General features: G+C 48.9%; 1 protein-coding gene across 3 annotated transcripts; it reads right to left on the bottom strand.

Annotated features, from left to right (window-relative positions):
* Positions 1-3,745: 3,745 nt before the first annotated feature.
* On the bottom strand, positions 3,746-16,514 carry Phb (prohibitin). Of its 3 annotated transcripts, none has more exons than XM_027424266.2 (7): positions 16,424-16,514; positions 15,283-15,397; positions 12,629-12,790; positions 9,176-9,318; positions 8,932-9,048; positions 6,399-6,494; positions 3,746-4,870 (listed from the first exon to the last, which is right to left on the bottom strand). In XM_027424266.2, the coding sequence occupies exons 2-7, from the start codon at positions 15,368-15,370 to the stop codon at positions 4,658-4,660; spliced, it is 819 nt and encodes a 272-aa protein (XP_027280067.1). In that variant the 5' UTR covers positions 15,371-15,397; positions 16,424-16,514; the 3' UTR covers positions 3,746-4,657. The 3 variants fall into 3 exon arrangements, with proteins under 3 accessions (XP_027280067.1, XP_027280069.1, XP_027280068.1); XM_027424268.2 differs by having other exon boundaries at positions 16,326-16,428; XM_027424267.2 differs by lacking the exon at positions 16,424-16,514 and adding an exon at positions 15,945-16,018.
* Positions 16,515-60,948: the final 44,434 nt, after the last annotated feature.

The following is a 60,948-nucleotide window of genomic DNA, read 5'->3' as shown; positions in this document are numbered from 1 at the left end:
CTCCCCCGACAGTAGCCCTGCCATTCTGGCTTCACCTGTTCTTCAGCAGTAACTGGACTAAAGGGGACTGTAGAGAAACTCCCTTTCCTCCACCTACCCAGTGCCAAAGGCAAGGGCATTCTGGTCTAGCTACAAACTAGGCCCTGTGTATTTCCATCCATTCTCTCTGCCAGCTATGTTCATCTGGGCTTTGCCAAGGCACCCAAGCATCTACCCGCTAGGGCAAGCTTCATCACTCCTTTTCCACTGAATTCCCAAAGCTGGCATTGCCAGAGTTCCAAGCTCTTTACGAAGGGAGACGTCATATATGAGAAAAGCTTCAGTGAGGCCAGCCAGAGGTGAAGCTCCGGAGAAGAGGGGTTGTAAGCTGGGCTTGAGATAGGGAGAGGGCAGGGATCAAAGGAGAATGGCAGAGGTGGGCAGGTGAGTGGGCTGCTGGCAGGTGACCTTAGAGGGTCAGTCTCTGCTCACATGGTCACCATATGGAGGGAGGGACAATTCTCAGGAATTGAAGGGTGCAAATGTTAGCAGGTACCCTTCCTGACTCGGAGAACCCACTGCAGAGCAGCTTGATGGACATTAGTATGCTCGGTGCACCGCCGTGTACCTCCAGAGAGGCAGACAGCAGAAGGATGATGAGCTCATGGCCATCCTCAGCTACACTGCGAGCTGGAGGCCAGCCTGGGAAACATGAGATCTTCTTTCAGACAAAACCAAACTGGCCCTGAGCAAGAGCCTTAGCTCCCAGTTCTCCCTTCTAACAATCAGCCCCATGAGCACTGTTCTTTTTTCCAATCACCAATTCTCCTAAGAACCAGTCACTCCCAGGGCAAGAGGAGGAAGGGTACTCTGGCCTAATGCATGGTAGTGGAGAGGCTAGGCGGAGGTATGACACAAACATGCACACAGAACTGCACTCCAGGGCGGAATGCTGAGTGCCTCACAGGAATGTGGATGCATATTATTCAGGCCAGGGAGAGGCAGTGGGGCTAGGGGACAGGGGACCATGAGCAAAAGTGTTGCTGAAGAGAAGCAACTGGACAAAGCCTCAAAGGACAGGCCATCTGGACTTGTGTGACGTCAGGGAGGGACAGGCTGTCCAATGCGAGGTTGACTGTGAGAAGAGGTGCCATACAGGTATGGGGGCCCAAGGAGAGTACCAGTGTGTTTTCTGGGGAGGTGCTATTGACAAACGAGCCATGTCCCGCAGCCTCCAGTGACCTTCTTACCCAGGTTACTTCCTATCGGAGATGGTGGCTTTACCCAAAATTAGTGGCAGATGGCAAAGGTCACGGGGAGGTCCTAACTGCATAGCTCCCCTTGCTGTTGCTGGAAGAACAGCACAGCATTTGGAAGCTGGACACGGTGGCACAGTGTGCCTGTAACCCTAGCACTCAGGGTGGAGGCTGAAGGATCAGGAGATCCAGGCTAGCCTGTGCTACATGAAAGCCTGCCTCCAAGTAAGCAAATAAAGTTTAAAAATAACAAAGAAGTGTCATTTGCTAACTAATATTTGATAGTCTGTCTCATTTTTTTTTTTTTTCTTAAACAGAAACCCACACAAGAGTGACTACCCCACCAGGAACCTATCAAGCACTTAGGAATGAGAAAAATGGCAAGCCCTTGAGGTTTTTGTTCTCTTCCCTGTCCAGGGTCCACTGTCTTAGCATGCAAGCCTTCAAGCCTGAACAAGGAAACTATTCATCCATGGAGCCAACCAGGAGGAAGCCACTTCCTGTTCTCTCCCTGTCCTGGCCTGGCCAGGCCAGGACATGGCTTTCCATCCCAGGCTGGGAGGATGGAATTGATAAAGGCCCATTGTGACAGTCTCACAAACCCAGAGGCCATCAAGGGGCTAAGAAGCCACTTAACAGCTTTTGAACATTTGTAAAAAGAATTATCCTGCAGAAGAGAATGCAGAGAGGGGCCCAAGGTCGCCACCGGGATGCACCTCTGCCACCCATGATAGGGAGGCTGACAGTAAAGCCAGCAGGGGCCCAGCCTGCTTGCAACACCATGGGCTGACCTGAGGCAGGAGGGACTCAGACACCACCAACAGGCAGCTTTACAATTCAGGACTCCTGGACACCTGGAGTTGAAACCCAATCTCCTGCCAAATGCAGGAAACACAAGGGTCCTTGAAAGGGCCTGAGGGAGAGAGGAGCCTCCTGCCTCCTCCTCCCAAGGGTGTCCAATGTAATAAATGGCAGGAAAAGAGAAAGGCTGTAGTGTGGATGCTGGTCTGGAACTTATTAGGAATTAGGCTTTTTCTGCTGCAGTCTTCCATGTGCTTGAGCCAGGCACCTCATCATTCGTAGGTCCCCCCAGTCTATTAAGCAAAAGCACAAGCAAGAAGAGATAGGAGGTCTGACTGCAAGAGACACCCAGGTGAGCAGTGAGATGGAGACTTTAGAGTCAGCTTTGAGGGCCATGAGCCCATCACTTTTTTTGTGTCCCTTGGAAGGTAAGAGACCAGGTTCTGCATAGGCCTAGAGAAAGATATATGAAGAGTACAGTGTTGTGAGATTCTATCCTTTAGCTCCACCCCAAATCTGTCCAGCTGTTCAGCCTGGCCCAGTGGGAGAGGAATTGCAGGGTCCAGGTTAGACAGGAGCTTGGCGCGCGCGCGTGCGTGCGTGCGTGCGTGTGTGTGTGTGTGTGTGTGTGTGTGTGTGTCTTCCTAAGGACCCCTCTGTAAGGGAGAGGAATTGTGTGTGTGTGTGTGTGTGTGTGTGTGTGTGTGTGTGTGTGTCTTCCTAAGGACCCCTCTGTAAGGCCAGGTTCCTTGTTCCTAAAAATATCAGGCGGGTGGTTGGTTCCATTCATTTCAGTCCTACATCCTCCCTCTCTCTCCACGATCTAAATGCATGAATTTGGTATCCTTAAAGATGCCAAGGCAGGGCTGGCGAGATGGCTCAGGGGTTAAAAGCACTGGCTGCTCTCCCAGAGAACCTGGGTTCAATTCCCAGCACCCACATGGCAGCTCACAACTGTCCATAGCTCCAAGATCTGACACCCTCACAAAGACATACACACAGGCAAAACAACAATACACATAAAATAAAAATAAATAATTAAAAAAAGATGCCAAGGCAGCCCGGCGTTGGTGGCGCACACCTTTAATCCCAGAACTCGGGAGGCAGAGGCAGGTGGATCTCTGTGAGTTCGAGGACAGCCTGGTCTCCAGAGCAAGTAAGTGCCAGGATAGACTCCAAAGCTACACAAAGAAACCCTGTCTCAAAAAACCAAAAAACAAACAAACAAACACAAAAAGATGCCAAGGCATTACCAATCCCACCAGCAAAAGCGAAGCATAATAACCCACTGCAGAGAAATTCAAGCCACCTGATATCTAAAAACCAAAGTAGAGGACAGGAAGGTACTGGGTATGCACATCTGATACCAACTGTTAACTCTCTTGCCAGGGGAGCAGTGTCCAGAGCTGATGGGCAGAGCAAGCCTGTTTGTAGTGATACTAAAATACAGAAGACAATTAACCTTGTTCCCCTGCCTCACCTCTATGAACTCATTTCATGACAAACTCATCAAGATTTGGTACCAAGGTTCACTCCAGGGTGGGGTGGGATCCACCACACACCACTAGGCATTTTCTAAAACCAAAGCATTTTCTGTCTTGCTGGATATTCCTCCCCATCTGGTGATACAAACACACACACAACTGCTCGGACACTCTGTTCTGATCCTATTGCTTGCACAAATTGAAAACAAACCCCGAAGGCAGCTGGAAGGTCTGGGTGTCATTTATTGACAGCAGCTTACATTGTGTTTTCTTCCCTTGATTGCTTCCTTCGGAGCACCGGCCCACAGCCCTTGGGAAGGAAGGGCAATCTTTTAGAGCGAGCGGGAAGGCAGATGCACATGTCCTTGGCAGGTGTGCTGAGCCCCGGCAGGATGCAATCCTTCAAGCTGGAATCCCATTGGGTATTTGAGAGGACCAGTGTGGGGAGTGGAAAGGAAGTCTTCAACGGACTCACATCTCAGTCCAGGCCTCTCGTACTATTCCAAGTCCATCCCAGTTTTAGGACTCTGGTGGGGGCAGTGTAATTAGGCCCACCTACCTTGATGGGCAGAGTCTTCAGTCCATGCCCTTTTCATACACACCTGCTTCCGCTGGTCACAGTTAACGGGAATGGGCCTTACAGTTAAGATGGACCACTTCCTCTGGCCCTCCCCAGCTGTGTCTGTGTAGGTTCAAATGGCTGGAAAAATTGAGGGCTTGCCTTTTTGATTCAACTGTGTGTGCCACTGTCCTCAAATCTTCCATCTATGACAGGATGGAGGCTATAGGTCTACTCAGGTGCCAGCTGTGCTACCAGCCATCACACACAGTGCCCTGCCTTTCTTCTGCCAATTGTCAGTGCCTAGGGTGGAAGGCCAGGCTCCAAAAGGCTCAAAGCCAGTCTGCGTAAGCACTTGGCAATTCTGGATATGAAAGGGGGTTAAAAAAAAAAAAAGTGGAACAACAAAAGCTTCATTTGATAATTAGAGATCTGAAGTGATTTTGCTTTTATTTCCTTCATGTTAAGCCAATCATGAAATTTCACAGTGATTTCTGGGGCAGGGCAGAAGGAAAGTGTATTCAGAATGATCGAGGCCACAGCCTGGTTAGCCTGAGAAGGTGCAAGCAGGGGAGGCCTCACTGGGGAAGCTGGAGGAGCACCGACTGCCCTGCTGGCAGGTAGGTGATGTTTCGAGAGCGCGAGAGCTGGTAAGCAATGTCCTCGGCGGCTTCCAGCTTGCGCAGCTCAATCAGGCCATCACCTGCGGTGGCCAGGGAGTTGGCAATCAGCTCGGCTGCCTTGGAGTCACCCTCTGCAGAGATGATGGCTGCCTTCTTCTGCTGCTCAGCCTATAGGAGAGGAGGTAGAGAGACTTCGATTATACCACGGCATTGCTTGTAAGACACTGGCCTAACCAGGACAAAGTCAGGCACCCTCACGGAGTCCTCAAGACACTCTGGGAGAATTCTTCCCTCACAATGGAGTCAATACTGTATTCCCAGCCCTCCTCTTTCCCTTCATGCCACTCGTCATTGTAGGACACACTTCTCTTGGCTGTATAGACATGGCCACTCCTACTCTGATGCAAAGCCATGGAAAACAAAAGGAAAGTTGGAATCAATCCTTAGGCCCATCTTTCCTTCCAACACAAAGCTAAAGGACTTCCATCAAAGCCAGGGCATCCAAGTGCTGGTGGCTAACTGTAATCTTAGTGCTAATGTGTTGGTGGCAGACTGGCGGATCACTGCAATTTTGAGGCCAGTCTGGTTTACACAGGACATTTTAGGCCAACCAAGATTACAAAACAAACAAAAAACCCCACAACCAATACAACCCTACCAGAATTGGGATGGGTTCAGTGACAAAGCACTCTCCTAGCCTGCACAAAGCCCTGGGATTGATCCCTAGTACTGCAAATAAACTAAGTATCCAAAAGAGCTCCAAAGCACAGGGAGGTGCCTGTGGAAAACTCTTCAACCAGTACCCAAAGATGTCCTTGGCTTACCCTACCAATACCAACAGGATGACATCTATCAGGATATATGACTTTCAGAGTGTGGGAGGAGAGTCTTTAAGACCCTGAAATCAACAGTCTTCTCTCCCATCCTCTGTTTTGGTGCTGGACAGAATTCAGCACCTAGCACATGGTATGTAAGCACTCTGTCACCAAGCTACATCTTTAACTCACACCCAGTTCAAAATGTTAAGCTATCTGTTCACCAAATGTTTATTATGTACCTGACATCACCAGGCGGTGCTCGAACTCTTAACAGGCCCTGGGGCCACAGTAGACCACAAAGCTAAACACACTCAGGGTTTATGCTTCCTAAAACTAAATTCCTCTGCTAGATTTTAACAATTAAACATCCTTAATTTAGGAAAACTAGCAGTGGGAAAAGGCGGACAGCAAATAGCCTTTACATACTCCATGAGGAACAGGCTACTATACTATTACCATGCTCTCAAACATCTGGATGGATTCAGGAACAGGAAAAAAAAAAAAAACCAACAAAAAACGATAGCACATCTGGCATGTTTGATCTTCTCCGCTGTCAGTTTCACTATGTAACCATGGTATAAAAGTAACTCCTCAGCGAAGCTGAAAATACCCCAGAGTAACATGTTTATGTACAGGAGAGGGTTTTTGATCTTGGGCAGGTAGGGAAAAAGTGACCCTTCAGTGATTTAGGAGCATAGCCTCATATCCCTGACAGCCCCCAAAGACTCTGGAGCTGATTGCAGGAGTAAGGTTCCCTCAACCCTCTTCTGGTTATTCCAGACAGATGACAGATGATGAATTTCTAGGCCACCCAGCAGATGGGGAAGCTGAGCACAGAAGAAGGGGAAACTACTCCTGCCATCTGGTTGAACGCTCACCTTTTCCACCACAAATCTGGCCCTCTCTGCTTCCTGCTGAGCCACCTGTTTGGCTTCCACTGCTTCTGTGAACTCCTTCCCGAAGGTCAGATGTGTCTATGGGGAGAAAGTGAGCACAAGCTGAGGCAGTAATTGCTTAGACAGCATTGCTCAGAGGCCTCCCTGGCCACTGGAAGGAAGAGGTCAGGAATGGCTCTAGCAGCAGCTGGAGGCACGGGGAGATGGTCTCCCACCTCAGTACCCCCATTCACACCTCTGTATTCTTTGCTGCTCACACTGTGCCTACACAGAATTTTGTCACCCTCACTGTGGTCACCCCATAAAGAAAACGGCACCCGGGGCTTTTGATGGGGCCCATGGACACTACAAAGGATCTATTCAATCAATCACCTCCCTAGAGGAGACTTGTGGGTTCCAAGACCCCCATGACTGAATAGTGCTCTTTCCAGATCCTTTGATGCCCTGTTCCAAGACTTGGGTCGGGGGAGGCAGATGGAAAACTGAGCCCCTGAGAGCAGGGGATACAGCTGGTTCCCAGGGATGCAAGAGCACGGTGCGCTCTGCTTATGGATTAACCAGTCCACTTCCTTCGCACAGCGCTTCCACCCCTCGACAGGAAGACAGGGGTGGTGTGCAAATCATGGCATCCTCAACACACAAGTGGTTCTGGTAAAGGTTTTAAAAGAAAGGCAGGTAAAGCCATTGGTCAGGGTGAGAGCTTAAGCCTGACTATCCACAGACCTTCCTAATCACATAAATAGCTGGGGCTATTTGGCTGAAGTGATTGTCTCTAAAGACAGCACAGAACAGGGAAGAGACCTCGATGTTTCTAAGGCCCAGCCTAGAGCAAGTCACTGCATCCAACTTCTCACTGAAAAAGAAGGTGCAGGGGCTGGAGAGATGGTTCAGTGGTTAGGAGCACTTGTTCTGTAGAGCACCCAGGTTTGAGTCTTAGCACCCACATGGTGACTCACAACTATTTGTAACTCCAGTTACAGGGTATTTGCTGCATGTATGTAGACAAAACATAAACACAAGTAAAAAAAAAAAAAAGATAAATAAAATCTAGGGAAAAAAACTGAAAAAGGCACAAAGTGAAGAAAGACATTGGTTTGGATACCAAACACAGTCTGCTTCATTCCCCCCACCCCGACTCCCAGTCTCTGCTTTTAAAATACCAGTAACCCCAAAGCTTAGCAGAGAAAATCCCAGCCCCACAGCTTCCGAAGTTTTTCACACTACACACCTAAGGCTTTTGGTTTGTTTCTGGCTTTTTGTTTTTATTTTTTGTCTGTGGGCTAGAACTCAAGGCAAGACAGGGCTGAGATTACAGGCATGGCCAATATGCCCAGGTAAGTCTTATACTGCAGCTGCTCGACTCTGTCTGATCCACTCTGGACATTTGTTCCAACTCTGGATACAGAAATATAATCCTAAGAGTTAAAAAGCTAAATGTGTAATTAAAGAATAAAATTTCTTTCTGAGAGGGCCAGCTGAGGGCAGCCAATTCCCCAGGAAATCTAATTTTCTTCTCACACCTCTTAGCTATGGTTTCTTGTGGTCAGCCCACATTTCCCCAGGATGGAGTGTGTGGTCAGAGTCTAGAAAGATGCCAAGTTTTTCTTAGGTTTTTTTTTTTTTTTTTTTTTTTTTTTTTTTTACTCCATGCATTCTCACAGTCAAGGTGCCCGTGTTAACAGTGGAAAAGCCTGGGGTGCAGCGCTCTTCAGAGCCAAAGGCTGCAGCCTGGCAAGTTGCCAGTAGAGGGAGCCACATGCCCTTCCCCAGGAGAGACAGGAGCGAGGCCATGCTTGGGAGAGCAGAGGTTGTTCACAGAATGGCTGTTTGAACAGCTGCACAGATGCTGAGCGAAGTCCAGCCTTTCCCAGGTCACCAGAGGGAACAGGAAGCACTCTGCCTTGCTGCCCTAACGAAAGAATCCCTCCAAGACTTTCCCAGACTCTGGAAACATGACCCCTTCCCCTCACCTCGGTCTGAAACACTATACTGCCTATATTGCTTTCTGTCTAAGTTACAACACCCAACATCACATTAATACAGAAAATATAGTATCAAGAGGTGAGCATACACCTCAGAGGCGGCTCCTGCCCCTCCACAGCTGGCCTGCCACTCACTTGTACTCTTAACACCTTTCACCAGGGGCTCCCCAGACCACTTCACTAAGCTTTGGACCTTCAGAGTTGAGGAATCCTGGAGCCAGGCTGGGTCTACTCTAGACAGAAAACTTAGCTTCTCCCAGGCCTACCTGTCAGCCTTTCTCTGTGCCTGATGAGGCCAACAGAAATCACTTTCTAGGGAAATCAGAGGTTATAAGAAAAATGTGTGGCATATGGAACATAAAGAATACTCAATCAAAAGCAGACGGAGGGCAACAGCCTCCAGCATCCGTGAGTTTTCACATTTTCAAGCCCCATCCACTTAGGTGGACATAGGCTCTAACCCCGTGTGCCCAGATACAGAACCAGTCACTAAGCAAGAAGCCCCACCCACTCAGCCTCTCCAAGGATCTTACCAGGGACACGTCATCCAGGATGAGCCCAAACGTCGCTGCTCTCTCTGTAAGGTCATCACTCACCTGCCTGGAGACCAACTCTCGCTGGGTGATCAATTCTCCAGCATCAAAACGAGCCTGCCCCAAGGGAAGACAGACAGAGTGCAGGTCAAGTTACTGAGGAAGCAAAAACAACCAGCACACTACCGACCGCTGCACCTACCTACCACCACCTAGCCACACGGAGAGGGTCCTGTTCACTCACCACTACTGACTTGAGGATCTCTGTGGTGATAGATGGCAGCACCCGCTCATCATAGTCCTCACCAATGCTGGTGTAGATACGAGGAAGCTGGCTGGCCACTGGCCGGAAGAGGATGCGTAGTGTGATGTTGACGTTCTGCAAATCTTAGGGTAGGGAAGGCACGGGTGTTAAACACAAAACCACGAGTGACTTCTCTATGACCTTCCCGCCCTAAGTCCACTACAGACCATACACAGAATGCTGGTTAGACCCTAGGAGGAGGGTGGCTCGTCTGTTCCTCAGCAGAGTGCCCAGCAGAGCACTCAGCACCACAGAGTTAGGAACCACCGGCAGGATGGGGATGTACTAGCTCTCAGTACCTCCTGAAGGCTCAGATGAGAGCAGTTCACATGGAGCGACTACAGAGTGTTTGGGGCTGTGAACACCTTAGGACAAAAGACATAAGCTAATGCCTAGAATTCTAGAGTGAGCCTTTCCCAGCGCTGGTGTGTGTGTGTGAGCTCAAGCCAGGAGTCAGGCCTGGGTTACTTGGACCTGATAGAAACAGCATTCAGCGTCCACTGACCTGGACTGTGGTACTGCTCTGATGGTTACTAATGATGCAGCCTGATGAAGCCTTAGCCAAACTAAGCACACTAGTCTGAGAGTAGGGAGAAAGCACCAACGGTGGGGGACAATGGAGGAACATCAGTGGGAAGAGCACCTTCATGTATACAACAGAGCAAAGCATGGTTCGTTATCACACTCAACAGGGCCCCCTTCCTGATACCTGAGGAGGCAGATCGCACCACAGCGCACTCATGTGCAAGAGTTCCAAACAAAGGCTCATTACCCACACACACCCAGTCAGCCCCTATCTGCTCCAGGCCTGTGCGGAGCTAAAGCACAGGCACTCTGGACTTAAGTCACCAGCGCCAAGTGCCGCCCGTGAGTAGAGTTCTGACCCAGCCACCGAGAGGGTGGAAAATCCACAAATACACACAGCCTCTGATCTCTGGAGTCGCCCGTCCCAATTTTACCAAGTGCAGGCACACACTGCATTCTTGGCACAACTGTGAGACAACACAGAAGGAAAGACCAAAGGAGGAAGTTTAGGAAGATTTCAAATCCAACCTATTCTTCTCTATTACCCCCCCCCCCCCCGCCCTAACTTCTCACTCTTCAGGTTCTCCAGGCAAGAGTCAGCACCAGGGAGACTGGGCAGATCGCTGCATCCGGTCATCTTCTCCTCCCACTATCATAGCTGCTCATCCTCATGCCTGCCTTCTTGAGGACTGAGGTCCCAACAGTTCTCTTTTTAGTCATCCCTGTACTCCAGCCTTCAACCCAGCACCAAGCTTGGCACAGCACAAGAAGCAAACATCTGCTGGGCAAAGCTGAGTGCTGTCAGCACAACAAGCCCACAGGATCCTTCTTCCTGAGAGTTCCAGCTGCCTGCGCTGATGGGGGAGGGGATGGCAAGGACACATCATTTCAGGCTCTAACTAGAAATCTGGTGGAGGATCTCAGGCTCAGAGCCGTGTGGGTCAGCCTGGGAGAGAGCAATCTGAGGGCTGCCCCACTCGAGCAGAGACCATGGAAAGTAAGACAAAGGGAAAGTTGTCAGCCACAAGGGCTTGCACAGTCACTCTGGGGAGCAAGAGCTGGTGGGAAGGGTCAACCACAGCAGCAAAAGACACATTTAGATTTCCTCAAAGTCAGGATAGCAAGTAAATTTTTTCCCGAAGATTTATTTTACTTTATGAGTATGGATGTCTGGCCGGCATGTAAGTATGAACACCAAGTGCATGCTTGCTGGATGGCCGGGAACTGCGGTTACAGATGGTGGTGTCACCATATTGGTGCTGGGAATTGAACCCAGTCTCTCTGTAAGAGCGACAAGTGCTCTTAACCACTGAGCCGTATCTCAGCCCCTTTATATTTGTCTCTGAATTTATCCTGCTGCTTGGGTTTGCCCTAAAAATATATTTCAGTCTACAAATCTACACACTTCTCTGGGACAACCACACTACAATTCCTTTTCTTTAAAAAACCTTATTTATTTATTTATTTATTTATTATGTATTCAATGTCTGCCTGCATGTATGCCTGCAGGCCAGAAGAGGGCACCAGATCTCATTATAGATGGTTGTGAGCCACCATGTGATTGCTGGGAATTGAACTCAGAACCTTTGGAAGAGCAGTCAGTGCTCTTAACCTGAGCCATCTCTCCAGCCCCCACACTACAAATTCCATACAATAATTTTAATTAAATTTTTATTTACTTATTTTACGTGTGCGCGCGCGCGCGTGCGCGCGCGCGTGCGTGCGTGTGTGTGTGTTGCATCACAGTATTCACAAGGTCGTCAAAAGTCAGCTTGAAGGATTCAGTTCTCTGCTTCCACAATGTGGTTTGTGGAGATCAAACTCAGGCTTGGTGCCAGGAGCTTTTACTTGCTGACCCAACTCTTCTACCTGGATTCTTTTTTTAAATTAAGCTCTAACATCCATCCATCCATCCACCCACCCACCCACCTATCCATCCATCCATGTGTTATGAATTATGTGTGGGTGTGCACAGGCCAGGGTTTGTATGAAGAAGTCAAAGGACAACTTGCTGGAATCAGTTCTCTTCTCCTGACACATCAGACTTTGGGACTGAACTCAGGTTGTCAGACTTGGCAGCAGGCATCTCTCTAGTCCTTAAATTAACCATTTAAGTTAGCACACAAAGTAACGGATTTTATATGACATTTCCTTTTCTTTCCTTCTATTTCTTCTGAAACAGGGACTCATATATCAGAGCTTAGCCAAAGGTGACCTTGAACTTCTGCTACGGAGTGCTGGGATTACAGGCATACACCACCACACCCAGTTGGTGCAGTGCTGGGGACTGAATTCAGGCACTCCAGCATGCTAGGCATGTACGCTACCAATTTAGCTCCACCGCCAAACACACATCATGGCATTTTCATACATGAGTCATTATACTTTGGTGTGCTTCTCCTCCAATGCACCCCCAGTATTCCTGCCCACCCCCATACTAGAAATTCTTTTTTAAGACAGGATCTCTCTACATTGCCTTGCCTAGCCTGAAACTTGCTATGTAGACTAGGCTGGCCTACAGACATAGAGATCCACCTGCCTCTTCCCCCTGAGTGCTGCGATGAAAGGTGTGCACCACTATGCCTGGTCTCCCGGTATCAGAAACTTTTTTGTTTTATTTGTTTTTAGAGACAGGGTTTCTCTGTGTAGCCCGGGCTGTCCTGGAATTCATTCTGTAGATCAGGTTGGCCTGGAACTCGGAGACCTGCCTGCCTCTACTCCCTCGAGTGATAAAAGGTGTTTGCCATTACTGCATGGCATAGACATTCTCAACCTCTTGCATCCTGGTAGCCCAGGGATGTTTCTAGGATGAACAGAACGGCACAGCCCACCTCCACATCTCCTTTATCAGCTACAGGCAAGACTTACCTTTGCTACCAGTGATGACTGGTACATTCCGTGGTCGTGAGCGGCAGTCAAAGATAATAGGTTTCTGTACCCAAGGGATGAGAAAGTGAGTCCCTTCCCCTACCACAATGTCCTGTACTCCACGGAATCGGTCAAAGATGACAGCTCTGTGCCCAGCATCCACTAGGAAGAAATAATAATGACGGATCAGAAAAACCCTGTCTTTCTTTAGTAAAAAGGGTCCTAACTTTGCAAGATCCTTGCTTTTATCTTTACTTTAAAATTTGTAAAAGTTCTCTATTTAGAGAGAGAGAGTGTGTGTGTGAGTGTGTGTGTGTGTACCATGATGCTCATGTGGAGGTCAGAGGACAACTGTAGAAGTCAGTTCTCTCCTTACACTAAGTGGGTCCTGGGATTTAAACTCAGGTTATGAGGCTTGGCAGTAAGTGTCTACCCACTGAGCCATCTTGCCAATCCTTTCTGTTATTTTATTTTATTTTTTTTTTTAGAAATAAACTTCTTATGATTGGGAGGGAACCACGTGCATGCCTTGACACATGTGTGGACATCATCAGACAATTCTGTGGAGCCCTTTGCTTTTTCTGTCTTGGCACAGCTCCAGGGCTAGAACTTGGGTCACCTGGCTTGTGAGGGCATGCTTTTACCCACTAAGCCATCTCAGTGGCCCCCACCCTTTAATTAATATCTTAAGTGTTTAGAGCCCTGCCTCTCTCATTTACTAGTATGCTCCTCCTTAGCACCCTTTCTCCTTTCAAGAACTGGCCATTGAATTTCTGATCAACCATCCCACCCCACCCCCAACTCCCAACAGCACAATTCCAGGAATGGCCTCCCAAGAGTTCTATAACTCAAGAGATCTTCACTAGACGGCATGCACATATTAGCTCCAATTTAACCTGATGTTCCCAGAAGCAGGGTCCCCACCATGGGAATCCTAAATGTAGATGTTCCCATTGTTTTTTCTTTGAGACAGGGTCTCATGACAGATTAGCCAGGAAATAAAGATTCTGTCTCACCCTTCCCCCACCAGTTTTGGGAGTGTAAGGAGGGTATCACTCCATGGGTTTTTTTCCAAGCTGGGTTCTCACTATGTAGCTCTGGCTGTCCTGGAACTCACTATGTAGACCAACCTAACCTCAAACTCTGCCTCTGCCTCAGAGTGCTGGTAAGGTAAACACCACTATGGCCAGTTTACCCAGCATCTTTCTAATAGCTGTTTCTCTAACTTTTGGAGGGGGTCCAACAACATGTCCTGTGGACTCAGAGAGAAATTTTAAAATGCTGACTAGTCTAGCTGTATAGATGAAGCTACACAAACTATGACATCAAGTTATAACTCATGAGCCAAGCAGATCCCTCCCTTTCGTCTTTGACTTTTTCAGACAAGGTCTCACTATGTAGCCCAGGTGGGCCTGGAACTCAAGATCCTTATACCTCAGCCTCACGAGTACTGGGGTCACAGGAGTCTGCCACCAGAACCTGGCTAAAGTAGCTACTTTGCCTCTTTTCATATTTGAATTGAGAATTGGCCTAAAAACTTACAGTCTGATAATAATACTCATTCAAAAGTCATATAGGCAGAAGCAAGAAGTTCAGGAGTTCAAGGACAAACGTGGCTACAGGAGACATAGTCTTAAAAAACAAATCAGCAGGATGCAGCTCTGAGTTGCTTAAGCCACTATACTGCATTTGAGCTGGGTACAGAGGAGCACACTTTTAATCCCAGCACTCAGGAGGCAGGGGCAGGTGGATCTCTGTGAGTTCTAGACCACCTTAATCTACATAGAGTTCCAGGCCAGTCAAGAGCTACATGGTAAGATTCTGTCTCAAAAAAAAAAAAAAGCAACAAACCATACAGAAAGTATATAAAATTTGTTGGAATTCTGAAAGAGTATCAAAGTTGGAGGGAATCTTAAGAGAACTAGTTCAGTCCCATTGTTTGACCAATGTAAAAGCAGAGGACTAGGAGGAGGGACTTGCCTATAAGGCAATATAATACAAAGAAAACCCAGTAATGCATCTCAAAAAATTACTTTCTCTGCAACTAGCTGAGCAAAACCTTCTTTCTCAGGACAAGGTCTCTCAAGCTGAGAGAATTTGCCAAATTATTTCACCCCACATGCAGCAGAAGATAACCAATGAGATCCTGCTGGGCTGCTCTGCAGAGGCATCTGGGTAACAGAGCATCACTTCAAACTGGCTAAAGTTCTAGAAACATCCAGCCAGCAACTGGACAGGAAGGCTCCTCTTGAGCAAAGGATCTAAGTCATCAGCTCTCAACCTGAGCCCTGGGGGGCGGGGTTGACTCTTTCACAGGGTTCACCCAAGACTATCAGAAAATACAGATTTTTACATATTCTGTTACACTATTAAGTAGTAGATTCATAATAGCCAAATTGCAGTTATGAAGTAGTAACAAATTTAATTTTATGGTTGGGGGTCATCACAACATGAGGAAAGCGTATTAAAGGGTCACAGCACTAGGAAGGTTGAGAACCACTGCCTACATGAAGGCCGGGCCTCTGATTACACACAACCATAGTTTGTGGGGTAACAGCAGGTGAGCCCACTTCACCACACACACCTTCAGACAGAGCTAGCCGTTAGGAATTTCAATTGGCTGTGCAGATCAACAGAAAGCACCACCCGCTCACCATTATATAAGGCAGAGTTCACCACGCCTCCTGCAACTGCTAAAGCCAGGCCGAACTTTCCGATGGACTCAAACACTTTGGCAGCCATAATTCCTTCTGTTGCACCCACTCACACCTAAACAAGGGGTAAAAATAAAACAACTTGACACGAAATCCTCGGAGAAAGCCCTCTCTGGGGCACAGCATTCACTTTTCACGATAAATCTTCATGGATCTACTCCTGTGAGCTCTAACTTAACTCACCGAACACCCCGTGACACTCAACATCTTGCAAATGTAGTATCTCGTTTGCTTTTGTAGGCGTCTGGGACACTTGGCTCATCGTAGGAACGATGTGTCGTACCCACAGAGAACTTAGTACCACAGTAAACCACACTCCCATTTCCTAGCCAAATAGGCCACAAGAGACTGTGTATGGCTGGCTCTGTGCATTTGGTTTTGGAAAAGCCAGTAATGTACTACAAGGGTTATGCCAACAACGAAAAGGACAATTCCTGTTAACATTTAAGTTAGGCAGCCTCCAACGGTTTTATTTAACCTTCAGTTTCTTTATGAAAAGCATTACTGGTGAGGTGCATGGAGAGGGTACACTATTCGTATGGAACCAGGGTTGGAATGAGGAGACTGAATTCTAGAAGGCATTGTAAAACTCCTCCCCATACCTGTTAATCGGAAAGCGGGAGCTGGCAGGGGTGCAGTGAGGCAGGGCAGCGAAGGCCTGGAGGTGGGGCTGCGGCGGCGGGTGGGTGGGTGGGAGCACGTAGCTGACAGACTAGAAACCACTCAGCCTTGAACTTTTTCATGCCCCGCCCCTGCGTCGCCCTCGGTGCACTCTTCAAATCCTCCCTCCCTTTCCCCAGAACTCAACTGAGAGTCTATCCCGTTTTCTCCGCGCACATTTACCCTCCACCCCTGACACTAAGACACCCAGTCCTTTCTATTTTCTACTGGCTTCTGGATTTTTCCTTATCCCGCCCCCTCCCCTTGCACAACCCATGGATCGTTCTGGACTCAGCCTTTCCCCCCTTCTCCGTTAGGCGTACCCTCACGTGCATTCCATGACCCCCACCGCACCCAGGAGAGCAAAGGAGGATTACAGGGACACACAAACAGCGGCCTGCACCACCCCTTCCACGCTCACCCGCTTTCACGCTGACCTCCACATGAATTCCCCAGACTCGCATACTGCGCGTGCGCCAGGCAGCTCCTCCCTTTCCCCCGCCCTCTTCAAGATCCGTCCCTTCAATTGGTGGAGCGGAGCGCAACGCATCCTGGGAAGCGTGGTTTGCAGTCTTCCGCGGGCCCTGTTGCTTTCCTGAGGTCAACTACAACTCCCAAAAGGTTATGCAGCAGCGGGCCTGAGCAGGAAACCTGCTTCCGTTTGGTGGCAACTGATGATGGGATGTTGCCGCAAAGCCTTTCGGGGGTTGCAGTTCCTTGGTAATAAGTGCACGTGCGTAGTTCGTAACGAGGTGATTGCTGTTAGAAGAGAGGTACGGGCTGGATCTGAGAGGAGCTGGGCTTCCACCTGGTGGCGGAAGTAACTGGGTGGGCGTTTTGGAAAAAGGTGAGGTGGGATAACTGATGGGCTGGGAAACTCCTAGGGAAGCTAAGGACGGCCTCAGGGGCGTGAGACTTGGATCTCCAGAACCGCTTCGGGACCTTAGAAACGGCTTAGAAAGAAGAGACTCATTCAGGTCTTGCACTACTCCAGCAAAAGGACTTGACTTAGGGTCTAACTCTCCTGTCTCCACCTTTTAAAAGTTGTACTTGAGAAATTGAAAGAATGGGACGGAGAACATGTACATGTATACCTATTAAGCTCACCTGTTGTCAAGACGCATTTGTTGTTACTTTTGTTGTCCCTCTCTCTTCCCAGCACTTTCTTCTCCCTGTGCTCCCCTCTTCTCTCTCCTACTGCTCTCTAAATACAAGGACACCCTCTTACTTGAGTAAATGTAATCCACGTCTGTACTCCGATTTTGTCAATTGAGCAAATAGCGACTTTTATAGAATTCCTCTCCACGCTTCGATAAAATCTGAAATGAAGTGCTGTGTTTATTTCCCATGGACATGTTGCTGTGTAAATACACAACTCTTAAGAGAATATGTGTATATACACACAAACATAAAAGACATGAAACAAGCTGGGCATGGTGGCATGTGCCTTTAATCCCAGCACTCAGGAGGCAGAGGCAGGCAGAAATGGAGGAGGATTATTTGGCTGGAAGGAAGAGACTGCATTACACCTATTCAATAAACACTCATTGAGTACTTACTGAAAACAAACGTCTTTCTAGCCCCATTTTTACATCTCCAATTGGAAATAGCAAAATGGAGTTTAAAAAAATACATTTATGGAGTTGGAGAGATGGCTCAGGGGTTAAGAGCACTGGCTGCTTTTCCAAAGCTCTTGGGTTCAATTCCCAGCACCTACATGGCAGCCCACAGCTGTCTATAACTCCAGTTTGGGGGGTCTAACGCCTTCTTTGGCCTCTGGAGGTACCAGGCACGTAAGTAGTACACAGACATGCATGCAAGCAAAACACCTATGTCCATAAAATAAAAATGCAGACATTGATTTATTGATTTGAGTGTGCATATGTGTGTGGCCACAGTGTACCTGTGGAGGTCAGAAGATAACCTACAGGAGTTGGTTCTCTCCTTCCACTGTGTGAGTTTTGGGGATCAAACCCAGGTTGACAGGCTTGACAGCAAATCTTACTGGCCCTAGTGTGATGTCTGGTCAGAGAAGTCAAGTAACATGCTATAGTCACACAGCTGACAAATAGCAGACGTGTTGACACTACAGACTGTAATTTTCCAAGCTGTGAGACTGCGTGGTCAGTAAGAAACAGCTTAGCAATGATTTGCACAGAGAAGGCAGCAATTGAATAAGCAACCACAGAAGAGTCTCTCTCTCTCTCTCTCTCCCTCTCCCTCTCCCTCTCTTTGGTTTTTCGAGACAGGGTTTCTCTGTGTAGCTTTGGAGCCTATCCTGGAACTCGCTCTGGAGACCAGGCTGGCCTCAAACTCACAGAGATCCGCCTGCCTCTGTCTCCCGAGTGCTGGGATTAAAGGCATGCGCCACTAACGCCCAGAGAAGAGTGTCTTTTTTGCTTTATTCACTTAATGTACATATACAAGAAGCCTATTACTTCAGGTATGTAGGATGGTGGGCTAGATGAAGAAGACAGGGGACTCTGGTCACATAGAGTTTACACTCCGAGGTGCAACTAGGTAGTATCTAGATCAGCTTGGAAATCCTCCATCTCCAAAAAGTATTTATGTGATGATTCATAACAGTAGCAAAATTACAGTTATGAAGTAGCAACAAAAATTCTATGGTTGGGAGGGCATTTCAGTACAAGAGGAACTGAATTAAAGGGTCGCAGCACTAGGAAGGTTGAGATCCACTGGTCTAGGCAAAAACAAATTAGGAATGAAACTTAGATGGAAGTCTGAGTAGTTTCATGAAGGATATAAGCAAACAGTTGGGGATGCCATGTAGAGACTGGGAGGATAGGACGTTGTCAGGCGGTCTCTGGTAAAATAAGGCCATCTAGAAATCAGTAGATTAGTAGTTATGGGTTAATAATTAAGAGAGAGCTAGACAAAAAAGAAGTCCTAGCCATCAGCAGTTTTATAATTAATATAGCATCCGAGTGTTTATTTGGGGCTGAAGTGGCTGTGGGATCAGACGGGAAAGGAAACTCCAGCAACAAGTCACTGCATCTGCAGGGAGGAAGCAGAGATCCATTGGCACTCCGCTCACTTTCTCCTTTTTATTTATTCCCAGCAGCAGCCTATGGGATAGTGACATCCACACTCAGGGTTAGTCTTCTCAGTTGAACCTTTCTGGAAACTCCCTTACGGACACACTCGGATGTGTGTTTCTGTCGTGATTCTAGATCCAGGCTAGGTGACAGTGAAAACTTACCATTGCATACACCAGTCTCATAGACGATGGAGGTCTCCATCTGTCAGTCCAATATTTTTAGGTACTGACTCTTGTTTTCACACTTGTCACCTCAAGGTCACAAGATGTTGTAGGAGGCCCAAGCCTAATCTCATAACATAACCAAAAGCCAGGAGGCAAGAACAGGGCATGCCATATTTTGGGGTCTTTTTTTTCTTTATAAGAGTAAAGTTTTTCAGATATGCCCATCGGACATCTGTTTCTGTTACTGGGTAGAGCTGTCCCTGACCATTTCTAGGCCAGTTACTGGCAAAAGAACACCAATGACATATTGAGATTCAAGGATTCAAGAGGCAAGCTCTGACAAGAGGGCTTGACTTGTAAACCTTAAGATCACCAACACCCTAGAAAATCAAAAGGGGCATGTATTCTCCCCATTGAGGAAGAAGGATGAAAGGGAGATTGGATATTGGAATTGGAGACAACAGTGTCTTCCACAATGGCCCATTGGACAAGCTAATCAAGGAAGCCTCTATTAAGGAGAAGGCATCGAAAACAGGTTATAAAAATGTGAGGCATGGGAAGGGCAGAGGAAAGGGGAGAACTTGGTCACGAGGATCAGTATGTGTGTGGCAGACACACAGCAGGACAGGACCAGGAAGTCTGGAGGGTAAAGACAGTGAGAAAAGAGCAGCCCAAGGTACCATTTCCTGTTGACCCCTGTGCATGGAAACAACAGCAGCAACAACAAAAATGGTCAGATAGATGAGCGTGAGATGATGGCAGGACGTCACTTCTGAGGGGCTGATGCCATGCCACACTGCTGTTGGTAGTTGTCTCTTTGTGGGGCGGGGCAGGAACCCAGGATGTCATCGGAGTTGGCAGGCCATGAGAAGCTGCCTCATGGCCATGTGCCTGGAGGACAGGCGAGAGGGACTTACATCACCTCACAAGCTTTCCTTGTGTTTTGGGAGGACCAGAAGAAGTTCCAACAAGGCTGTGATTCCTCTGAGCTTCCTCTTGGTCTTCCTCAGGGCACTGTGTGTAGATATGTTACAAGTCTGGCCTGCTGCGTTGGAACTATTTCCCTGTCATGCAGAGAACTTGAGGCAGGTCAGGCTTGACCACTGAAGATATTAGATGAAGATGAACATGGCCAGAGTGTAGTGAGTGGGTAGGAAAGTGATCCCCAAAAGTGCAATAGGGAAAGACCAAGTACCAGGTATTGTAGTCTTGGCTGGAAATCTTGGGGAGTCCTGGAAAGTTTTGAAGTACAATGGGTTATTCTTTCAGGGGAAAATGGTTGACCCAAGAGAAAATGTGTGAATACTAACACTTGGAATTCCCCAACAAAAGAACCCAGGCAGATCACAGTGGCTCTCAAAAAAAAGTTTTTTTTTGAAGACAGAGTTTCTCTGTGTAGTCCTGGCCGTCCTGAAACTCACTCAGTAGACCAGGCTGCCTCTGCCTCCTGAGTGCTGGGATTAAAAGTGTGTGTCACCACTGCCTGGCAGTTCTTGGAAAATTTTTTTAAAGTTTTCAAATGTAATTTAAAAATATTTATTTTATTTGTGTGTGTGTGTGTGTGTGTGTGTGTGTGTGTGTGTGTGTGTGTATGCATGTACTCTTACACATTTGTATGAGGGTGCTTGCAGAGGCCAGCAGACATCAGCTCTGTTGGAGTTGGAGTCATACGTGGTAGTAAGCCATCTGATGTGGGTACTGGGAACTAAACTCCACAAAGGCAGCAAGTACTTTTAACTACTGAGCCATCTTTCTAGCTCTTACCTTTTATTTCTGACAGTGCTAAGATCTGACCCCAGGACCTCAAGCATACTATGCAAGCACTCTACCTCTGAGTTACATCTCCAACTTTTCTTGAACTGTTTTATTATAGAACACTGTTCTATTTTTAAAGCCATCAAGTTCCCCAAAGAGTTTTAAAATATGAATTCCATATACTCAAAATAAAAATGGGAAATTTAATACTTTGAATCCATTTAAAAATAACAAGAGTAGCCAGATGTGATACACACAAAGGTTCCTAGTACTCAGGAGGCTGAGGCATGAGGGGCACAAGTTGGAAGCCAGCCTGGGCTACATCAACGTCCTGCTTCAACAAACCAACCGAGCGGGAAGGAGCGGGGAACTGGGGTTGGTATGTAAAATAAAAATAAAGGACTGTTTTAAATAAAAAATCTTTCAATGTCAAACAAACAAACAGCCACAGGACATGGTGGGACACACCCTGAATCCCAGTGTTAAGGAGGCACAAAACGTAGATCCCTATGAGTTCAAGGCTGCCATCGTCTAGAGAATGAGTTCCAGGCTAGTCAGGACTGTATAGCAAAACCTGTCTCAACAAAACAACAAAACATCCAACAAGAAACAATATATAAAAACTGATAGTTTATCAGAACTGTTTGCTGAGGAGAGCGGCACTGTCTCACATTACCGCAAATCATAAATCCTTCATTTAATCCTCTGGGCCATCATAAGTCAAGTGGCCTCTGGAAAACTTAGTAGAATGACACAGAGATGTGATGGCACATGCCTGCTGTTCCAGTATTCTGGAGGCTAAGCCAGGAGAATCATAAAGTTAAGGCCTGTTTGAGTGAGACACTACTTCAAAAAACAGAATGTACAATAAAAGAAGATTGGGGGATACTCTGTTGTAGAATATTATTTGAAGATGTGATAAATTCGTTTATGCTGTGCAACATTTGTTTAATTATGCAAAGATGTGTTGCATTGTCTCAGGTTGTATTTGTGTAACGCTGTGAAGCTGTGTTACTTTGCCTGTCTAAAACACCTGATTGGTCTAATAAACAGGTGAATGACTTATAGCAAGGCAGAAGGAAAGATAGGTGGGGCTGGCAGGCAGAGAGAATAAATAGGAGAAATCTGGGGGAGAGAGAGAGTTCTAGGACTGAGAGGAGGAGGAGGACTCCAGGGGCCAGCTACGTAGCAAGCCACGGAGTAAGAAGTAAAGAAAGGTATACAGGATAAAGATAAATGCCCAGAGGCAAAAGGTAGAAGGGATAATTTTGGTTTTTTTGATTGTTTGTTTGTTTGTTTGTTTGTTTGTTTTTGAGACAGGGTTTCTCTGTGTAGCCCTAGAACTAGCTCTTGTAGACCAGGCTGGCCTCAAACTAACAGAGATCTGCCTGCCTCTGCCTCCCAAATACTGGGACTAAAGGTGTGCACCACCACTGCCCTGCCTAGATGGGATAAAGTTAAGAAAAGCTGTCTAGAAATAAGCCAAGCTAAGGCCAGACATCGATAAGAAAGAATAAGACTCTGTATTTATTTGGAAGCTGGGTGGTGCCCTCTCCCCCCAAAAAAGAGCCAAAAGAGTAAAGAGTAAAAAGCAATGCTCAGGCTGGCGGTGGTGGCACACACCTTTAATCTCGGCACTCGGGAGGCAGAGGCAGGCGGATCTCTGTGAGTTCGAGACCAGCCTGTTCTTCTACAAGAGCTACTTCCAGGGCAGCCTCCAAAGCCACAGAAAAACTCTGTCTCAAAAAAACAAACAAACAAAAATCAAAAAACAAAAAAAACAATGCTCAGTCAGTAAAACAAGCGGGAAGACCTGAGTTTGGTTCCACATAGAATGTCAGTTTAGTTGCACGAGCCTACATAAACCCCAATGCTAAGGAGATGGAGACAGGAGAGTCCTGGGGGCTCACTGGCCAGCCAGTCTGGTTGAATTAACAAGCTCTGGCCTGAGTGAGAGACCCTGCCTCAAAAATAATGCGGGGAGCAATTGAGGAAGTCACCTGGCAATGGCCTCTAGCTTCCATATGTACATGCTCACGTGTGCACACACCAAAACACATGCATACACATATACCCCTCCATATACACACTCACACAAAGGAAGATAGAAATTAACTTCTTCTCAAGCTGGATTCCAGGTGTGTGCCACCATGCTTAGCAGATTTTATTTTTGCTCTACAGGTCACTTACAGGCTCAATGTCTTTTTATTATGTTGGATTTAAAAAATTATTTTTATTTTGGCTGTAGGAATGTTTTGTCTGTATGTATAACCTGTGCACCTTCTACTTGCCTGGTGTCCACTGAAGCCAGAAGAAGGTATCAGATCCCCTGGGACTAGAGTTATAGATGGTTGTGAGCCACCTCATGGATGCTGAAAATGTAACTCTGGACAGCTGGAAGGGCAGACAGTACTGTTAATGTCAGAGCCAGCTCTCCAGCCCGTGTGTGTGTGTGTGTGTGTGTGTGTGTGTGTGTGTGTGTGTGTGTGTTTGTGGTGTGAGTAACCACTCCCTAAAAGGTGGTCTTCACCTGGCCACAGTACATCTGTGCTCTGGCCTGCAGGAAAGAGAAAACAGATAGTAGCGATTTTATTTTTGGTTTAATTGGTGAAAATTCAGTTACTTGAACTCAGGAGGTCACCAAAGGGTCTTGGAAATGTAGTTTGTGGCTGGGCAGCCAAATTCGAAGGAAGAAAGGATCTGGGGAGTAATGAGTCACCCTAGTCTTACTCTTCTTCCTGAGCAATCAGACAAGGGACGTAATTCAACACAAGCAAAACAATAACAGAAAAGAAAAAACAGAAGCAAACTACCCCAAACAAACAACACAACAAAAAGCTTGTATATTCTGAGGCAGTAAGCAAAAAGATACAAACAAACCATTGGCAAATTCAGAGAACCATTTTACCATTCATGAAAACAAAATCAGATAGCATTAAGAAAACGAGGAAGAAATGAAAAATGAAATGTTTTCTTTAAATGAAAGAAGATGCCCAGGCCTGGGAGATAACTTAATGGCTAGAGCACTTGCCAAGCATGAGGACTAGGGTTTAGATCCCTGGAATCCACATAAATGCTTGGTGGGCGTGGCCACCTTCCTGTAATCCAGAACTTGGAAGGAAGATCCCCCAAAGCAAGCTGACTAGCTACACTATTTGAACCAATAAGCTCTGGGTTCAGCTTGATATCCTGCCTCAATAAATCAAATGGATGGCAGTCAAAGAAGACACCCTACATCAATCTCTGGCCTCCACACACATGAACATACAGGGGCACTCATACCTGCACATGCTCTCACATGCTTGTGAATACTCATATACACATACATACCACACACACACACATACCACACACACACACACACACACACCCGTCCCCATCAAAGATGATGCTCACACTCATTAATGCAGCATAGTCCCGGGGCACCTAGCTAGTGAAGCTGCCTACAACCTGCAAGAAGGAGTAGAAGGTGGGGGCTGGAGAGATGGCTCAGTGGTTAAGAACACTGGCTGCTTTTCCAGAGGATCGGTGTTCAATTCCCTGCACCCAGCTCACCACTGTCAGAATCTCCAGTTCCAGGGGATCTGACACCTCACACCAAAGCACATTAAAAAAAAAAAAAAAAAGAAGGCACATGCTTTGGAAGAAAAGTAAAACTCCATTAGTAGATGACGTTATTACACACAGAGAAAACCCTAAAACATATGTAAAGCTACAATTATAAGCAGTGACTGGATTTAGAAATGATGGAAAATGCAAGAGCAAGTGACATTTGGAAACTTATCACTGTGATGGCATCAAAACCATGACATATTTAGGGATACACATTTATACCTGTATGAAAAAATGGTAAATGTCATTAAGATAAATAAGTAATTGCAAAGATGCCAGCAACCTATTTGTATGAGAAAAGGCTTTGTCCAGTATATGTAAAGAGCTCAATTGTAAAAACAAACAAACAACCCAGATATTACTTAAAATGTTTATAGGATGTTGAGATGACTCAGTGGATAAAAGTGCTTGCCACCAAGACTGGTGACCTGAGTTCAATTCCCAGAACCCACATCGTGAAAAAACAGAGCTAATTCCCACAAGTTGTCCTCTGACAAAGTTACACCAGAAGGCATATTCCAAATATAAGGTCACAAAAAGTTTTATCTTGTGCATGTCTCAAGAAATTATTTAGGGATGCACTAGAGCAAAAGAGGAAAGACAGCTGAAAAAAAAAATGGTTCAGAAAACAAGACACCAAACTGGAAGAGGGGAAAGGGACCCAAGATGATGGTAAAGGAAGTTCTACAGAAGCACAGGGGAAGTGAAGAGAAAAATGGTTGAAGATACTAAGAGAGGGGCTGGGGAAACAGCTCGTCCAGGAAAGTGCTTGCTGCACAGGCCTGAGGAACTAAGTTCTATCTCCTAGAAACCATAAAAAAATAGAAAGAAAGAAATCTAGATGTGGCCGTGAGTGCCGGAAATCCCAGCACTGAGGAGGTGAAAACTGGAAGGTCTCAGGCTGGTCAATCTGCCTAATGGGTGCACTCTGGGTTCTGTGAGAGATGATCTCTGGAAAAAATAGGTAGAAAGACACCTAACATCAACTTTTGGCCTGCACACACAAACACACATACAGACATACACACACATATGAATGTACAAACACCAATAAGGTAGAGAAAAATTAAGGAAAAGACTGATATGTTCATGTCTGGTTTCCACACACATATACACATGCATACACACATAAACGAAAAGTTTGTAATTCCAGCACCGGGAAGGCAGAGACAGGAGGATCCCTAAGACTCACTGGCCGGCCTAGCTTAACTGGCAAGCTCCAGTCGACGAGCAATCCTGCCTCAGAAGAAAACAAGATCAGGGCTGGAGAGATGGCGCCAGACTTAAGACCGCTTGCTGCTCTTGTTGAGGACCTGGTTCAGATTCCAGCACCCATATGATGGCTCACACTCTCTGATAATTCCAGTTCCAGGGGATCTGATGACTTCTTCTAGTCTCCTGCACACACACTAAATAAATAAATAAATAAATAAATAAATAAATAAATAAATAAATCACTATGAGAAACTGGGCAGTAGTGGTGTCCGCCTTTAATTCCAGCACTCGGGAGGCAGAGGCAGGAGGATCTCTGTGAGTTGGAGGCCAGCCTGGTCTACAGCCAAGGATACAGACAAACCTTGTCTCAAAAAAACAAAAACAAAACCAAAGCTTAAAAAACACACAAACAAGCAAATAACCTATAAGATTTTACTTCTAAGAGAGTGAGGATTAGTCACCAATAGGTGCATAGGAAACGAGTCAGAAGTTTTTTAAACGCAAGTGTCATTCCTAAGATATGAGCACAGGAAATGGCTTAGTGTGAGGAATGTGTTCCCAGTGATGAGGTTAGCTCTTCAAAGATGGCCTGAGATGTGAGATGGCTGCTCCAGGTAAGAGGGGCAGGGAGAGGACGTACCTGGGCTCAATCTTCCTCTCCCTAGTGGAAGGCAGTAGGGAAGCATTGACAAAGGGAAGCCTGCAAGTAGAGTCAATAGTGCATCTGTGTTCAGAAACACAAAGGGGACACTAACAGCAACAAATAAAAGAGACAGAGTGTAGCCGGGTGTGGTGGCACACAGCTGCAATCCCAGCACTTGGGAGGTGGAGACAGGAGAATCAGGAGTCCGAGGAAGGTTGTGCTAGACAGTGAGTTTAAGGCCCACCTGGGCCATGTAAGGCCCACTCTCAAAGTACAAACAAATGAAGACTTGAAAGTGTCTGGGAGTCATAGCATCTATATAGCAAGACATTGACTAAGTTAACTAGCTAACTAATTAATTAGTTAAAGGGTGTAGCTTTGGGAGCAGTGAAGTAGGCAGTTCCTCACTCTTTATCCACCCTCTGGAACTCTGAGTTCCTTTTTTAAAATTGTGAGACTAGGCTGGCCTTGAACTCACGTAGATCTACCTGTCTTTGCCTTTCTAGTGCTGGGATCAAAGGTGTGTCCTATCACAGTTGGCTGGAACTCTGAGTTCTATACATGTATGTGCTATATACTTATCTGTCTTTGACAATATCAACAATAAAAAGAGGGGGCAGGCAAACATGGTGGCTCAGGCCTATGATCAAAGCACTGAGGATGAGGCAGGAAGATCATGAGGCTGAGACAGCCTAGGTTATATAGCAAGACCCAGTCTCAAAGCATCAGGGGAGGAGGGAAAGGAGGGGGATGAGGATAAGGAGGAAGAGGAGGAAGAGAAGGAGAGAGAGATGCTAAAAAGAAGAAAACAGACAAGAAAAGTGGCAAAACTTTATGTAAATGGAACCCTTGTGTCAGTAAAAAAAAAAAAAAAAAAAAAAAAAAAAAAAAAAAAAAAGACCCTAACCAAAGTTGTTTTCCTAGACTGCTAAAAATAAGCGGAATGTGTTAACTCACTTGATTGGAGTAATCATTTCATGATATGTGTTTATCAAAATAATTACCTACAGTATTGGTTAATTAATTACAGAGAACATGCCATGGTAACTATGCAGCAACAGAAAATGCCTGTTCTTCTTAGGCATAAATATAAGACATCTAGCTAAAGGCATTTTTCTCGTCTTTTCTATAACACTGTTTTTTTTTTGTTTTTTTTTTTTTTGATCACAAAAAACTGAAAGAAAAGCCAGCGAACCTTAGGAAACTATTAGAGTTTTGGCATCCTTCCCTCGTTTTTAATGTATGGATAATTGGGATCCGACTGAACACCTGGCTTCCTAGCCTGTTTCTCGTGGCGTTCTCCCTGGGGAATCCTCTAGTCTGAATGTTTTTGCAAGCACAGGGGGGAAGATGACAGACAGGACACAAGGAAGTGTCAGCGTAGTGTGTCAGTGATCCTTTAAGGTTGGGAGAACAGCAGTGGAGTGGGGGCTGAAGGATGTGGTGAGGAAAGGGGGGCCCCACCCTGGGGTTGCTGGAGCCTGTGTGGAGGAGGCTTCCAGGAGCTACTTTACCTGGTGTTGCAAAGGTGGGCTCAGGAAAGGGCACAGGCAAAGGTGTTGCCTAGGGAGCGGAAGGGAGAGCCGTGGCCAAGGAGCAGGAGTGAAGACACAAAGACAGGAGGGTTTGAGGCTGGTGGTGGGTAGAGGTGGCGTCATGGCAGATGGTGTCTCCATTCACGGTGTGCTATGCTTGAGTGGGGATGGAGGGGAGTTGTGGGGTGGGCAGGTTCCAGGAAAGGCATGACGCATGAGATGGAAGGAAGTAAGACTCCTAGGACAGGGCAGACTTGCTGCCCAACCTGCAGCTGTTCCCAAGCTGTTTTGTTGGGAACAACAAAAGCTGCTAGCCAGTCCTGGAATCCGCGGCAGCAGTGGCTGGCTCTTCTCCAAGAGGGGAAGTTGGGTAGTGAGATCAGAAACTAGGAAGGCCTATCAGGTAGATAGGGGACCCAAGAGAGTGGGCAGGAAGGACACAGGTGGTTGTCAGGAATAGGTGCTGAGAATGAAAGGCTTAAGAGATGCTCTGGGTGGTGAGAAGGGTCAAGGACCAGGTAGTCACAAGGTGGGCGGAAGTGAATGGGTCATCAAAAGATCGGGGCAGTCACTAAGGAAGGGAAGCAGCTGAGGCCTTGTCTACTATGTCCGAGGCCCTGAGTTCCACCCCACCAAACCAAAGCAAAGAAATGGGGGTAGGAACCAGAAAAAACAAATGCAAAGCAATGGAGTATTTACCTTTCTAAGGCAGGAAAGCTGCAAAGGTGACTTCTGGGAACAAGGGGGTTTCTGGCAAGCGAGATGGGAATCTGTGCATCAGAGACCAGGACACTGTGAAGGGTAGGGATGGGTTAGATTGGTGGTGGGCACAATGGTAGGAGGGAGGAGAGTCAGAGTGGGGCATAGAACACAGAAGCCAGGGCTTCTCGTGGGAATAGTGGAGGGTTTTGAGGGAGAGAGAGAGAGGGAGGGAGGGGAGAGAGAGAGCAGGCTTCCTTCCTTTCCTTCCCTTGGTAACCTGGTGTTCTTCCACAATGACTACCAGGATCCTTCTAGGAGTTGAACACAGATGCTGGGCTCCTTCTCCGCTCCCCACCTTCTCTGTTCACTGGGATGAGGACCAGTCCTTCCTAACCACCTTGGCACCCAGACACTTGTTTGTTTGTTTTGTTTTGTTTTTGTTGCTGTTTTTCAAGACAGGTTTTCTCTGTTTCCCTTGCCGTCCTGGATGGAACTCACTCTGTAGACCAAGCTGGCCTCGAACTCACAGAGATCCACCTGCCTCTGCCTCACAAGTGCTGGGATTAAAGGCGTATGCCACCACTGCCCAATCCAGACACTTGTATATTGTCATGTTTTCTGGCTTGCTCCAGGTTCCCAGAGGCCTGAGCTGTACCACAGAGTGTACCTTGGAGTCCTGTGCTAAGACCACGCAATGCACAGGTAGCAGCTTTGCGAGCATATTATATTAAGCAGAGTTAACTCAGCAGATGAAGGGGAAAAACATGTGCTTTGGGGACATTTTCTGTATCTAGTCACAGGCTGGCTCACTCAAAGGCAGGTGTTGACTTCCTAGAAGGATGCTGGCCCTCATCAAGTGTCTTTGCTTATCCTTTAAGTCCTCTAAACACCCCCTTGAGTGGGACATCGCTGCCTCTATTCTATTCATTTACTCTACGTGGCTCTCAATTGCCTACTACATACATATCAGATGCTCTACTAGACTAGTAAATACTGTGTATGTATTAGTGTGCTGTCCCCTCCCAGGGTCTCTCAGTGTAGCTCTAGTTGTCCTGGAACTCACCATGTAGTCCAGGCAGGCCTCTAACTCACAGAGATCCACTACCTCCTGGGAGCTGGGATTAAAGGTGCGCATGCACCACTATGCTCAGCTTCCTCTTTGTTAATCTCAACTCCACACATGCTCTTTCAGTCCTGCCCTGTGAGCAGAGAACAGCTCCTTAGGCCTCACTTACCAGCTCCTTCCGGGAAGGTTTGCTCAATGGTTAGCCCTGGTGGTGGTGGTAGAGTGAGCTGGAGGCTTTCCTCGTTATTGCCCTTCCTGCCGTGGCGCAGTTGCGTTTTTCTAGGGTCACCACCTGAACATTGCTAGCTCTCAAGGGACATTGCAGCACTGCTCTACCCCGGCCACCACTACTTGGCACTCGCAGAGAGCAAAACCCCATCCAGATCATCTCAGGGTGCCAAGCTTGGCTCAACTGCACAGAGGGCTGAGGAGCAGAGTTGAATGTTGACTCCTCCCTTCTTCCAACACAGCTACTGTCCAGCTGCAACCTGCCGGGTCCCCTGCTGGGGCCAATTTTCAGAAGTGACAGAAGCCCAGCTCTTAACCTTCCAGGGCCTCCTGACCTGTAGTCTGATCCTAGCATACAGACTGGAAGGAAAGGAGGGAGGAGGAGGCCGGCCTGTGTCTGAGTCAGTCCTGGAAATCCATCTCACTAGGTTGTCAAGCCTGAGGCCATCGCCAAGCAGGTGTCCCAGAGGTCCCAGGCTGTGCAGAGGGAGCAGTTGTGGAAAAGGGCTCCAAACTCGAGTCAGGAGGTCCCAGTTATCACACTTGCCAGTTCTGTGACCACAAGCAGCATGTTTGACCTGTTTCTTCTTCTGTAAAATGGGGGTGTTGGAGCACACCTCTCACCCCAAAGCAGCGCATAGAAGCGCCTCAGGGCTTGATCGAGCGCCAGCCAGTCCTGGGATCACATCCAAGGGCTGTTCCAGGGTAGGTTGCCCTCCCCATTCTGGACCGTTTTTTCTTTTTGTTATCCCAGAAAGGCAGTCCCAGTTGGAAGGAGGAGACACACTACTTTAGGTGGATGTCTATGTAACCAATTTGTCCTGGGAAAAAGAGGTAAAGTCACAGAAATGGCATAGCCCACCTCCTCCCTAGGGTAGCCAAGCGTGAAAAACCTTCAGCACAGGGAGAATCACAGTAGGGCCTCTTGACAGTGCTGAGAAGCCCCCAGGTGTAGCAGCTGCTTACTGACCTCCAAAGAAAGGAACAGGGAAGGAGCTGGAGGCCATGTACAGACCCCACTAGAGAACTGAGAACTGATTGCATCCCAGAGAGGCACTTCACTACCACTGATGTCATCAGAGGTGCCTGGAGTCAGTCTCTCTCTCCCACCCCCTGTGTGTACAAGTGCACACATATGCATGTGTGTTTACATATGTAGTATCTGGAGACCAGAAGTTGATCTTGGGTGTCTTCTTCAATCACATCTCTGCCTTATTTTTGTCTTTGTCCTTCCTTCCTTTCTTTCTTTCTTTCTTTCTTTCTTTCTTTCTTTCTTTCTTTCTTTCTTTCTTTCTTTCTTTCTTAATGAATAAGAAGCATCTGCAGAATACCAGCTGAGAAAGCCCTTCAGGCCATCTAGTTCTGCTGAATTTGCTCATCTTTAAAAAAAAATAATTTATTTAACTTTATTTTATGTCCACTGGAATGAAGGTGTCAGATCCTCTGGAACCAGAGTTATAGACAGCTGTGAACTGCCACAAGGGTGCTGGGAATTGGACCCAAGTCTTCTGGAAGAGCAGTGCTCTTAACCGCTGAACCATCTCTCCAGACCCTGTTCTTATTTCTTGAGACAGGGTCTCACTATGTAGATGAGACTGGCCTTGAACTCTTAGAGACAGGCCTGCCTCTGCCTTCCAAGTGCTGGAATGAAAGGCAGGTGTCACCATGATCTACCGTCTTTTTTATTGACAAGGTGTCTCTCCCTGAATCTAGAGCTCACTGATTCAGCTAGGTTGAGGTACCAGCAAGCTCCGAGGATCCTCTTGTCTCCATCTTCCTAGATCACAAGCATGCGCAGCCACCCTTCACTTTTTGTACAGCCCTCCCGTTTGAGTGGCAAACACTCTCCAAATGGAGCCATCTCCCCAGGCCCTGGAAACTGTTTTATTTAAAGGCCTACATGACAAGGGCTGGGCCTGTGGCTCAGCATAGACCCCTTGCTTAGACATGCTAGCTCATGCTAGACTCTGGGTTCGATCACAAACACCTAAATAAAAAAGTCTCTAACTTCATGATGGGTTGAACTGTGGAGGCTCAATGAGTGTGGCTATTCCAGGAGCAAGAGGCAGATAGGTGGAGTGGGCCGAACACCAGCATTGCAAGTACTATGTTCAGCTTAGGGGAGACAGCAGTGAAGTTGGGATGGCTCTGGTCCTCCAGGAGCCCCTGGCTGGCTGTGAGAGACACAGATGCCCTGCCCCTTGCTGGAAATCATGGAAACATTTCTGTCCCTGAGGGAGAAAAAACCTGCGGGTCAGCTCTCAGCCTTGTTGAGAGTGACTGTGTCCTCCGTGAGAATGCATGTCTGTCCGGGGTGAGGGTCACTGGGACTTGCCTCAGTTTGGACAGATCAGAGGGAACTGATGCTCTTGGGACTTCAGCTCGGAGCCAACAGGGGACCAAAAGCAATGCTCCCAGCAGCCGCTAGGAGGAGCCAGTGTCCTTGAGTACAGGGTGGCAGTTCTCCAGAGATTGGGAGTCATCCACCGTGGAGAGGGGAGCCTTCCCAGGTCTCCAGCGCCCCCCCCCCAGGCGGCCTTGATTCTGTGCGCCGGCTCCCTCTCTCTGCCACACATATGCTCCATGGAAATAGATTGTGCATGGATCAAAAGTAAATACAGATTCCACCTCCCCACCCCAATGTAATCATTTTTTGGCAAGGCCGTTCTACCCATGGAGTCTCGGTTGCTGCATCTGAAAAAATGTGAGGATTTGCTTAGTCAGATGTTTTCTAAGGCATAATCGTGGGGGGTTTTGAAGCCCGCTCGTTCCCAGCACCGCCATGTACCCGCCGACCGGTTCTGGTGTCTGCAGGTGCGCACCAGTTCCTGGCCTACGGTGTGAGGACATTCCTCTGGAAGGCGAGAGGCATCAGCCTCCTTGGAAGAGCAAGAGGGCATCTCCAAGTGTAGACTGGGTTTCCAGGTCTCCACCTGCATGTCCCTCAGGTATCTGAACTCCAGCACACACCGGGCTTCCCCTCCCCCAATCGCCTAGGTTTGAAATCCAGGCGTTGACATCAAGCCCTCTGGTCTCACACATCCGGCTCCATCCATGTTCATGAAGTCTGGACAGGCTTACTGCGAAAGTGTCTCCACCCCCACCGTCACCATTTCTTCCGGAACCAGCCAGTCTCCCTGACTCCAGCCTGTCCCCTCTCTGGTCTATCATATCTCTCTGCAGCCAGAGAGTGCTTTCTGAAGCACAAATCTGATTATGTGCATTTCTGTTCTAGCAGCTCCTCTGTCTGTAGTCTTGTGGTCTGAGGATGAAGCCAAGTCCTAGCAAAGCTTCCAAGCCCATTCATGGTCAGACCCTTGCTTTCCCAGCCCAAGCTCACTTCCCAGCATGCTCCTTGACTTGTCTGTACCACACGTCTCTCCACCCTCTGATCAGCTCATGTCCTTTCAGGGGGGTCCTTGGCCTCTCTGCCAAGAATTCCAGCCTGGACTTCTGCCTGACTCCTCTGTGAAGGCTGAGTTCAAGGACAAACATTTGTCTCTTTCGCATCCTTCCGTCCTCCCCATGTTAGTTCCCCAAGTTTCCAGACAGGCTTCCCATTACACATCTTATGTTTCTCTGTAATCTGTCTGCCTTCCCCACTAGGCCATAATCCCTATTTATGTACCACCATGTCTAACCAGGGCTTGATTCGGGTGGAGGGATTCCATACGTGTGCTGAGTGATTGAATGCTTGCACAAATGGTCTGGGAAATCACATGCTGGGTTGTAATCTTCCCTTTCCGCTGCTGAATCTCACCGAGTCAAGAAAAGGAAGAATGACAGGACACGTGGGTAAGGAGTGTGACTTCTACTGTCATGTCAGGATCTCGGTACACAAGTTTAATCAGTCCAATATATGCCTCAAAGTAAGGCCAGCAGCCTGTTCAGGTCATTATCACCTGATTTTGGCAGGTGTGCACATGAGGCGTGGGGGTGGGGGGTGGGGCTCCCTCCTCACACAGAGTGAAAAGTCAGAATACTTTTTTCTTGTTAATCCCCCCCCCCCCACACACACACACTTCACTTACAGCAGAATCTGAGTTTCATTCTCTGGGCAATGAGAAGTCTGAGGAGGCTTTTAAGTGAGGAAGTGACATGATTTGATTTCCATTTTATAAAGATTGCTCTGTCTGCTGTGTGGCAAATGCATTGTAGGGGACAAGAGTGGAATCAGGGAGGCCAGAGGGAGGGGCCTGGTATGCTCAGAGGAGCGGGGGAGTCTGAGGAGATGGAGGGAAGTAAGCAGGTGGACACAGGTTTTAGAGGGAGAGCCTATGCACCTGGCTGGTCAATGAGACATATAATCAAAAGAGAAGACCTCCCCAGAGAAGGTTTCAAAAGTGTGTACAGAAGACATTTAGGGGCAGTCATTTGGTTGGGAAGAGAACTGGAGAGGCTGGGTTTGCATAGCAAGAGCATGGTTCTTTCTTTCTTTCTTTCTTTCTTTCTTTCTTTCTTTCTTTCTTTCTTTTTTTTTTGAGACAGGGTTTCTCTGTGTAGCTTTGGAGCCTATCCTGGCACTCGCTCTGGAGACCGGGCTGGCCTCGAACTCACAGAGATCCGCCTGCTTCTGCCTCCGGAGTGCTGGGATTAGGCTTGCACCACCAACGCCCGGCCTAAGAGCATGGTTCTTAAGCAGACCACTTATATGGTGGGAGATAAATGGGGGAGGGGCCACAAAGCCTTTTTTACGTGGAAAGACTCTTGCCCTAAAACTACCTCAACAAGCATCTAGCTCTCTTCATGGGGCTCTCAGCCTAAAGGTCATCTTAGGCAGGCCAGCTTGGACCCAGTGGCTGGAGGGAAGAGAGACATCGGTCCTTGCCACGGCCCCTTTTGGGGATGCTTTTTCTTTTGTTATTCCACTTTTCAAAGCTCTGGTACGGTTTTCTGATGCAGCCCTTTCTGGAGCTTCGCTCTGACAGTACCTTCTCAGCTCTCTGGTACAGAAGCCTTGACCGATTTTTGACGGCCACTGAGAGAAAAACCAATTGAATACAGGAGATGGGGGGGGAGCTAAGGCTGGAAGACAGTTCAGAGCAAGGAGGTGGTACCTGCTCCCCCCCCCCCCCCTGACTGCCACCCCTCCCCCAGCTTTCCACCAGCTGCTGGGGAGGGAGGCTGGGGAGGAAGGAGGCCGAGTGATTAAGAGCTCCGGTTGTCAGGGCTGGGGGCCAGGGGGCACGCCCCCTGGGTGACATTTTCTCGCATTGTGTCCTGCGAACAAAAACGAGTCTTATTTGAGGAGCTGGAGTGGGGAGGGGCAGGGGGCGCCGAAGCAGCCGAGTGGAATCGTGGCTCCAGGGAATAGCCATTACTCATCAAAGGCCAGGGCAGCCCGCGTCTTTGTGTGCCCTCCGCAACCCGCCCGTGCCTGGCCGCAGGCCTCAGCCGAGACGCTCAGGCCTGGAGGCGGAGTTTGGATCTTGTGTGGGCGCAGGACCCCGGCGGGCTTCCTGGAGGAAGGGGTGTGGAGCGGGCCAGCAGGGAGCGCAGCGCCAGCAGGTGAAGCGCTTTGGGCTGCGGGGTACCGGGGCTGCGGAGATCAGGGGCGAGGCGGGGAAGGGGTAGAACCTCTAAGGTGTCAACGCCACCCCCGGATGGAGTGTCCTGGAGGGGCTGGGGGAAGGGGCCGCTTCCTGCTACAATGGCTATTTTGGGGCCTGAATCAAATCAAATCCGCCGCAGCACCCCCAAGCCCCCAGCAGCTGCGCAGAACAGCTGTCCGGCCACCGAGGGCGAGGGGCGGCTGGAACTGCGTTTCCTGCCCCCCACCCATCTCTCCACTGCCCAAGGGTGTGGGCTGCAAGAGGATGGGAAAGGACTGTGGGCCCCAGGCAGAAACCTGGGCTCCCCACACCACGTGCTGTGCTACGGACTGGCCTCTCTGTGCTCTTTTCTGCACGTTCCCCCTTGGGTAAGCCCCTTCCTGGTATATTTCCAGGCCCAAGACACGCCTGCCAGAGCAAGCCCCCAACCCCCTTCGGAAGCCTTCCTGGCTGTCTCTTGATGGGATGGGGTTTTTCTTCTCTGAGCCCTTATCCTCAATAAGGTTTCTCCTCTCGCTTTTGTCCCTGGCTTTCTTCGTCATCCCTTTGGTGAGCACCTCTCTCATCAGACTGAACCTTCCTTTCTGAGGGACCAGGGAGGGAAGGAGTGAGGGTGTGTTCTGAATTCTCCTTCCCCAAGCAGCCTCCAGGTCGGCTGGGCAGCACTTCTCCTTTAACATCATCGTGGGTTCTTCCTCCAGCCTCCCAGGCCTGCTCTGGGAATCTACTCATTAGGCATTGAGTGCTGGCACCAGACACAGGTCAGTCCTGGCAGGTGCTATCCACGCTCCAGCCACGCCCGGTGGCTTGCCAGAGAGTGAGGAGAGCCCCACTCTCTCCTTCGTCCACCCTGGCCTAAGGCCAGCTAGTGACCACAAGCGTGAGCAAGGCTAACCATGGCCTGGGGCAGGCCTGTCCCTCAGGTCACAAGCCCATGACGGGTCCCCTCGTGCCCATCTTGTGCAGAAAGAACTCCATTGTCCTGGGGGCATAGCTAAGGGGTGAGTTCAGAGACCAGAGATGGAGACCACTGGCTTGGTCATGGTTTTGTGACCACAGCAGGGCTGTGGCCCAGGAAAACACCCACTGTGGGGATTGAGGGACAAGGCACACAGAGCTAAAAGCCCTAACAGGGGCCCCAGCACTCCCCCTCCCCCCACCCCGGGACAGCGCCTCCTCTCCTTCCGCATTCCTGCTGGCAGATGCTTCTCTTCCCTTCCCCAACAAGTGGCCAATCTCCCTGCCTGGCTGGGAGGGGGACTCCAATGCGGCCACTTTGAGGGGAAGCTGGGGGTGTGACACCTGTCCCTAGGGGCCCCTGGGCAGTCCCCTGGAGCCCCACCTACACTGGGGCAGGAGCCCATGGTGCTTTGATCCTCTGCGTAGCACATTTATGGTCAAAGCTGCCCAGAGACAGGAGATGCACCAGGCAGGTCTCTAGGCCACGCCTACTGCTAAGCTTGTCTCCTCGTCTGTGGCCTCCTCCTCCACACACCCTTCCTCTGACAGCCTTTGGCTAATTCTCTGAGCTCTCCCCCTCCCCCAGCCTCCCTCCACCCCAGCCCTCAGGACAGCAGCATCCTTTGCCTCTTCTGTGGACCCAATAGACACGTGCATAGATGGTGACTGAGACAGGATGTGCTGACCTGCCTGTGGTCTCCCCACCACACACACACACAAGAGATGGTCCTACCATCACCCTCAACGCTTGCAGCCAGCCAGGACAGCCTGAGAAAGCATGAGGAGGAAGCCATTTCAGTAGATGGGAGTCCCCTCAGCTTCTTGGCCCTACAGGGCTGGCCAGGGTTCTAGTTGACACCGATGAGAAGGGGTACACTTGAAAGCACGTTCCAGCAGAGCCTGATTCCATCCTAGTCTATGCTACCGGGAGCCTACAGCAGAGTCTGTTTGTGGCATCATCCGCATACCCCGGTACCCTGGTAGTGAGCGGCTCTCCCCACTCCACCCCTGGTGTCAATTCCCCAAGTGACAGCAGGGACTGTGGGACTCACAAAAGGAGCCAGAGAGAGCCAGATCCTGGGACAGAAAGGCCAGCAGAGCCAGCAGTGAAGAGGTGGAGATGGGGAGGGGGGAGGAGGGAGGGAGAGGGGAAGGAGAGCAAGAGGGAAGAAGTGCTGAGCCAGGAACAGGGAGGAAGGAAGCCGTCAGCCTTAGCCTCTCTCCCCCTCCTTCCCTCCCTCCCTCCAGCATCGCAGGCACCCTTCCAGACACAAATGCATCCGATTGGGCGCCTGCCATGGAAGCTCCTCAGGGCTCAGTCCTGCAGAGCTCACCTGGCCCAGGGTGGCAAAGCACTCACTGCCATTACCCCAGAATCATCGTGAGCCAGGCCATTGGCTCCAGTCTGAAGCTAATCCTGGGAACCAAAAGGAAGACGAATTTGCCCAAGTCCCCTTGGGGAGTCAGGATCCTTCCTAGCTCTTGAACTGCACTAGCCACTGGAAGACCCAGCCATTGGCCACCCCCACCTTCCACTTTGCCAGGCAGTGACTATTTGCTGACTGTCTCTTTCATGTCGCTAATCGCCCAGCCCCATCTAATTGGTAATTAGCCTTAAGAGCCCAAGCCTGTACTCCACTAATTGCTGTTTGTCTCACCCTCATCTCCGGCATCAGAGCCATGCCAACTCAGTGCCTGGGCTCTATCCGGGGCCGCTGGCATCCATCTGTGCCAGGCTCAGTGGAGGCTTCTGTGACCCCACCCTATTCCCTCTTCCAGGGATGCTGTTATCTACAGCCTGGCTCAGCAACAATGTCAGCCCTGAGGTTGGGCGGTCCCCAGTAGACCTCCTTTCTTGGCAGCAATGGACTGTGGCCCTCAGTTTTCATTGATATTCCATATCCAGTTACAAAAAAAAAAAAAAAAGACACTCAGGAGTGGGTAACGGCACTGGCCTCACAAGCCTGGCAACCTGAATTTGATTGTCAGATCCCACATAAAGATGAAAGGAGAGAACCAACTCCATAAAGTTGTCTTCTGACCTCTACTTGTGTGCCATGCATGGCATGTGTGTCCAATCATACCATGTGCACATTCTCAATAGTGATTCTTTATTTTAAATTAAAAGACAGCCATGAAGCCGGGCGGTAGTGGCACATGTCTTTAATCCCAGCACTTGGGAGGCAGAGGCAGGCGAATCTCTGTCAGTTCAAGGCCAGCCTGGTCTACAAAGCTGAAACCCTGTCTCGAAAAACAAAAACAGAAACAAACAAACAAAAACCATACAAAAAACCAGCCATGAACCATAGCCCCAGCTGAGGAGGAGAATCTGGAAGGGCTCACTGGAGGAGGTGTCTTTCTGGGGTATTGAAGTATATCTAGAATTTAGCTCTCAGGGTGTTAGACCCCCGAAAACTCAAGTATCCGGGGTCTCAGGCCAGGTTCGCGGTCACCCCAATCACCAGGCGGATTCGAGAGCTTGCTGCAAACTGCACGAGGCTTTATTGTAATTTAACGAGCTAACCCCATGTTAGCTCGGGTCTTTCACCCACCCGCCATGGCGGACAGCTAGAAAAGACGGCTCCTAAGGTCTCCCCAAAGATCTTATAGGGCAGCGTAAGGGGAGTGTCTAGGGGTACGCACAGGCTTACGATTGGTGTGCCTCCAGGCTTGGAGGGCTTGCCCTGTGTTGATTGGTCAACTAGTTGTTATGGCTCATAGGCCCTCCCAGGGTGGTTGCTATGCTCTCTACGTCATTGTGCGCTTGTCCGTAAAGCACACCCAGAGCCATAAAGCATAGCACCACCAGCTAACTTCTGATTGGTTCCTTGTCACAAGACAGGCATCTGACTTTCTGGTTTCTAGGACAAGGTCATAGAAGCACATGTTCAACCATTATGGCTGCCAAAAGGGAAGCCGGTTCCTTCATTCCCCCATTTTCTTTTCTGGAAATTCCAATCATGGAATTGCTGTCTCTCTAGCATCCCCATCAGGGAGTGATAGATATTGGCATCCCCATGTAAGGGAGTTCCTTTTGACTTAGCATTTTAACCAGGGAAAATGGACGCCGAAATTCTTTTCTAAACTGCTTCCTGCTGACTTTGGGACGAAGTTAGGGACCCCAGAAGGTTGAAATGCTAGTCAAAAGCAAAAAGGGATTTAGGCAATGGGGAATTCATCAGGGGCTTCTGGGTAGCAGACACTGTTGCAGAGACAGGGGGTGTCCATATCAGCTGAACTGGTTCACATCCACAGCAAGTCCAGGGCTCGCAGTCTTAGAACAGTCTGTAGTCAGCAACTGATATTCAGATGTCTGCCAGAAGCAGAAACCTGTTTAAGACATGTTTAAACTGGGAACAGAGGTTAAAGCTTATTTACTGAAGCCCACAGTGTAGAAAAAGCAGATATCTGTTTAAACAGCAAGAACATATCTATAACTTTGAGTCCTAGCAAAAACTACAGATTTGGGCTATAAGCATGTACATTTCTCTTTTGTCCAGAGAGCCAGGTATGGATTGGACAGAGGTGACTTTGGCCTGATGAAAAGCCCTTTAAGTTTGTACTTAGATGACAACCAAAATAAACTTAAAAACCTTGAGCTTGTGCCTGAACAGTAGATAGTTACTATTTTATCAGCTAACATACTGACTAGTCTATAGTGGATCTGACTGCCTGATGCTGTCAAGCTGACAACCAGTAATATTTCAGAGATCTGAGAAGGGTATATTTTATCCGAATCTACTAAAAAGTGACAGAAGCCAGTTAGAAGCCAGTCCATACCCAAGATTCTCCATTACCGCTGGAGGCAGGTGTCTCAAAGACCAGCAATCTTCGCCAGGCCTATACTGTGAGAGTTTTTTTTTTCTCTGTGGAAAAGGGACATGGAAAAGACTGACCTTGTTTTGTCTAGGCAAAGGGGTGCAATCAATTTTCCAGTGTCTAGCAGCTTTGTCCACAGTCTCGGCTAGGTTCTGGCAGGCGGCAGGTATCACATCTGAGCATCTCGCTCACTGGTCCAGGTGCAGGAACTGAGGTGCCTCGTAATCTTCTTTGGAGACTTTGGGTCACTGTCAGGATCTGGCAGTCTGTCTGACATTTTAAACTTTAAAGATAACAATTTAAATGTCATATTCTGAAGATCTCTGAAGCATTAGAGGTCTGTTTTAGTTGCTTTCCTTAAGCACACAAGAAGCACACAGGTGGCTAGGTAAGGTCTTATTTCTGTAAATGATTTTTAGTCTGACTGTAACTGGTTTTAACTTAGTAAAATGTTTGAAACAGCACAGCTGAACTTAAAACTGCATAGAGCTACCTTATATTTTTTAAATAGTAGCTTAACTTCTTTTTGAGGTAGGGTTTTTCTGTGACTTTGGAGCCTGTCCTGGAATTCGATCTGCCGGACCAGGCAGGCCTTGAACTCATAAAGATCCATCTGCCTCTTACTCCCGAGTGGTGGGATTAAAGGCGTGTGCCACCTACACCCTGAGCTTAAAGGTGTGTGCTACCAACATCCTAAACATAACTTCTGAAAACATAAACTGTAACAGATTAGCATCTTTTATATAACAAGAACTTTACATTGTCAGGCTTTGCTTAGAAATAATTCTAAATTGAAGCTCTTTAAGTACAAACATTAATAAAAACAAACATTTGAAAACTGGTTTTAAAAAGAAATTTAAATTCCCTTAAGGTCTTTTTGTAATATATAGAAGCATTAACATTTTAAATCTTAATTGAAAAACTTGTTTCTAAGATGGTACCTCTAATTTCCATGGGGTCACCTTTAGTCAAGATGGCGGCTTAAGTATTCTTTTTTAACTTTAGCAAAATGGCGACCAGTCAAGTCATGTGACCAGTTAGCCATGTGCTGGCTAAACCAGGAAACAACATTTTAAAACAAGTATACATAAATTACTTGAGAAATAAACAGGACTTTTTAAAACAGAATTAGCTTAATATGGTTAAAATTTTAACTTATATTACCATTTTTAAAATTTATTTGTAGACATGAGAAACCATAGCACAGTTTACATTTTTTTTTAATTTGTAACAACCTTTTCTCTGACCTTCGACAACTTTTCTCTGACCTTCTACAACTTATTTTAACCCTCTATAACTTTTACCATTTGCTTTAACTCTCTTTAACCTTTTATTTTATTTTTTTGACTTTCTTAGACATTTTTAGACAATTTTTTTTTCTTTATTACTTAAGTCTTTTACATTTTTTTTATTTTTTAGTTAACATAAAAATTTTGTCAAAGTCCCTTGTATAGTTCTTAATAACTTTAAGGCCATTTAGATGTCCGGATCAGGCCAGATAAGTTCATACGCTCGAGCTCCATATGCTCAAGGCAGAGAGACCTGGGGTAGGGGTGCTGCTGGTAACCCCAGACCCTAGGCCAATCCAGGTGTGGGAAAAAGACTCCTGCGGCCCCCCTGCATACCATGTGTGTAGAGCACAAAGAATGCCGGGCAGCTAGGCAAATGGCAGGGACCCACGGGACCGGCAAGTGGGGATAGGGAAAGACTCACCTACATGGGCCAGGCTCAGCTGTAAGGGCTGCAGCAGTGGTTCGAGTTCAGAAAAGCAGCCTCGGGGGACTCCAACATAACACATTCTAACCCGTGACACATGGCAGAACTCCTTTCCCGTGCCATGTGCTTAGGGCAACAAGAAAAGACCCCTGACCCATGCATGCCACGTGCATGGGCAATGTGGGACAGAAAGAGATGCTTAAGAAACACATAACACAAATGACAGCACATTAGACAGCACAAACATTAGACAGGACAAACCGCGGCAAAGAAATGGTGCCCCAAACCAAAATTACAACCAAACCTTGGACTTTCATCCAGGGTGGAACCAAGGTTCTCGCAAGTCTGCTTACCCTATGGTTCAATTACAAATTCTGCGCAGATCAAATACAAATTACAAATTCTGCGCAGATCAAATCAAGCAACCCTCGGACTTTCATCCAGGGCAGGACTTCAGGGTCTTCCCCAGAAGTCCGAATTACAAATACAAATTCTGCGCAGATCAAATACAAATCATGGCACCAAACAAAACAGCAAGAGACAAAACAAGAAACATAGAACATTGAACATATACAAGTTTCGAGCTCGAATCATCTTACCTCCAAGATCGAATCCACTCAGGTGAAGGGTGGTCGCAAATCGCGGACGAGCCCCCAAAATGTTAGACCCCCGAAAACTCAAGTATCCGGGGTCTCAGGCCAGGTTCGCGGTCACCCCAATCACCAGGCGGATTCGAGAGCTTGCTGCAAACTGCACGAGGCTTTATTGTAATTTAACGAGCTAACCCCATGTTAGCTCGGGTCTTTCACCCACCCGCCATGGCGGACAGCTAGAAAAGACGGCTCCTAAGGTCTCCCCAAAGATCTTATAGGGCAGCGTAAGGGGAGTGTCTAGGGGTACGCACAGGCTTACGATTGGTGTGCCTCCAGGCTTGGAGGGCTTGCCCTGTGTTGATTGGTCAACTGGTTGTTATGGCTCATAGGCCCTCCCAGGGTGGTTGCTATGCTCTCTACGTCATTGTGCGCTTGTCCGTAAAGCACACCCAGAGCCATAAAGCATAGCACCACCAGCTAACTTCTGATTGGTTCCTTGTCACAAGACAGGCATCTGACTTTCTGGTTTCTAGGACAAGGTCATAGAAGCACATGTTCAACCATTATGGCTGCCAAAAGGGAAGCCGGTTCCTTCAAGGGAAGAGAAAAGAGACATTCTAGACAGAAATAAGCAGAGCCCTTATAAAGGCAGGACTAGATGAAGGTTGTCAGGGGTCTGGTGGTGACTGGCTGTACTGTGACTCCAGGTTCTGCTGTATGGAGGACTGGCTTTAGGTTCCAGACTAAGAAGGTGGGCTTTTTCCTTCAGGCAGTGGGAACTACAGAAGGTTGTTGAACTGGGAGAGATATACAGTCTGTTCTGCTTTTGGAGTATTACCTAGGAGGCCTTGGGGAAGGGATGAGCCAGGACCTTAGGGAATGTGTCTTACACATTCCCCCAGGCTGTTCCAGGGTGGGTCTTAGTCTCCTTGCTGGACAGCAAACATCCTCAGTCCCTAGGTTATGGTTGAGCCCCCTCCTCTGTCACTCCAGCTTTTCAGCTTATGTCTAGCAAGCCCCTGATCCACAGCTGTGTGTGTGCTGTGATGCTCACTTGCCTAGATACTCACCTTGCTCTCACAGCCTTGGGCTCCAGGATCCCCTGGATGTTCTCAGCTCAAGTTCTTTTCCAGAAGAACTTTGCTCTCCTGTCCAGGAGAGCCAGGAACCTGAGTGACAGCTCTAAGTCTGGTCCAGACAAGGCAGTTCCCAGACTGTTGGGGGCTCCGAGGACAAGCACAGTATGTGGTGAGATGCGCTAGGCCCTGGTGCTTTCATCAAAACCATCAGTGACATCTTGTGTTTTCCTTTCAGGCCTTTATTTCCTCCAGCAGTGCTGGCCTGGTGCCCCACTGGGGCGGGGGAGGGGGAGCCAAGTGTTTCCCGCCATACCAGCAGGGGCCTCTGGAAGAGCTGCTGAAAGTGGGGAGCAGATGAGCTTTGGACTTTTGTTTGCCCTAAGTGTGCCTCAGACTGGAGAAGTGGGGGTTAGAGACGGCACTAAGGGAGAGTGCTGGAAGAAGATTTAGGGTGCTTTCAGCTGTGTTCTGAAGATCCAGGGGGGTCCCTTGCAGGTGTTGGGACAAAGGCTGCATCTTCTACTTTAATCTTTCCCACAAATGTTCTGCCATCCTGACCTGCATGCTCTTTGGAGACACAGGCTCAGCTAGCTCTGTCCTGCTTTCTGTGACCCTGAGCAGATCACCAAGCCTCACCTGGAATGATACTCTCTGCACCTGAAGGTGGGGTATGACAGTTGCCAAGTCCAGGACAGTATTCGAGGTTCCCAGGAAGGATTTATATCGATAGCTTACATTATTTTAGTCATCTGGTCTTTTTTTTTTTTTTTTTCATTGATGTTCAGCTTTTGTTCTTTAAATTCTCTCTTGCCCACCTGCCCCGCTGTGGGAAAAGGTTGGGTCAAGGCAGGCACATGTAGAAGACGTCCCTAGGACTGTCTCACTTCCTGGAGACCCCTCTTTCTGGTCAACAGACCCCTCAGAGCAGAGTGATAGAAAGAAAGACACAGGTATCCCACGTCTCATCCCCATGGTCTCATCCGTCCAGTGTGCCCCTGCCCTTCCTGCCTCGGAAAACATTCCAGCTTTTGAGATGTGCTCCCTCTACACCATGCCTGACAATGGGAGCTTCAGAGGGGCCCTGGGGTCAAGACACAGCCCCTCTGTGAGCCAGAGCCATCTGCTAAGCTGGTGGGTCTCTGAAGACACATTCCTCATGGGGCAGGGAGGGAGGAAGAGTCAAGGAAGAGTACTGGCCCCCTGGCCTCCAGCCCTGACCCAACGGCCAGTTGTTGGCGGTTCAGACAAAGGTTGCCTCCTGTAGTCTCTATGTGTTTTGGTGCCCACTTGGGAAATGATGCCTACCAGGGTCTGTCCCAAGGATTGGGAGGGAGGCATGAGGCTGGGGCGCGAGGGAGGTCTCCTCTGGGTGCTGTGGAGTGAGGTGAGTAGGTCACCCATGTGAGGAGACCCTGCTGGAACTTGTGAGGCCCCAAGGACCCTGTGCCTTAGACTCGCCCTCTATCTGCAGTCCTCCTGGCCACTCTGGGACATCTCAGGCCCTCTCCATGCTCTGGTTGCCCCTCAGGAACAATTGCTGGATTTATCCCGAAGTAAGGAAGACTTCACTCAGCCTTACAGAGTGTGGGTAAATGGATTCCAGAACTTCACTGTATCCTTTCTCCCAGCGGGAATCAGGATCCATGGACATGGCCACTCCTGACCCCCTGCAAAGACGAAGGGATGAAGGCCTGAACACATGGTTGTCTCCCCTCCCCCAGTACAGTGCTGTCTCCACTCAGGTCTGGGAAAATACTAACAGCAGATGTTAATCAAGCCTTTGCAGTGTGTTAGGCCTTTATGTATATTACCTCAGTTTACATTTGCATTGGTAAACATTAGTAGTAAATAGCATTGCTACCCCCAAAGACGGGGAAATAGGGAAACTTAGAGCAACTGAGAAATGTGTTCAATGGCTTAGATGGGTTCAGTAGCCTATTACAAGTGGACATAGGCAGCAAATGGCAGACCTAGGATCTGGACCCAAGCTGGACTTCCAAGTTCCATTTCACTCAAAGCAGAAGGCCAGGAATGACATCCGAAGCCTATGATGTCCATATGTGCCAGGAGCAAGTATATACTTGGCTCCTAGTGAAAGTGATAAGGAGCAGAGGACGTGGGATTAGTCTCAAGGAAGAAGAAAGTATTGGTGAAGAGGTGACTCTAGGAAGCTTCTGCAGAAAGATGATTAAGTTGTTCATTCATTTATGCCATCATCCATCCAGGAAGTTCTGTGCATAGAGAACACAAGCTCCGGAACTTCATGGTTCAAGTCTCAGCTCTGCCACCATTCACTGTGTGATTTCGGGAAAGTTGCTTCACTTCTCTGAGCATTAGGCATTCATGAAATGGGGATAGGAAGACAATCTATCTTGTAGTCTTGTGGAGAACATGTGCTACATGACATAGAGAATGACTTAGGTGGAGCCTTGTGACATACAGTATTCAACATTATTGTTAGCTGTCCTTAGAGCTCCCTACCAGGCGCTGGGCTGAGGGGCCAGAGTCCAAAGATGAGCAAGACAAGCCACTCTTCTTGAGCAGACTCAGAAGGAGATGGACACCAGCAGACACAAGGTCGTACCAAGAGAATTCCTGTAAACACAGCCATGGGGACATTCACGGTGCCAGAGGCATCCCAGGGGAAAGTGAGTTTATCTGGGGCCTGAAGAATAAATAGAAGACTATTAGCATTCAGGAAGGGAAGAGAACACACCCCATAGGAAGTGCTTAAGTGCAGAGGACACAGAGGAGGAATCCCCAAGGGAGCAGAAGAGGTTGTGTGGCAGGGGCAAGCGGAATGACCTGAGTGAGCTCAGGTATCCATGTTCCTCTGAGAACTTGCCTGTTATTAGAGACAGCAAAGGGCTGGGGAAAAATGGAGAAACATAAGCTCCATCTAAGATACCCCAGAAGTGGACCCTGAGGGTGTCAGCTGGGTCCTGAGTTCGATGATGGAGACACTTGAGATTTCATGATGGAGGGTGGCAGAGGTGGACAGCTGTGGGTGGATCTGAGCTGCTTCAGACAGGGGGATCCTGTCACAGACCCACCTACCAGGCTTTTCTCTGTGTGGTTTCTGCTGAGTGTAGATCTACCCATCTGGGGACAGGGACTGAGAACTAAGTGAGTGTGAACATACACAGGGGACCTGGATATGACCCTGAACCCACATCTGGACCTAGTAGAGGGGACAGCCATGACATCGTCTTAAGAGATCAGAGCCCTTGGGCCAGTGAGGTGGTCCTTGCTGTGCAAGCCTGAAGTCCTAAGTTTGATCCCTGGAACTTAAATAAAGAAAGAAGGAAAACTGATTCCACAAGTTACCCTCTGGCCGTGACAAATGTGCACCCAATGTAAAATTTTTTTAAAAATTGAAAAAATGCACCACAGCCCTGAGTTGTGCTAAAGGGGTGCAGGAGTTGGGGGTAGCAGGTGGCTGCCTGATCAGCCCTGGGAAGGCCGGGCCTAGAGTCCTGCTCACTACAGTGGGAGGTCCCAGGATAGTGATTCCTGAACTGGAGCTTCTGTGGGAATCCCTTGAGGAAGCTCACTGAGCTACAGATTCTGAGTCCACAGGCTGAGTGGGTGGGACCTAAGAATCCAGTGAGCCCCTCCTCTGCTTGTGGGTCCTTCTGCCTGTGGGCCCAAGTTCCTGCAATTACATTTAGCACACAGTCAATTCACTTAGGGAAAGTTGTCAAGGAAAGAAAAAAAGGAGAGAGACAGAGGCAAAAGGGGGAAAGAAAGGAAGGGGGAGAAAGACCAAGAAAAAAGAAAGAAAAATGGATTGATGAATGGGTGAAAGACCAAGAAAAAAGAAAAATGGATTGGTGAATGGGTGGATGGATGGATGAATGGATGGGTGTGTGGTAGGTGGACATACAACTGGTCATCCATATATAGAGACGCCAGGGTCTCACCCCAGACCCGTTAAATCTCTTTCAAAGCTCCCTTGGTTACTGGACTGGGTGGTGAATATGTGAAAGAAAACTCCAGAATGTGCCTATTCACGCAGGGGCAGAACCTCAGCGCTCCCTTCTCAGCAGATGGTCCAGAAATAGAGAGCAATTCACCCACATTCAGGCCCTTGCCCTGTGAATGGCATTCCTGGTAACCCCAGAAGGGCAACTGAGGGGTCCCCATATCAGGAAGGGGAAGGAACAGGAAGGGCAGCCCCCTCCAACTCTGTTCCCACCAGATCCTTGGAAGTGGCTTTGTCTAATGTCTGAGGCACTCAGCTAAATATATCCCGGGCTGGGGGCTAAATTCAGTCTATTGAGGCCTCTAGATGCTCCTGGCCCTCCCTAGAATTCTAGTGATGGAAGAGCTGGGGGTAAAGGAGGAAGGACTGGGGAGTGGAGCAAAGGGCAGGGGCTACTTTGGGTGGTCAGCTGAAAGGAGAACTTCCAGCTAACTCATCTGAACAACTGCGGGGCAGTGTGGGAAAGGATGGAGTCTGATGCTGTAGGTAAACTGTTAAAGCCCTAGCCTGCAACCTAACTAGAATAGAAGAAGAAGGGCCTTTAATGGGGGGGGGGAGTTAAATGAGACCATAGGGAGAGAGACCTGATCCTACTGGAAGGATGCTGGACATTCTCTCTGAGTCCTTCTCAGTCTTCCAAGTCTCCGTATACATGAGCAGCGTGAATTTGACCCAATGGGAAAATACAGGACAAGTGTGGCATGCTGGTGCATGCCTTTAATCCCAGCACTGGGGAGGAAGATCTCTGAATTAAAGGCCATCCTGGTCTACAGGGTGAGTTCCAGGACAGCCAGGGCTACACAGAGGAAGCCTGTCTTGGAGTGCTCCCCCCCTCCCCACAAAGGACACAAAGTCAGGAAGGAAATGGGGGAGAAGGGTAGATATGGGAGGAATGAAGAGGAATGGAGGTGAATATGATCAAAGTACATTGTACCCCTGGATGAAATACTCCAACAATTAATAAAATATTATTTTATTTTCATTTTTTTGGTTTCTAGAGATAGGGTTTCTCTGTGTAGCTTTGGAACCTGTCCTGGAACTCACTCTGTAGCTCGGGCTGGCCTCGAACTCACAGAGATCTGCCTGCCTCAGCCTCCCGAGTGCTGGGATTAAAGGCGTGCGCCACCAACACCCAGCAAAATATTATTTTAAAACTACGGTGGACAGTGACTCAGGGAGACCTCTGGCGTTGACATCTAACTTGGACACAAAAGCATACATACCCCACACAGATGTGCCTATTAGAAGTTAAAGTGAGGCACAAGGTTAGGGTGGGGCACACAACAGAAAGGGTCAGACCTACCCATGGCCTCTTGCATGCCCACCCTCTTAGGGGAAGCTTCTGCAGCAGACAGGCACCCCTGGAGCACACACACAGCCCAGCAGCATCCTTGGTACACAGTTTGTCATGGCACCAAGCTCCACCCCAAGGAATGCAAGCTCTGTGGCTGGTCCCCACCCGGCCTGTTTAAGCGGTGAATTTGTATAGCAGCAAGGCCAGAGGCACATTAAGGATTAACTTCCTGGCTGCAGCCAGCCTGGCTCAGCCTTCCTGTTAGAGGATTCTGTGGGCAGCCTCCACCCAGAGCCACAGTGCTGTAAAACCACAGCCCGCCCCCCCCAGGCCTGGGCCACCATCCACCCACTAAGCCCCCTCTGGTACCCAGGCAAGAGCTATTGCTGACTTCTCTGTCAGAGCCCTTGCATGAGGTTGTCTTCAGCAGTGGGCTCCAGGGACAAGGGGTCTCACTCAGGTTGTGGGAAGGTGTGCGGAGGGGTCTCAGCTTCCAGCACTGGTGGATAACAAGGTCCAATTGGTCTGATTACCTTATAGACCCAGGTCCCACCCACCGATATCTCCTGCTTGACTTTGGAAATCGTGGGGAGATAACTCATGCCTTCTTCTAACCCCCACCACGATTCAGATGGTCCCTCTTTCCTTCCCAACTTTAGATTAGAGTCTCTAATCTGATGAGAGTGTGGCAGCCCACAGTTGGCTGAAGAGATAACAGAAAGTCAGAGTCAGAGTCGGCGGGGGGGGGGTTGGGGGAAGGTGGGGGCTTGGTGGGCTAGGACAGGTACAGAAGAGCTAGCCAGATGCTCAGGATCTCAAGAGGGTATGGTGACAAGTTCGAAGTTAGTGGCATCTAAGAATCACCAGAAGAGCCATTGGAGGCCTGATTGGTGTCTTCTCACAGAGGGTAGGGCCCTCTACCTTCTGTATCTCAAAGAGGCAGGAGTCCTATGAGCTGGAACAGCCAGCACCTTCTCTGGTACCCTGACTGATGGAGGACAGCCTTCCAGATCACCTTGGGGCCCAGATTTGCCCAAGCATCTCTGGAAGCAGGGGCCTTTCCAATTGGACTCTGGGGGTTGCCCATGTCTCCTTACTTCTGCTCCAGTAATAACTACCTCCAAGTTCCAAGTAAGCCAGGAAAGCAGCCCTGGGTGGGGGTGGGTGGGAGTCTGAGCTGAGGGGAGGGTGAGCCATTAGGGAGTTATGCTTTGCAGGACTAGGAGGGTTCTAATCGATGGGCTCATGTTATATTTATCAGCCACAGTACTTAGGCGCTACCCTGAGAAGGACTAATGGGCTCCCCATTGGAGACGCCATTACAGGAAGTGCAGGGGGAGGGGTGAGGTGCTGAGAGGAGGAGATGGGGACCTGGCAAGGTCTACTCCTGGCAGCATCCACTCCTAAGCCCCTACCACACTGGCTTCAGCCGGGAGCCATGAAGTATGCACACAGTACTACTCCCCTTTACCCCACTGTCTGACTTCAAGCCATCCCTGAGAGCCTTGAGCCAGCAGGTCATCCCAGTCATCCCTCTGCCTCCCTTCCACCCAGTCTTTTCCTCTACCCTTTCTGGTTTTCCAGACAGAAGACATTCTGACCACTCTTCTCTCTGAATGACAGCGATGTGAGTCAAACAAGTGGCCCAGCCTTTTCTGGGGAGGAGCTGGCTGTGGTTGCCATGGTGATATTTTCAGGGTGGTGGTGGGGGCATCTAGCTATTTCTTCTAACAGCCTTAATTGCTCATTTATTTAGGGCAATTAGTCCCCAGCGTCCCTCCCTTCCTTGACCCCAGCAAAGGCTATTCTCAGCTCCCATAACATTCTACCCAGATGGGGTGGAGTCTTGTCCAGAGTGAACATGGTGGGGTGGGGTGGGGGAGGCATTGTGGGAGACAGAAGAAAATGCAGCTTGAGAATCCACAGTTAGAGGATGACCTGGTCAGATCATGTCCTGTCACTAACCCATGCTCTCACCATCCCCTCTGACTTCCCTTGACTCATTCAGCTTCTTGGGTGGACCCGACCCTCCACACACCCGTCAGCAACCTCCTCCAATGGCATCACTGTCCTCCCTAGCCAGACAGTCAGGGCCACAGCTTTTCCAGTAGCCACAAGCCTCAGGGAGACCCTGTCTATCCTTCTGGGGCTCACTGTATCCCACTGGGTGACTCTAGGATTTTTTAACCCTGGCCTTATGGCCCCTGATGAATTTCAGCATCCTTTGCCTAGACAGCTGGTCCAGACTGCTAAACCCACCCTTGCCCCAAGTTCAAGGCAGAGTAGGATGTGGTCCAGGGCCCATCTAGGGACATCACGCTGCATTTACAAGACCCCGCTCTGGCTTTTCTGTAGGCCCCATCCTTCCACCCCAGGGCCTCTCTGCTCAGTTAGGCCCCATAGCCCCTGGAGGGAGGGGTTTTGCCTGAATGGGGAAGAGATCCTGGAGACCTGTTTAAAAGCCCTCCTCCCTCTGGTATAGCTGGGGTTCCCCAGTTTTCTGAGGGGCCCTTGGTCTAAAGTTAGAGCAGCAACTAGAACTTCTATTCCCAGAGGCTTCATTTTGTCCTTTTGAGATCTGAAGCTTTTTTCTTTTTCTTTGGCCAAGCCACATTTGTGCCTGAGCTCCTTGTGAGGAAGGGCTGTCCACTTACTGGAGACTATTTCTCAGCCCCATTCTGAACCTTTCTGTATTCTCTTGACCTCCCCTAGTACCTACCGCACTAGCCACCTGCCCTTTGAGTGTATCTCCCTGTGACCTGGAGGAAGCCACTGGGAGGTGGCCAGGGCTTGAGGACAGAGAATGCAGGCAGCCAGCCTGGACTCAGCCTTGATGTCTCACTGGTTATGGGACAAAGAGAGCCATGTTGGGGGTGACCTCACCCCTTGGGCATCCTCTGCTGGACAAAAGGCCGGTTGTTCTCTGGCCTGGAAGCAGGAGGCAAGATGACACTGTAGGCCTGTGACCCTCTTTAGAGCCCTGCTCTATACCCAGTGCAGCCTGGCTCTGAGAGGCCTAGCTGAAGGAAGCCACCGTCCCATCAGGAAGACATGAGAAACGCCAGAAGACCGTTGGGCACTCTCCTGGGGGGTCTGACCTCAATCAGGACAGCAAGCACACTGCCCAAGAGTGGGGGTACTGGGGGCTCTGGGGCCTCTCTGCTTGCTGGTTTCCTTTGTTCCCAGGGTTGGCCTGGAACAGGGGCTTTCATTGCCTTCTCCCTGAGGGAGAAGTGAGAGAGTCCTTTAGATGAACTTCCTTAAAAGAGTGGTTGGGTCTTCAGTCTTCCGGTGAGATGGCGGGAAAGGTGAGGTAGGCCAGAGCCTGCCTTGAGCCCACCAATCCCTCATCCATAGCTTCAGCCCCCTGCGCCTTGCTCCGTCTTTCCTCAGCCCCCACCTTGCTCACAGATGTCCCCTTTCCCACCTGACTCTGAAAATGATCCTCGCCTCCACCTCCCTGGCCCTTACCCTAGAAATCTGTCCCTCTCCTCTCTTGATGTCACTATTCTAGCTTAATTCCATTTTCCCCTCCATCACTCTGTCAAGGCCCTCCTTAGGTCCTGCCAGAATCCTCTCTCTAAGAAGTTTCTAAGGGCAGGGATCCTATGTTACCACCTCAGAACTTCACTACCTCACTCCAACAAGGCCTTGTGGGAGGGGACCTTCATGACGGCAAGACCATCCATGTGCAAGTACATTCCAACAGCCAGCCCTGCCAAGAGCCATCACTCTGAACTCAAAGTCCCCACGGGTGGGGGAGGGTACTGCCCTCCAGATGTTGTTGGAAATCTAACAAAACCACACCCCACCTCCTTCTCCTACTTCCCGCTCCATTTCCCCTAAATATTTACTGATTTTTTATTTACATTCTTTGCCCGAGGTGCCCGGCCCCTGTCAGGTCCCATTTGCTTGCCCATCCCCTCCTGCCAGCTCCCCTCTGCATCCCTCACATCTGGAGCCAGCAGTCCTGTGTGGCTGGCCACAACTTCCCCCAGGCCCGAGGAAGAGGGGAGGGGAGACTAGTGGATTGGTAGCTCTGGGCAGGGCTGGGGTGGGAGAGACTCTGGGACAGGGGCAGCTCACAGGCATGCTTGGCCTGCTCCAATCTGGGATCGCTTTAGTCACCCCCATTGTTTCATGAGGACTTCTGGAAGGGGCTGATGGATGCCAGATGCTGGGAGCACCCTTACCCTAGGAGGACTCCAGCGTGAAGGAGGGAGGAAGAAAGGAGAGTGAGCCTCGACCGAAGTGACAGCCAGGGATCCAACTGTTGCTGGCATATGGGGCAGAATAAGGGTTGTGAGTGAGTTTGCGGGAATCTGCTAGGAAATCATGCTATTCCTCCTCACTCCCGGGCTCCAAGCCTTTAGCCTCAGCACCTCCTGAGGGGCAGGTACTGTCCGGGGTGCTGATGTGATGTCAGTGAATCAGCTGGTTTCCTACCTCCTTCTGAGGGAGTAGTGATGGAATGTTTTAGAAGGTGCTTCTGTGGCGGAAAGGACACAGAGGCAAGGGGAATGGGGAGGGCTGGAATAGCTAAAGTGTGACATTACATGACAGAATCAGGGCTTCGCAGAGTAGAGTCTCAGGGAGGAGAGGAGAGAGCTGTGGCTTTGTAAGGAAGCCTCTCTAGGCAGAGGAGGCTACAGCCAGGTTCCTGGATGGGCTCCAGTGGAGGGGTGAGCGGGCAATGGAGGAGAAGGGAACAGAGAGGAAGGAGCTAGTTCTCTGAGTGAGATTGAGTGCCTAGAGCAGTGGTTTCCAACCTGTGGGTATCAACCCTTTTGGAGGGCCAAAAGACCCTCCAAAGGGATTGCCTAAGACCATCAGAAAACACAGATATTTACGTTATGATTCATAATGGTAGCAAAATTACAGTTATGAAGTATCAATGAAAATTATTTTATGGTTGGAGGTCATTACTGCATGAGGAACTGAATTAAAGGGTTGTGAAGGCTGAGAACCACTGCTTTAGAAGATGCTGAGTAACCCAACCAGGCATCTCAGTGCGCAGCGTAACTCCTGCTTCCCACACACTCCTTTCCACCCTGGTCACACTACCATTCCTTGACCTCCTGCCTCCTGTTTCTCAGTCACCCTGGGATATGGCTCTCCTGCCCATGCCCCTGGGTTTGCAATTTCCCCTCCCAGTCCATCTGTGGCTCCTACAAAGTTCCTCTACTCCAGGAAGTCCCCTGGACTGCTCTGAGGAACCAACCAGTCTGTGTCTAGACAGTAGACACTTTTCTTTTTCTCTTCCTTTTCCAGAGCAGAGAGAGAGATGGTGCTTCCCACTCCCTGAAACATCCTGTCTCCCACAAACCTTCCTCCTGCCACCCAGAGTTTCTCAAAGATGTTCTGTCTTCCTTTTCTTCCTCTTACCCACCCAGTCTCAGCCCCCTGAAAATGATCTGAAGACTCCACTTCTCCCCTCTAAGATGACTTGGGATGGGACCATTTTAAAGGTGAAAAGGCAACAAGTCCTGGGCTCCTGGGACCTAGATGCCTAGAAGTACTTACAGCAGGATGGCTATGGTGGGATTCAATGCACTCATGGCCCTGGCTGGCTACCTTTAAGTAGTAGTAACTAATGGGTGGCCCAAGAAAAGGTGGGGTTCTTCTTCCTCAGCTGCCTCTGAGAGCTAACCTCTCCCTACCCACAGGAGCCCAAGACTCTGAAGACCTAACTGGGTCGTTTTAATTTTGCTCATTCAAACAGTTATTCATTGAGCATCTTCTGCAGGCCTGGCCTGCAGCTCAGTGGGAAGCAGATGTCAATCAAATAGGTCCACAGCTGGAGTCAGAGTGACAGCCTGGATCAGAGCAAAGAAAGTAAGATGACGTGTGAACACTTGGATCTGACCATCATGGGGAAGCCGGGATCGTTGTCCAAGGAATGGATGTGCTAGATGAAACCCAAGGGGATGGGGAAACAGTCAAGCAGAGGGGATGTTGTCTTCAAGGGTGCTGGAGCAGAAAGGAGTATATGCAAGGTGCTGGGAGAAGATGATGCTGGAGGCAGAGAAGAGGGGACAAGTGAAGAGAGTAGGGCAGGGACCAGCTAGACAAGCTCTTCTGCATCAGGTTGAATACCCAGTATAGGAGCAGGGTCAGGAAAGTGGGGAGATCACTAGGGGGCTAAGGCAGGGGTCCAGGTGAGAGCTGACTTGAGTCATTGGCTTGAAGCAAGAGAGGCAGAGAGCTAGGTTGTTCCAGAGTGTGACTGACCTCAAAGGAAAGGGGAACCACTCCACTTTCTTCTGATCCCAAATGAATTAATGGAGACCCCCTCCCCCAGAAGACTTTGGAAGCAGCTGGAGAAGCAGCATCCACTCCTGCTAGCCAGTTCCACCATGGTTCTAACCCGAACCATACATACATACATCCCTTCTAGAACCCTGAAGACAGGACATGTGTGTCTCAGTGTGGTCAAGGTCAGACCGCTTGCTGCCAACAGGCCCAGAGATGTGTCAGCAAAACCAAGTGAGGGGATGGAGGAGGCGACAGGTTCTTTGGAGGGCAGACACCATGTCTAGAATTTAGCCAAGGCTGTAAACACTTTGTGAAGCAATTCAGGATGTAGAGAGCAGGTGTGGTCCAGGAGGTAGGACTTCCCACCCTGGTCTTCAAAGGAGCCTCTGCATTCTGAGTCTGCATTAGGGCCTCTGCAATCCCTGTGCTTCTGGACTCTGCTCTGTAGGAGAAAGAGAGGATGCTCAGGACTCAGAGATGGGGTGGCCAGATGTACAGGGAGTGCCAGGGTAGAGGAGCTGAGAGGGCTTCCTGGAAAAGGAGGAGGAAGAGGCAGCAGCTGTGGTGGCTGCAGCCAGTGCTGAGGGGAGCCAGTTTTAGGGGATTCTGCATCTGCCAGTCTTCTCTGTGACTGGGGAATGCATTCATCTAAGCTGACAACAGGGTGGGTGCTGGGTGATGTCACACACCTCATTCTATTCAGAAGCACCTCCTGCCAGGCACACACACTCACACGCATGCGCACACGCACACAGACACACACACACACACACACACACACACACACAAGATTGTGAGCACCGCACTCTCCCTACCCCTCATTCCTTTCTTCCCTTTCCTTATCGGCTTCTGTCCTCACTAGCTTGGATCTGGCCTCCCATTCTGTGCTTGTACCAGGTCCTCCCAGGTTGCAGTGATCGCATGCTTGGCGGGCACCTGAGGAACCAGATCCTCCCAGGTGTGATTACTTCTCCACTCCAATAAGGTCCATGGGCTAGGGTGGGAAGGGAACCTTTGGCCTACAAGATAGGCAAGTTCAAGTGGTAGAAATAGTTCCAGGGCTGTGAGGGGATGGGCTGACCCCAGGGATTGACTTTTATAAACCATATTGTGTGGAAGGTTGCAGTTGAAGGCTTGCTTGAAGAGGGAGGGCCAGAGGCTAGAGGTAAAATCAGGACCAGTCAACAAGCAGGCAGACAAATGGCTGCCAGAACTACAAGTGGCCAGAATGTTTGCTCTCTCTGGGAACTCAGCACCACTGGGGAAGGTTTTTGGTAGCACTTGTTGACAGTGAAAGTAGTGGCTTTCCAATGAACTTTCCATGCCATCTTCTTGAACCTTTGGAAGTCGTTTTCCACCATATGGACACAAGGACTAAACAACTGGTAATGGTGGAAGTATTTCATACACACCACAACAGAGGCTTGAGCTTGTTTATCATGCTGCCTGGCCAACTGTGGCCACCCAGTATAGAACAAATGAATGAATGAATGATCCCACCAGACAATGCGCTCCGACCAGCCTTTTTTTTTTTTTTTATGTATACAACATTCTGCTTCCATGTATATCTGCACATCAGAAGAGGGCACCAGATCTCATAAGGGATGGTTGTGAGCCACCATGTGGTTGCTGGGAATTGAACTCAGGACCTCTGGAAGAGCAGTCAGTGCTCCCAACCTCAGCATTGCTTTCTAGCTCCTGGCCTATGTAGTCACCTGTTAGATATCTGAAATGAATGAAGTAGCGAACTAATACATGAACAGTGACAGTGACATTTAACCCTAACTTTGGGGGAACTTCTCCAACTTTGGAGGTGATGAGACTTAACTCATTATAACCCTGGAGGTAACAAGGTCTTGCATGAGTGCCGATTCCGTGGCAATCCTGAAGACAGCTTTTATTCCCTCATTTTCAGATGCGGAAGTAGTCTCTGAGGGATTGAGTGACTGAGCCCAGACCCAGAGCTAGCCAATGATGGAGTCAGATTAGACCCTCCAGACTATCTCTGAAGCCTGTGCCTTCTCACATAGAGGCCCCTACAGTAGGTGACTCAGTGGGGGCACTAGCCTCTCTGTCTACCAAACAACCTGGAATATTCTTTGGGGGAAGGGTCTCCTGCTTACACAGCTTCTCAGTGGCTTCCTGGTCAGGTGCTTCTGGGTCCAATGAGAGGCCAGGAGTCACTCAGGACAAGCTCAGTCTAGCAACTAGCAAAACGCACTTTTCAGGTGACTGAACTGAGGGGATAAGGGTTGATGGTGTCCCTCTGGACCTATAGACATTGGTGATGTTCACACTGCTAGCATTCCCCGTTAGTATTGCTCCCTGAATGCTTCTACAATCAGGGACTTGGCATGTCATAGCTGCCCATCCTGGTCCCGGCTGGTCTTCAGCGTTGCCATTCAATTTACCAAAAGTGTTTCTGAGAGATGAGGTTTTGTACTGCTTGCCGGAACTACAGGAGGGGTGGTGTGTGATGAACTAAGTTTGGGAGAGCTGTGTCAGAAACCTAATCTGTCAACATGCTAACTTGCAGCACTTCCCAGAGCCTTTGTTATGCTCGTATAGAATATGAATCCCCAAGGGCCTGCAGCTCCAGGAAAGAGCATTTCCCAACCTTATCTGGCCCCAGACTGTTTCTTCTGGATCATTTCTTGACACTGGTGAGCCCCAAGACACACACAAGGAAAGATGAGGAGAGTCCCAGCAGCACTTAAGGAGCCAGAAGTCCTGGCCAGCATCTTAGGCTGTGCCATCAGGGTCTCTGTCCTCACGAGAATGCAGTCAGCTGGGAGATGGCAGGGGTGGGGGTGGAGTGGGATCCTGTCCGGAACTCTCCATAGCCAAGAAGCCAAATGTTGCTGTCCGCACTTCCTGGTCCTAGAAGACTCTGGGTAGCCCATTCCACAGGCACCTTGGCCTTGTTTAGCTTCTTTTTGCTTCTTCCTTACTGGCTTTATCATAAAATGATATTGGGATGTCAGAGAGGCCTAAGTGATCTTGCTACCCTTTCGAAGCAGAGAATTTCTTCATTCTCAGCTACTTCATATACTCATCTCTTAAATTATATTGCAAAGGTCATGGACATCCCAGACCACAATGCCTTGCCCAAATTGGTTTTTCTGCCAGGAGGAACTTTATCCAGGTTGTTTATCCAACAAGTTTCTATGTGGTCTTTAGATCAGAGCTCAACTCTCATCTCTCCTGTAAAAGCCTGCCTTGTTGACATCCAGGCCTGGGCTGCTGCCAAGGGCCACGTCTGGGTCTATGGTCCTACCATAGGCAGGATCTGTGTTGATGTCTGTGGCCTGTGTTGCCACCATAGACCACACGGATGACCAAGGTCTGGACCACCACCTGTGGCCATGTTGGTATCTGAGGGCTATGCTGGGGTCATGCTGATCTGAACGGCCTGTGCTGCCACTGGGGCTGTGGTGACATCCAGGTCTGAGCTGCTGCTGAGGGCCATGTCTGGGCCCATAGCCCTATGCCAGCCAAGGTCTGAGTTGCTGTCTGTGGAACCTGTTACCACCAAGGGCTGTTGCAGATACCTGGGGTCTGGTCAACCACTTGAGACCATGTTGGTGTCCAAGGACCATACTGATCTGGGTGGCCTGTACTGCCATTGTAGCCATTAGTAGCATCTCAGACCATGTCTGGGTCCACGGTCCTGCTGTGGTTGGGGTCTATGTTGATCTCCATGGCCTATGTTACCACAGGGGGGCATAGGAACCTTGGGTATTGAAATCCAAAGTCCATGCTGAGCTGGCTTCACCTTTGCTAGCCTTGGGGGAGCTGGCCCTGCCCTTCCCTGGACACTGCAGCAGAAGAGCTGGTCCTGCTCCTCACAGGAGAGCTGGTCCCATCCCTCACCACAGGTGTGGAGAACTTGTCTGATGGCATGGGCATAGAAGAGCTAGTTCTGCCCCTCGCCTGGTGACACAGTCGCAGCAGCCTGGACCAACCAAATCAGCTACCACCCATATCCAGGGCTTTGAGGTGACCCATCCCAACAACCACCCCATCTATGACCCGCTGGAGTGCACGAAGGGGACTTGTCCTGTGGAACCATAGCCGTAAGATCTCCATGACTTGGGGCAACAGCGGGATATACAAGAAGAATTTCAGTGAGAGTCCTGTGTTGATGGTATACCAGAAGCCAGATGCCTTGAACTGGACTGACAACTCATTGCAATGAACATTTGCAAATAAAGCTGAGTGAACAAAAGGGTCTACTGTGTGACACATCACAGCTCCCAGCACCACAAAGACTAATGAGGAGGTGTTGTAGAGGTGGGAAAGATAGAGGTGTGAAGTGGGTTTGGTTTGGTTTTCAATTACTATTTTTTAAATTTTATTTTGGGGGAACACTGTAAGGGTGGATATGGAGGGCCTGGGAAATGAGCAGGATTGGGGTGCATAATGTGAAATTCCCAAAGAATCAATAAAAATAGGTTTTTAAAAAAGCCTGCCTTGTTTTCTGAAAGCCTTCTTTGTATCAGGAACACAATGTCAAACTCTCTACAGACAACATCATTTAATTCTCATGGCTCTTCCCACACTACAGGTGCAAAAACTGACATTTAACAAGGACAAATAATTGCCCAGGACACACAAACAGGCATTCAGAATTGGTACTCACTTCTTCCTGTCCCCAGAGCCCAGGAGTCATCTTCTTGTGGCTGCCACAGCCATTTGATCTGCAGCTTGAATTCACCCCTGCTACATGGTACCCCTGCTGTTCATGTCAATGATCCCCATAGACTGCCTTCCTTGAATGTAGGGACTGTGACACCTCACTTGGCATCTGCTTGTCCCATAACAGTGTGTAATTAACATCGGGTAAACAAGGGTAAAAAATGAAGAAGGTTCATGGGGTCCCCACATGAAACCATAAAGTTTCTCTCTTCAAAGCCTCTATGATTAGTGATGAATTAAGAATTAGTCACCAGCCAGGCTTAGTGGCGCACGCCTTTAATCCCAGCACTCTGGAGGCAGAGGCAGGTGGATCTCTGTGAGTTCGAGTCCAGCCTGGTCTACCTGGTGTGTTTCAGGACAGACAGAGATCCTGTCTTGGAAAAAAACAAAACAAAAAGAATTAGTCACCTAGTCAGCTAAAATTAATTGCCACAAGCTTAGTGAAATTCAGTTTCTCAGGTGAGCTCACAGGTCAGAGGTCTGTGGTAGGTAAGAAGTGGATAGAACCTTGCTTACCTTCCTCGTCTGAAGTTTGCCTTCCTGCCTTGGCTCATGACCCCTTCTACATGTCAGTCCACCCCTGCTTCCATGACTTCTAGTCTCACCCTTCTCTTTCCCTGGTTGGGATCCTAATGGTTATTGTATGGCCTGCCTGAATGCCCAGGACACGCTCCTGGGCTCGAGATCCTTACTTACACACCTCCCATATACGGTCCCAATTTCTAGGCATTAGGATGTGGGCATTTTCAGGGAACCATTATTCTGCTCATATCCTGGATACTGAGAAGAGGGCCGTTGTGGAAAAAGGAAGTGAGCCCTTTGCCTGGCCACAGTTTCTTCATCAGAGAGAGAAAGCTACAAGAATCCTAAAGTCCTCCCTGGGGACGGTCTGTGATCCAAGAGCTACCCTTGAAGCGGTAGGGAAAGCTGTCAGACCACTGAGGATGATCTCCTTTTGCTGTAGGTGACACCGGCCTACTCCACCCTCACTGTTAACCCAGACTGCCCCTCAAGTC

This window comes from Cricetulus griseus, chromosome 7, assembly GCF_003668045.3.
Source record: "Cricetulus griseus strain 17A/GY chromosome 7, alternate assembly CriGri-PICRH-1.0, whole genome shotgun sequence".
NCBI classification, from domain to species: domain Eukaryota; kingdom Metazoa; phylum Chordata; class Mammalia; order Rodentia; family Cricetidae; genus Cricetulus; species Cricetulus griseus.
The sequence above is the reverse complement of the archived record's forward strand: the minus strand, read 5'-3'. Positions and strand labels throughout refer to the sequence as shown.

Excerpts from the sequence above, each read along its gene's own strand:
- Phb (XM_027424266.2), bottom strand. The coding sequence starts at position 15,370 with ATGGCTGCCAAAGTGTTTGAGTCCATCGGAAAGTTCGGCCTGGCTTTA. Across the intron at positions 12,791-15,282 it reads GAACTCTGCCTTATATAATG|TGGATGCTGGGCACAGAGCT; the intron begins GTGAGCGGGTGG and ends ATTTCTTCCTAG. Across the intron at positions 6,495-8,931 it reads TCCTGGATGACGTGTCCCTG|ACACATCTGACCTTCGGGAA; the intron begins GTAAGATCCTTG and ends TTCTCCCCATAG.